The sequence below is a fragment of the Cnephaeus nilssonii genome (assembly GCF_951640355.1).
Source record: "Cnephaeus nilssonii genome assembly, chromosome: 14".
In the NCBI taxonomy this organism is placed as follows: Eukaryota; Metazoa; Chordata; class Mammalia; order Chiroptera; family Vespertilionidae; genus Cnephaeus; species Cnephaeus nilssonii.
Genome location: NC_137085.1, coordinates 71,856,464 through 71,924,142, shown reverse-complemented (window position 1 = coordinate 71,924,142; position 67,679 = coordinate 71,856,464). Strand labels below are relative to the sequence as shown.

The window sequence follows — 67,679 nt, the reverse complement described above, 5'->3', positions numbered from 1 at the left end:
ATGTTCTATTTGAGTAAATGTTTGTGAGAGGTATAAGGTCTGTGTTTATATTAATTTTTTTTGTAGGTGGATGTACCATGTGTTGAAGACTGTTCTTTCTCCATTGAATTGCCTTTGTTCATTTATCAAGGACCAGTTTACTGTATTTGTGTCGGTTCATTCTAGACTTTTTTTTTCCCCATTGATCCATTTTTTTCTATTCTTTCATCAATACCATACTGTCTCAATTACTGTAGCTTTACAATACAGGGTGGGGACAAAAATGGGTGTACAGTTGTTCACATGGAAAATACTACAATAATCCTATATAATAAAAGCCCAATATGCTAAGTGTCCCACCATTAGTTCAACCGTTTGACCAGTCACTATGACGTGCACTGACCACCATGGGGTAGACACTCCAACCGGTAAGTTAGCTTGCTGCTGGGGTCCGGCCAATGGGGACTGGGAGAGATGGGCTGGACCCGCCCTGAAGCCCTCCCACAGTCCCTCTTGGCCTCTAAAATATTTCTTCTCATTAATTTCCTTCAATGTTCACGAATCTGTGCACTGGGCCTCTAGTAAATAAATTATAATACAAGAATAAACTCTGAGTTTTGCGTATTCACAACTGTAAACCTACTTTTGCCCCACCCTCTATGTCTTTAAGTTGGATACTTTCCATTTTTTTATTCATTATTGTACTGGCTACCAGGGGTCTCTTTCCATTCCATATAAGGTTTGTCAATATCCACAAAATAACTTGTTGAGATTTGATAGGATCCCAACATTGGATCTATAGGTCAAATTGAGAAGAACTGACATTTTAACAATATCGAGTCTTGCAATTCTTATACATGGAATATCTTTCCATTTATTTAAAACTTCTTTGAGTCTTTCATTAGAGCTCTGTAGTTTTCCTCATATAGAATATGTTGTTTTCCTATTATAGAAATATTTTATATACTTTTGTTAGATTTACGCCTAACTGTTTAATTTTATAGTGCTGATGTAAATGATGTTGTTTTTAATTTGAATTATTCATTGCTGGTATATAATAATGAAATTGACTTTTACATATTAACTTTGTATTCTGAACAATTGTTATTATTGCTTATTGGATCCAGGAGTATTTTTGTTCATTCTTTGGGATTTTGTATATTATCTGTGAACAAATACAGCTTATAGTTATCCCTTCAAAACCTGTATATTTTTATTCTTTTTCTTGTTGTTTTGTTTTTTGTTTTTGTGTTAGTAAAACTCCAGTGTGATGGAATAGTGAGAGAGGACATTATTCCCTGTCCCTGATCTTATAGGAAAGAATCTAGTTCCTCACTCTTAAGTATAATGCTAGCTAAATTTTTATTCAGATGTTCTTTAGCAAGTTGAGAAAGTTCCCCTCTATTTCTAGTTTGCTGAGAGTATTTTTTGTCATTAATGGGCATTTAATTTTATTAAATTGCATTTCTGCATCTATTGATAGAATTTTATATTAATTATTTAGCCTGGATTACATTAATTAATTTTCAAACGTTGAACCAATCTTTCATTCCTGGAATAAATCACACTTAATCATCTTTTTATACCTTGTTGAGTTTGATTTGTAAATATTTTACTGAAGATTTTTACATCGATGTTTGTGAGAAATCATTGATTTGTAATTTTCCTGTCAATGTTGTTATCTGGTTTTTTATTTAGGATCATGCAGGCCTCAGAAAATGAATTATGAAGTGTTCTCTTTGCTTTTATTTTCTGGAACAGGTTGTAAAGAATTTGAATTATTTATCCCTTAAATGTTTGGTACAACTCACCAGCAAATCCATCTGAGCCTGGTGCTTTCTGTTTTGGAGGTTATTATTGATGCAATTTATTTAATAGATTGTCTATTTCTCCTTGTGTAGGTTTTGATAGAATGTGTATTTCAAGAAATAGGTTTCTTTCACCTAAGTTATCAAATGTGTGGGCACAGAAGTGTTTATAGTATTTCTTTATTACCCTTTTGATGTCCATGGGATCAGAAGTGATGGTACTTCTTTCATTTATGATATTAGTAATTTGTGTCTTTTCTCTTGTTTTCTTCTTTACACTTGCTAGAGATTTATTCCTTTCATTGATCATTTAAAAAAAAAAACACACAAAAACAAACAAAAACAGCTTTTGATCCTCCTCAAACTATGTCAAAAATTTAAGAGGAAGAAAGACTTCCAAAATCTTTTTATGAGGCCAGCATTATTCTAACTCCAAAACCAGATAAAGACACTGCAATGAAAAAACTTACAAGCCCATGGTGAACATAGATGCTGAAATCTTCCACAAAGTGTTAGCTAATCAGGTCCAGCAATGTATTTAAAAGATCATACATCATGACCAAGTGGGATTTATTCCAGGAATGTGAGGCTAGTACAATATTGGCACATCAATAAATGTGATACATCAGATAAACAAAATGAAAGATAAAAAGCCCACGATCATATCAATAGATGCAGAAAAAAATTAACAAAATCCAGCACCCTTTTTAAAAAATATATTTTTATTGATTTTTAGATAGAGATGAAGGGAGAAGGAGAGATAGAAAAATTGATGAGAAACATCAATCGGCTGCCTCCTGCACGCCCCCTACTGGGGATCGAGCCAAGAGCCAGGGCATGTGCCTTGACAGGGAATCAAACCAGTGACCTGTTGGTGTATGGGACAATGCTCAATCCACTGAGCTGCACCAGCCGGGCCCAACACCCATTTTTATAACAATTCTCAGCAAAGTTGGAATAGAGTGATCATATCTCAGCATAATAAAGCCCATATATGACAAACCTACAGCCAACATCATACTCAATGGGCAAAACTACAAGTGTTTTCCCTTAAGATCAAGAGCAAGATAGGGATGTCTGCTTTCACCACTCTGAATCAATGTAGTAATGGAAGTCCTAACCACAGTGATCAGACAAGTACATGAAAGAAAAGACATTCAGATTGGATAAGAAGAAGTAAAATGGTTACCATTTGCAGATGACATGATATTATACCTAGAAAACCCTAAAGACCAAAAAAAAAAACCACTAGATTTAACAAATGAATTCAGCAACGTAGCAGGATACAAAATTTATGGCATTTTATACGCCAATAATAAACTCTTAGGAAGAGACACAATCTCATTTACCATTGCAACAACAAAAAAATAAGATACCCAGGAATAAACTTACTCAAAGAGATTAAAGACCTGTACTCAGAAAACTACAGGATATTGAAGAAAGAAATAGAGGAAGATACAAACAAGTGGAAGCATATACTGTGTTCATGGATTGGAATAATTAACATCATTAAAATGTCCACACTACCCAAAGCAATCTATAGATTCAATGCATGTGTCTCATGGTTCAAACATGTAGGCATGTGTTTCATGCCTACTAAAATACAAACATGATATGTCACATATCTAGAATACTCCAAAAATTTACATGGAACCCACAAAGACCCCAAATAGCCATGGCAATCTTGAGAAAGAAGAAGAAAGTTGGAGGGATCATAAGAGTGGGTATCAAATTATACTACAAAGCCATTGTAATCAAAACAGTCTGGTACTGGCACAAGAACAGGCATATAGATCAATGGAGCAGAACAAGAAAACCCAGAAATTGACCCAAGCCATTATACTCAATAATATATAACAAAGGAGGCAAGAGCACACAATGGACTAAAGACTCTCTTCAATAAAAGGTGTTGGAAAAATTGGAAATGTACATGCAAAAAAAGAAAAAAAACTAGACCACCAACTTACACCATACACAAGAATAAACTCAAAATGAATAAAAGACTTAAATGTAAGTCATGAACCCAAAAAAAATTCTAGAAGAAAACATAGGCAGCAAAATCTCAGACATCTCACGTAGCAGAATTTTCGCTGATACATCTCTTAGGGCAAGATAAACAAAGGAAAAATAAACAAATTGGACTACATCAAACTAAAAAGTTTCTGCACAGCAAAAGAAACCGTCCTCAAAATGCAAAGGGAACTCATGGGATGTGAGAATACATTTTCCAGTAAAACATCTGATAAGGCTTAATTTCCAAAATTTTACAAATAATTCATACAACTCAACAAAAGAAAGACAAACAATCCAATTAAAAAATGATCAAAGGACTTGAATAGACACTTTTCCAAAGAGGACATACAGATGACCAAGAGACATATGAAAAAATGCTCAATGTCATTAATCCTCAGAGAAATGCAAATTAAAACTACAATGAAGTATCACCTCACACCTGTCAGAATGGCTACCATCAACAAATCAACTATCAACAAGTGCTTGTGAGGATGCAGAGAAAAGGGAATCCTAGTGCACTGGTGGTGGGAATGCAGACTGGTGCAGCCACTGTGGAAAACAGTATGGAGTTTCTTCAAAAAGTTAAAAATGGAACTGCCATATGACACAATGATCCCACTTCTAGGAATATATCCTAAAAATCCCAAAACACCAATCAGAAAGAATATATGCATCTCTATGTTCATAATAGTATTATTTATAATAGCCACTTTCTGGAAACAGCCCAAGTGCCCAGCAATAGATGAGTGGATAAAAAAAACCTGTGGTACATTTACCCAATGGAATACTAGGCAGTTGTAAAAAAGGATCTCTTACCCTTTGAGACAGCATGGAGGGACCTGGAACATTTTATGCTAAGCAGAAAAGCCAGTGAGAGAAAGACAAATATCACACGATCTCACTTATATGTGGGATCCAATGAACAAAATAAACTGACAAAGTAAATAGATCCAGAGGCATGGAAGCATGGAACAGACTGAGGAATCTCAGACGGAAGGGAGGAGGGAAGGCGGGAAGAGATTAACCAAAGAACTGATATGCATATATACATTTTCCACAGTCACAGACAATAGTGCAGTGAAGGCCTGGGTTGGGGCGGGAACCAGGTGGAGGGAGGCAAGGGGGGGGGGGGAGGGGGCGGGAAAGCAGGAGGACATCTGTAGTACTCTCAACAATAAATATAAAAATAAATAAAATAGACTAAAATATAGGGAAAAATCAGAAAGTTTTTGGTTTTGATTTTTCTCTATTGTTTCCCTTTTTTCAATGGTATCGGTTTCTGCACTAATATTTATTATTCTTTTCTTTTGATGACTTTGGATTTAGTTTGCTCTTCTTTTTCTAGTTTCCAGAATGGAAGCATATTGATTTTAGACATTTTCTAATATATGTATTTAATGTTATAAATTTTCCTTTGAGCATCCCACAGATTTTGATATTTTGTTTTTATTTTTATTTAGTCTAAATATTTTTAAAATTTCTCTTGAGACTTCTTTGACCATGTGTTATTTAGAAGTGTGTTGATTAATCTCCAAATACTTGTAAATTTTTCAGCTTTGTTTCTGTTATTGATTTACTAGAGGCCTGGTGCATGAAATTCATGCACAGGTACGGTCCCTAGGCCTGGCCGAGATAGGGCTGATGGGGCCTTCCTTCCCAGGCTGCTGGCTGCCGGCCAGGCCTTCCTTCATTCCGCGCCACCCCCTGGTGGTCAGCACATGTCATAGTGAGTGATCAAACCTGTTCTCCCAAATTCCTGGCCAAGGGGACACTTTGCATATTAGCCTTTTACATATATGGATAATTAATTCCATTGTGCTCTGGCCACATAATTTATATAATTTTTACTCTTTTAAACATGTAGAGGTGTGTTTCGTGGCTCAAAATATATTCTATTTTGATTAATGTTTTATGTGAGTTTTAAAAGAATGTGTATTCTGCTTTTGTTGGGTCAAGTAGCCAATAGATGCCAATTATATCCAGTTGATTGATAATACTGTTTTGTTCAACTATATCCTTATGATTTTCTTCCTACTGAAGCTGTGAATTACTGATAGAGGAGTAAATGTTTTTAATTCACCAAATATAATAGTGGAATTGTCTATTTGTCCTTTCAGTTCTATCAGTTTTTGCCTCACATATTTTGATGCTCTATTTTAAAGTGCAGACACGTTAAGGATTGTTATGCCTTTTTGAAGAATTGACTCCTTCATCATATGTAGTGTCCCACTTTATCCATGATTATTTTCTTTGCTCTGAAATCTGTTTTTATTTAATTAATACAGAATTCTAGCTTTTTAAAATTAGTGCAATCACGGCATAGCTTTCTCCTTCCCTTTGTTTTTGCATCTGTATCTTTATCTTTATGTCTGCATCTCTGTATTTCAAGTGGGTTTCTTGTAGACCACATATAGTTGGGTCATAATTTTAATCTTCTCTGATACTTTCTACCTTTTAAATGGTATATCTAGACCATTCATAGGTAAAATAATTATTTATATGTTTGGATTAACAAATACCATATTTTGTAACTGTTTCCTATTCATCGTCATTGTTTTGTTTTGTTTTTGTCTTCCACTCTCTTTCTACTTTCTCTGGTTGTAATTGAGCATTTTATATAATTCCATTTTCTCTCCATTTTTAGTATTTAATTATAGTTCTTTTGAAATAAATTTGGTAGTTTCCCTAGAGTTTGCAATATACATTTACAATTAAATTAAGTTCACTTTCAAATAACACTATACTGTTTCATGGGTAGTGCAGGTACTTATAAAATTACTGTCATTCATTTCATTTTTTCATAGGGTATACTCAGTTGTTGCTATTATATTTTAAACAAACTGTCATGTGTTACATCAATTAAGAATAAGAAAAAAAGATTTCATTTTAACTTCGTTTGTTTCTTTTCTAACAGTGTTCCTTTCTTCATGGAGATCCAGGTTTCTGAACTATATCAGTTTTCTTCTCCCTGAAGAACTTTATAAATATTTCTTGTAAAGCAGAACTACTGACAACTAATTCCCTCAATTTTTGTTTGTCTGAGAAAGTTTTTATTTATTTTTTACTTTTGAATAATATTAGTTTGGTGTTTTTTCTTTTAATACTTTGTATAGTTCACTTCACTCTCTTCTTGCTTGTATGGCTTTTGGGAGGGGAAAAAAACACAAACAGTGTAATTCTTATCCTTGTCCCTCTACAGATAATTTGTGTTCCTCCCCTTCTCCGTGACTTCAGTATTTTCTTTTTATCTTTGATTTTTTGAAGTTTGAATATAATATGCCTAGCTGTAGATTATTATTATTTTTTTTATTTTTTTTTTATTTTTGGTATTTGCCCTATTTAGTTTTTTCTAGCTTTCTGAATCTGTATCATGGTGTTTGCCATTAATTTTGGAATAGTCTCAGTTAACTATTACTTTAAATATCTCTTCTGTTCCTTTTACTTTCTCCCCCTTCGGGTATTCTTATTAGGCAAAAGTTACAGTTTTTGTAATTGTTCCACAGTTCTTGGATATTCTGTTCTATTTCTTTCATTCTTCTTTCTCATTGATTTTCAGTCTTGGATACTTTTATTTTCATACTAGAGGCTCACTGCACGAATATGTGCACAGGTGTGGTCCAGCCGGCCCACCCCCAATTGGGATGGGGGTGGCAATCAGGGGCGGGGCTGGCCAGGGGGAGTTATTAGTGTCAAAGATCTTTGCAGGGTGTATACACATTTGCTGTTGGCTTTCAGATGAGTTGAAACTTCAAAGGCGCTTTAGTGTCAGGGACACTTACAGCTTCCATTTCTAAGCCTCTCCCTAGACAGGTAATGCGGTTTAGTTCCCTGCTGACAAACCCTCTTGAGAGAGGCTGTGGTGTGATGTGGCTGCCCTCTTTGGTAGTAAGCAGTGGAGAGAGAACACGGGAAGATGGTGGTTGTGCTGGGCACCTCTCCTGGCCACCTGACTGACTGTCCAGACCATGAGCAGTTTTCCTCCTGATCACTTGTCATTCAGGCTCCTGGTCTATGAAGGCTGGAGAGCATTTACTTACTTAGAATCACTGAAGGGCACACTTCAGTGATGGGGTGGGGGGACCGATTGGGGGAGGAACTGGCCTGGGGGAGGGGCCGCGGGTGATTAGCTGGCTGGCCCCGCCCCCGGTTGGCCATCGCAGTGTGCATCATAGCCACCTATCGTTCTAGTCGTTCCACCATTCCGTTGCTTGGCTTTTATATATATAGATTTTCACACTCAGTAATATTTTTCCTCAGCCATGTTCAGTCTAATGAATCCATCAAAGGCATTTTTTTTTGTTACAGAGTATTTGATTTCTAGATTTTTCTTTTGATTTTTTTCTTCGAGTTTTTTCATCTCTCTGCTTATATTACACATCTGTTCTTACATGGTATTCACTTTTTCCATTAAATCCCTTAACCAATTAATCATATTTACTTAAAATTCCTCATCTATAATTCCAAAATCTCTGCCATATCTAAGTCTGGTTATTATGCTTCTTCCTTTCTCTTCAGACTGTATTTTTTTGTTTTTGGTATGCTTTGTAATTTCTTATTGAAAGTTGAACATTATGTTCAGGGGAAAGGAACTGAGATAAGTAAGTCTTTAGTGTGAGGTTTTAAATTTATCTGTCTAAATATTGGGCTGTGTTTACTGTTTGTTCTAACTATAGGTGTCAGAGGCTCACATTTTCACTGGTGTCCTTGTTTTTGACTCCCCCATTGTTGTCGTTTTTTGTAGTTTTCTTAGAGACTTACTTCTTAAGTAGATCTGAGTCTTGCAGTTTTTTCAGCTGTAATCCCATGTTACTATACAGGAACCCTATTGATTAGTGATAAGGTGTGGGGATAGGGGAAGCATTCTATAGTCCTTTGATAGATATCAGTTGTTTAGCAAGTCCATGTCCCCAGGCTGTGACCTTCACTAGGCCTTCTCAGCTTCACCTCTTTACGTGAAACAGGAAGCCTAAAATGGGCTGCAACTGGGTATTTCCATTCCCTCAAGTTTGTGAGTCTTGAAAAAATCAAGTTGGCTAAATTCTGGTAAATAGTTTCCTTTGAGGGAAATCCTTTGTTGGGGAAAAAAGAATGCCCTGGGTTGCATTTACCCTTTCCCTGCTAAAATTATGAGGGTATTTTCATCCTGAGAACCTGGTGGGGCTCCTACAGATAGAATTCATGAAAGTGAGGCTCCGCCTACATCTGGACCTCCAGGAGTTTCTTTGTTTGTTTGTTTGATATATGTTTATTGATTTCAGAGAGGAAGGGAGTAGGAGAGAGACAGAAACATCCATGATGAGAGAGAACCACTTTCTGCTGCCTCCCGCGCGCCCCGCACTGGGGATTGAGCCCACAACCTGGGCACATGTCCCGACCGGATCGAATCGGGAATCGAATCGTAACCTCCTGGTTCTGAGGTTGACGCTCAACCACTGAACCATGCTGGCTGGGCACCTTTAGGAGTTTTAATCTCTCAAGCTAGTGCATGCCCAGTCTCTACTAATTAATCACTTCCCCCAAGTGTTCCTACCAGCTGTTGACTCCAGCTCACAGTAAGCTATGAATCATGTATCTTCCTCACCTTCCAGTTCTCAGGGCAGCCATTTTTCCTGTGACCATAGATCTTTTTACTGATCCATAGTTTTACCTTTTCCAGGGTATCATATAGTTGGAATCATACAGCAAGTTATTTTTTCAGATTGGCTTCTTTCTCTTAGAGTTTGCATTTAAGTTTCCTCCATGTCTTTTTTGGGCTTGACTGATCATTTTTTCTTCTTTATAACTGATTCATATCCATTTAGTGAATGTACCACAGTTTGTTTATCCATTTACTTATTGAATGGCATCTTGGTTGCTTCCAGTTTTGGGCAGTTATAAATAAAACTGCTATACACATTGGTGTGCAGGATTTGGTGTAAACATAAGTTTTACATTTGAGTAAGTACCTAGGGAAGTAATTGCTAGACCATATGATAAGAGTATGTTTAATTTTGTAATAAACTGCTAAACTGACATCAAAGGTGGCTGCAACATTTTGCATTCCCATCAGCAATGAATGAAAGTTCTTGTTGCTTCCCATCCTTGCCCTCATTTGATGTTGTCTTTACCTTCATTTTCAACAATATTTCTCTGGGTATAGAATTCTAGGTTAAGAATTTTTTCTTTCAGTTCTTTAATATGCTTCTCCATTACCGTATTTTCTGGCATATAAGACAACTGGGCGTATAAGACGACCCCCAACTTTTCCAGTTAAAATATAGAGTTTGAGGTATACCCCCCCTATAAGATGACACCCGGCGTATAAGACGACCCCCGACTTTTGAGAAGATTTTCCTGGGTTAAAAAAGTCGTCTTATACGCCAGAAAATATGGTACTTTTTGGTTTGAAGAGTTTCTGACAAGAAATCTGCTGTTTTTCTTAGCTATGTTCTGCACGCAATGTTTCTTTTACTCTTATGATTTTTCCTTTACAATATTTTTTTAAAGATAAGATTATGATATGTGAAGATATGTTTTGAAGGTAGAGCTATCAGGTTATTGATGATGGATCAGATATGGGGATTCAGGAGAAAAAGCATCAAAGATGTTGCCAAGAGTTTGATCAACTGGAAGGATGACATTCAATTGTTGAGAAGGGGAAGACAGCTGGTGCAAGACATGAAAAATCACAGTTTGGCTGATTCAGAGATAAAGAAACCATGCCCCTTTGGCTGTCTCAGAAATAGAGCCATGAACAAGGAACAGTGCAAGTAACATATTTAAGAGGTGATCTCAGGCAGCACCAAAAGGGGAGAGGGACATGAGACAGGGAAGGGAAGCAAGACAAACAGAGGGCATGTTTTCAAGAAAGTTACCAGTATAGGCACCTGACTCTTACTCCCACTGGAAAATTCTGGGAGCCAGTGTAGAACATGCTCCTTCCTCAGAGGTAGCCAACCCAAGGGAGAGAGGAGATGGAGTATTGATCCCCTAGCTCTCATCATTCATTGATTGAGGGCTGATCCTGAGGGTTAGTAGTCCTCAGACACTTCTGGCCTGCCTCACAAAGACAGAGCAAGGCTCTCAGGGCACACAGCCTCAGGTGAATACTCAGATGCTGGCAGTGGGTGTGAGCTGTTGAGGTCTAAGAGGGTAGGGGCAAAGATGAGCGGTGAAGCAGAGGACAGTCCCCTATCAGCCACTCATGAGCCAGGTTTTCCTAAATTTGGGAGTGAAAGAGATCACCCACGATACCTTCTGATGATGTGGCTGTTTGCCTCAAAGCTCCTCTGCCATCTTTTTTAACCCTTAGTGGGTACTGCGACTCTTTGCCAAGAACAACAGCAGCCAGCATGGCAAGGCTCTCAGCCCCCAGCCCCACTGCATCTGAGAGATTGCATGCAGAGAGATCTGCACTCATCATGACATTCCATCTTCACCATGCACTTGGGAGTTGGTGGCATTCCCATCTACATTTCATAAATTGTCTTCTGAGGATCAGAGAAGTACAGTGACTTATGCAAGACCAAATAGCGAGGACGCTAGAATCAGCACTGACATTGACTTGCCTTTCCCCTACCTGGGTCACTGCCCCTCAGGAACCCAACCCCGGCTTACACTGTCCAGAAATGAGTGTTAGACACAGCGGTGGCTCCTATTCATCACCACATCTTATGAATTAAAAACAATGTTCATGAGGTCATTTCCATGGGCTTTGGGGTTGGCTTTGTAAATATTTGGCCGTTAGGGCTCTTCACAGCCAAGCTCCTCAAGGTGCTGATGTTAAACACACTCCTTCAGGAAAAATGCAATTGGTCTCAGGAAGCCCCTGGGGTCCAGCTCTCAGAGGGTGTCTGCTCAGGCTAATGTTTGACAACACAAAGCCCATTTTTCCTATGACTTTTTCTCATTTAAGACAAGAAAGATTGCCCTCTGCTCGCCAACACACGTACTCACCAGTCATTAATACGCAGGCATTTAAAAACATTTGTGATCAGAAAGGTCTGTGTTTTCTCATTTCTTTACAGAGTCAGGGGGGTTGAAAACGACAGTGGGGAGGGGTGGGGGAGACAGAGAAAGACAGGGAGAGAAGGACAGGGACAGAGACAGAGACACAGAGACACAGAGAGAGAAAGGGGGAGGGAGAGAGAGAGAAAAAAAAAGAGACAGAGACAGAGTCACAGAGAGACAAAGATGCACAGAAAGACAAGGGTGGGGCGGGGGAGAGAAAGAGGGAGGACAGAGAGAAGTAGAGAAAGCAATCTTAGCACCCACCAACAGGAGCTTTGTTAAGTATGTTCTTATCCATGCCTGGGATGCTAAAGACATTTAAGACAATGCTGCAGGCCCATGTTTTAATGTCCACATTTTGTCCTCAAGTGTCCAAGCAGGTCTCCAAGCAGTCTAAGAAGCCATACCTCAGTGCCCAACAGTGTGCACAGAAACTTCTAGAAGAGGTGGTCAGCAGAAGCTTAGCGGCAATTTCTTCTGGCTTTCAGGTGGATTTACCTTTATTCTGTGATGATGCCCCATGTGTTTATTTCCTACAACTGCAAGACCCAGGCACCAAGACAACAGGCACTTTTTATCTCGCAGCTCTGGAAGCCAGAGGTCCAAGATCAATGTGTCAGTAGGCTGTGTCCCCTTTGGAGGCAAATGAGGGACTCATCCTTGCCTCCCCCAGCTTCCATGGCACCGTGAATCCTGGGGTTTCTTGGCTAGCAGCTGCAGCACTCCAATCTCTGCCTCCATCGCCACTTGCCTTCTCCCTCTGCCTTTGTGGCTGTGTCTCCTCTTCTTATAGAAACACCCATCATGTCGGATTAGGGCCACTCTACTCCAGTATGACCTCATCTTTACTAACTGCATCGCTAATGACTCTATGTCTAAATAAGGTCACATTCTGAGCTCCTACGGGTCAGGACTTAAACATAAATTGGGGAGGAGGTACAGTGATGAGGAATGGCTATCAGTAGATTGTGACCCATCACTGGGGACAGACCCTCCATGTTTCTGGGGAGTCAGAGCTTCCCCCAGTGCTGTGGGAAGCTCCCTAGATAGACTGTCCCAACTGCAGAGCTACCCCACAAGGAAGATTGGGCCTGGACCGGGGAAGAGAACTTGTCTGTGCCCTGGATGGAGTCTGGGCCCCTGGCAAGACACCCAAGGACATCAGGGAGGGATCTGAAGGCTAGAGAAGCTTGGCCTCCTCGTTAACCTCGAGCCCCTGGGAGTTTTCTTAACAGATGCACTGTGGTATATGGGGAGGGTTCCAGGTGCATGCCAGAGGGAAAGGTGCAGGGAGGGTTGGGACATCCATAATGAAGTGATGTGGCAGGGGTGACACACTAGAAATAAGAAACCAGACATTTTATCATGAATCCTTCATTTCTTCTGAGAATAGATCTAGAGGATGCAATCATAGTCTTGCCATGGTGGCATGGGGAAGACTCAGCTGGTGAAAGAGGCCTATGCGAAGGAGAGAGACTGGGAAGTGGGTCGGGGATGAGGGTGCCTGGTGTGTATGTGACTGAGTGGAAGCAGGAGGGAGTAGAATCCCTGAAGTGTGGAGAATTTTCCACATATATCTTCAAAAACTCCTTTTTAATAACACTGAGTTCATAGAAGTGATTATTTATAACTCGTGTGTGAGGCATAGGCAGACCCAGAAATGAGGGCTATATTTCCTGTAGGGCCTCCCAGTCCCACCTCCTGTCCTCCTGCCCAGACATGACCACCCTCCCACCCCGAATTCTGTGAGACCCTCCCCTAGTTTGTTCAGACATATCATGCAGCCTTTCTATAAATACAACCATGTGATCTATATTCTTTTGTGATTCACCTCTTTGCATGGCTATGTTGCTGAGTTAATTCTTCTTCTATATTTCGTTGTTTTTATTGTACAAACTAGAGGCCCAGTGCATGGATTCGTGCACCAATGGGGTCCCTCTGCCTGGCCTGTGAGGATTGGGCCAAAACCGGCTCTCCAACATCCCCCGAGGGGTCCCGGATTGCAAAAGGGTGCAGGCCAGGCCAAGGGACCCCACCGGTGCACCAGCTGATTGGCCAGTAGCTATGACACACACTGACCACCAGGGGGCAGACACTCATGCATGAGCGGAAACCACAGGCATGGAAACATGGAACAGACTGATGAATCTCAGAGGGAAGGGGGAAAGGGAAAGGGCAGGAAGAGATTAACCAAAGATCTTATATGCATACTAGAGACCCAGTGCACCGTTTCATGCACTGGTGGGGACCCTCGGCCTGGCCTGTAGGGATCAGGCCAAAACTGGCAGTCCAACATACCCTGAGGGGTCCTGGATTGCAAGAGGGCACTCTGCAAAGTTGTCTCTTGGCAGATCCTGTATTGAACATCTGCCCCCTGGTGGTCAGTGCACATCATAGCTATCAGTCGGCCAGTTGCTCAGGCTTTTATATATATAGACTAGAGGCTCGAAGCACAAAGATTCGTGCAAGAATGGGCCTTCCTTTCCCTGGCTGCTGGCACCGCCTTCGCTCTGGCCAGAGCCACCTTTCCGACTTGCCATGCTGCCCAGAGGCCTGGAGCTGCTGGGGTGGTGCGGAATGCCTGCGTTGTCACTATGGCGATGACACAATCGTCCCTCCCGCCCCTGGCTGCTTGATGCCTGTGCATGCAAATTAACCTGCCATCTTTGTTGGGTTAATTTGCATACTCACTCTTGATTGGCTGGTGGGTGTCGTGAAGATACGGTCAATTTGCATATTTATCTTCTATTAGTGTAGATATGCACCATTGGACCACTCTCTTGCCAGGGGACAACTTTGCTGCTATGAGAAGTTTTCTGGGGACACTTCTGTGCCTGACTCCTGGTGCCTGTGAGTGGTCACTTGCCCAAGAATGAATTTGCAGGATCTCAGGGTGGGCATCTGCCAGCCTGGCCAGCTGATGCTAAATTGGTTTTCCAAGCACTGAGTAGCTCCACATGCCTGGTTTCGAGATCCATACTGTCCACACCCTCACCCACCCTGTCAGACTCCGTTCTATTTCTCATACTTTGCAGAATTGTCAGAATGTTGTTTATAAATGCTACAAAAACAAAAAGACACAGGAAAAAAGACAATAAAGCAATTTATAATTCAAGATAAATTAAAACTAAAAAAAGGGTAGGTTGAAAAACAGGAGAAGTATTTGTTTCAAGGCAAGAAAACTGAGACCCCCCCCCCCCCCATCCCTGAAGCAGCAGATGTTCTAAAACAAGATTATATTTTTGATGTTTGTTCTTTCCATAAAACCCACGGCCACGGCCTTTCTCTGGTACCACAGCTTCATTCTCTGAGACTGAGAGTGGGCTCCCCTGGGGTGGCCGCCTCCTGGCCTGGCTGCCCATCGTCAGTGGTGCCAGTGCTGCGAGGAGCTCAGCCCTCCCTAAAGGCTCATCTTGCAGATGAGAAAGCTGAGGACCAGGGGCTACAGGCTGGAACCTGAGCAACTGGCTGCCTCATGCAGGGCTGGGGATTCTGGCTGGCCGGCTGGATTGTGGGTTCTCTCTTTGTCTCTTGGAAGAGGCAGTGACTGTGTTGCTCTCAGATTTGGGGGAGCACTGGTACAGAATAGGGGCTCAGTCAATATTGCGGAATCAGTTCAGCAGATTCCCCATAGTTCTTGCTTGGCGACAAGGAGCTGAAATTGTCATTGTCTGGGTCTGTCTGTGGGAAGCCCTTTGCTCTCTGTGCACTCAGATGCTCCTCTGTAAGCCCAAGGGTCACGCAGAGCTGGGAGGTGAGGTCCATGGGCCTCCAGGCACTAAGAGTGGGGCTTGACCCCGAGCTTGGCTCAACCTGGCTGGCCTCAGTATCCTCATCTGCTGGTAGAAGCTCAGTGACCCCACAGGACACACAAGCCTGCTCCACACATAGCCCTAAAGCAAGAAATCTACCTGTGAATCAAGGGAAGGGGCCCAGGAGGTGGACACAGGAAAGGAAGTCAACCCTGAACCTGGGCAGCAGAGGCTGCACAGGGATCTGGAGGCTGGAGAGAAGGGAAGAGTAGGGCAGCTGGAAGGCCTCAGGGGCATGGGGGGAGAGGGGAGAACTTAGGGCCACACCTGTGAGAGCTAAGAGGAGGGAGCAAGGTGGCAACCAAATGTTCAGGGCACTCTGGGTCTGCACCCCGCCCAGGCCAGGAGAGCCCAGGACGGGTGAGGAGGAGAGGCCCCTGACAAGAGTGGGCAGCTGTCCGCACTCCGCCAGGAGGCCCTGGGACCAGGGTCACTAATATCCCTGGGATGGAAGCCTGCGGCCTCTGGAGCTGCTTCTCCTCAGAGCAGAAAGCTGGAGTTAACCCAGCCTCGGAGCAGTGCCCGGGACTCCAGCTGCTGCTGAAACCAGCCTGTGCGCCCAGGGACGATGGGGCACCAGGTAGCCAGGTGGCATGAAGGAGAAGGCTGAGAAGAAAGCACAGGAGAGGAGGTAGTCTGGCGGGCAGGTTCCCTGCACTCGGAGGCAGCAAAGGGGATGATCACACCCATGGCTGATATGCCCACAGGCTCTAGAGACTTCTAGAGACTTCTGCCTGCTCAGCACCGTGGCCTGACGAGGCCGGGGCAGCCGGGCTCAGAGAGTTCTTGAGGCTGGGAGGGAGCCTGGGCGAAGGTGCGTGCAGACTCCGAGGTTAGCTCGGCCGCCTTACTCCTGTGTGGCTTTTGCTGTCACCACCTGCCTGTCAGCCTTGGTTCTCTCAGGGGAGACAGGCTACAGAGCTCACCTCCCAGTGCCCGTGGCAATGCCTGCTAGTGCCTCCCCGGCCCTGTGGGGCATCCAGGAGATTTCCGTGGGCTGCCCGGCCCCTCGGCCCTAACCTGCCTCTAACCCCGGCCTCTCGCTGTTTCTCCTCAAGGGCGTGAAGAAGTCATAAACTGTGGAGCCTGCCCAGGTATTTATTTTAGTTAGTAAAAATGCCTTGGACTTTGCCAAGAGCCATTTGACTTTAATTGGAAACTTTTGAGGCATTAAGAATGTGCCGAGGTTTAAGACGGCCGGTCGGAAGGCTCTGCAATCATCGATCATGTGAGCGCTGCTTTGGACCAGGTGGAAAGAAGACAGCCTTTTAGCAAATTCACCTCCTTAATGGACTCATTTGTAACTTTCGGCAACACTGGGCAGCGTCTCTCCCCAGCACTCCATGAACACGGGCCAGTGCGTTTAAAAGCAGCGAACATCTGGTGACTGTAAATGAGGAACCCAGAGAAAACAAAACACGACATAAACAAAAGGCAGCTGGGGGAGAGCCAATAGGACACCCCATTCTGTGGTCAGAGCAGCCGTCCCCCGTGGTGTGCAGGAAGCGGGAGAGGCAGCGTCTGCAGTTACTGGAGAAATGTTACCCAGCAGCTTTGTTTACAGAGCATTTACTGGGAGCGAGGACTGGAGGCCACGACCCAGGGCTCAGGCCCAGCTCAGGACCTCTGCCCCCCAGCCTTTCCCAGTCCCACCCTCCCCATCACAAGACCTTTGCTCAAGCGTTTCCATGCGCCTGGAGCACTCCCCTCCCTCTCCTCATCTGTATAGCTAGCTATGGCTGTGTAACAAGTTACCCCCAAATGTAATCACTTAGAACTACAAACACGTATTCCTGCACAGCTTCTGAGAGTGAGGAAAATGAGGAGCATCTTAGCTGGGTGGCTCTGATTTAGGGTCACTTGTGAGGGTGCAATCAAGCCGATTCAGTCTCATATGAAGACTGAACTGAGGGACCACAGGATCCATTTCTAAGCTCAATCGTGGCTGTGGGCAGAGGCTCAGCTCCCCACCACATGACCTGTCCAGGGCTGCGTGAGTGTCTTCAGAATGTGGTGACCGGGTCTCCCAGAGCAAGCGACTCAGGAGAGAGTCAGTACAGAAGTCCCAGCCTTTTCTGAGCTGATTTTGGAAGCAGTCTGCTATCGCCTCTGCCACGTTCTGTTGTACACTGCGTGGAATGATGTCCTCAAAATCCATGTGTACCCAGAACCTCAGAATGTGAATTTATTTAGAAATTGGGTCTTTTCAGATGTAATTAGTTAAGATAAAGTCATTCTGACAATGGTGGGACCTCAATCCAATGACATGTCCTTATAAGGCCATGACAAGGCCATGAGCAGACACTGAGACACAGAGGAGACACAGGGAGGAAAGCCATGTGACAACTCAGGCAGAGATTAGAGTGATGTGCCTATACACCAAGGAGCGAGCCATGGCACGATTCTCCTGCAGGCCCTGCCAACAGCTTGATGCCAGACTCCCGGCCTCCGGAACTGTTGCTGTAAGCCCCCTGGTTGGTGGCACTTTGTTACTGTAGCCCTAGGAGACAAATACATGTTCGTCACACACATTCCTGGTCCACTAGGAGGAACCAGGAGGCCATGAGTAATAAGAGGTGGGGATGCCGGGGCTGCTAACACATTGGCTAAGCTACTCCACTTATTCTTCAGGCCTCAGCAACTATGGCTGTTCTAGGACGCTTGCCCTGACCCCATGTGCCCAGGGCAGGTTCCTGGAGAATCCAAATCGCCTTGGTAACACATTCCCACTTGGATTATTTCCAATCTTTCTCTCCTACTGGATTGTAAGGTCCAAGTTGATGGCGGTTGTATCTTGATTGCTCCTGCTCACCCCTATCCCTGGTGATAGGGCATGTCCAGCATGCAGTAGGTGTTCAATGACTACATGAGTGACTGTTAGATGTGCTGTATATCTGCTACTTCTATGACCCCTCCATCATCAGTGACCCTCCCCTGAGGCTCAAAATGATAGAACTCACCCAGACCACTCAGCATAGCAGTGCAGAGCTGGGATTCAAACTAGGTCTGTCTGTCCAAGTTCTGGCTTTTTCCCATTGCAGTGACACCACCTCACACCATTGCCAGAGGTGGGTGGGGCTTCAGAATTGAGTAGAGCCCTGAGGAAAGGTGCCTGTCTCAGGGCAATGCTGGAGAAACACTCGCCTACCATAGGGGCGGCCAGCTGTGGCCTTTCCCTGGGAATCACTCACTGGCCACCACTGCCAGCACCCGCTGACCACAAGGGCCTGCTCCCACTGACAGGCTCCCATCAGTGACTCACAGTGGAGACCAGGCCAGACACTGAGAACAGTTCACTGATGGCTTAGGAATGACAGCAGGGAAACAGAGCCCACCCAGGCTGTAGGACCAACAGGTGGCTGTGTCCCATGACCCATTATCCCTCTCATCGAGAATCATGTAGTTGGGGTCAGACACAGACATTTCCCAACCTTCCTATGGCTAGGCATGGTCATGTGACCACCTACTAGTAATTCTAGCCAATGGGATCATAGTAAAAGTGTCACATGAGACTTATGGAAGTGACTAAAGTGATAGAAGTGAGTCCTTCTTTGCCCCTTGTAGTACTTTCAACTTCCTGGAATGGCAGATGTGAAGGCTGGCACTCAAGCATCCATTTTTTGACCATGAGATGAAAGCCCTGTGCTGAGGATCGCTGTGGAGGAAGGCCGAAGAGCCAGAGCCCTTTGATATTGACCTCTGTGCTTTCCATATGAAAGAGGAATAAACGTCCATCTCTCTTAAGCTACCTGGGCTTCTCTGTCAATTATAGCCAAACCTAACCCCAATTGTTGGAGGAGACTGTGTCTTCTTTGCCTTTAAGCCAAAGTTCTGCATGGTTAAGCATTCAGACTCTATTAAAGCTCAGTAGCAGGCCACGAGCTGTTTCTGAAAAGGAAAGTAGTTATCAGGGTGTGATGGCAGGGCCTTGTTCCAAAGTCCCAAGGGCCCGCACTGCAGGTCACCTATAGGGACTGCCCAAGGCTCTAAACGACATCTTTAACTGCCATTGCCCCTCTGAGCACATTGGATCTGTGGGTCCTACGGAACAGCGCAGGGCAGCTTGCACAGCAGCCTGGACCTGTTGCAGAGCTTTCTCCTATTCTGGATCCCACTCAAAAGTAGCAACTTTTTGGGTCACCCAATAAATGGGCCAGAGTAACACACCCACAGGAAGAATATTCTGTCTCCAAGAGCCATAGCGGCCCACTAGGCTCTGAGCCTTTTTTGAGTTGTAGGAGGGGTCAGATGCGATGACGTATCTTTTGCCTTAGAAGGGATATCTCACATGCCTCCACACGACGGTACCCCTAGAAATTTCACTGAGGTGGAAGATCCCTACATTTTTGTCGATTTATTTCCCATCCTCTGACATGCAAATATCTTACCAATAATTCTAGAGTGGTTGCTACTTCTTGCCCACTAGATCCAATCTGCATACTATCACTAATGCAATGGGCCGATGCGCCATTTCTGGAAGGCAAAAGGGATGCCGATTCCTGAAAACTACTGTGCCTAGGGCTGGAGAGTGGATGCACCCTGAGACAGGGTAGTGCAGATGTATCACTGGCCTTCCCAGCTGAAAGCAAACTGCTCTGTCTTATCTAAAGAAATAAGAAAGAGGCATTTGCCAGACCAATAGCTGTGGACCCGGCACCAGGGGAAGTGCTAATTTGCTCAAGCAGTGAAACTACACCGGGCTCAGCAATTGCAATGGGAATTAAGCTCATGAAAGTCCACTGTTATTCTCCAAGATGCACCTGTCTTCGCCCAAACCAAATAGGAGACTTGAATGGGGATGTTGTGAGAGTCACCACCCCTGCATCTTTCAAGATCGTGATGGTGGCATTACTCTCTGCAATCTCTCAAAGAATTGCTTTTGCTTTACTATTTTATGGGTAAGGACAGTTTTAGTGGCTTCCACGTGGCCTTTCCCACCATAATAGCCCCTACTTTATAGGTCAGGGAACTTAAATGGGGATTTGTCAGCTGCTAAGTGTATCTATTCCAATCAAGCACTCTGGACATGGAGAAGCAAGCACAGGACAGGCCCAAGGAACCACTAGCCCCACTGTCAGATGGAACTAAGCTAAAGCTCCACTGACCGCCTGGCCTCCATAAGTCCCTACCTGACTGGTGGGTCACAGTGATACCTGGGGATTCATGGAATTAGTGTCAGTCCAGAACTAGTGTCCAGAATTCCCCCAAAAGTCTGATTATTCCCTTTTCCCCAATGCATAGTCAGTCACCCAGGTGAATGGCCATAGGTATCTTTCAAGGAGGCTGATAAAAAGATTAACAGTGTGCTGTGTGCTCAGTCCTTCTTGAAGGGGTCTGTCTGGACAGAGAGAATTTTTATAGGAGTTTATTTGAGCCAAACTGACAATAATTGCTGGGAAGCAAGATCTGAGATGCTTTAGGAGAATAACAGTTTTGCCATTTCTCTTATGCATTTGAAATTAAGGAGGGAATGGAAGGAAGATTACATGAGGGTGTGAGACAGCAAGGCATGGATTCAATTACAGCATAGTTAACAAATTATGTGCTTTTCTAAGCGTGGGTACACTTACTTCAAAGGTGTATGATCCTAGATGCACACAAAAAATATATGGTGACAGAAGATTTGCCTTTGGGTGGTGGGCACACAATGCAATATACAAATGATGTATCATAGAATTGTACACTCGAAACCTATATGACCTTATTAACCAATGTCACCCCAATAAATATAATTAAAAATAAAATTATAAAAAATGAAAAGAAACAATGAAGAGGGCTTGTTTAAGGCAAAGATAAACTTTTACTAAAAAGTTATATACCCGGGGCATGACTATCCACCATGACCTGCCCAGTTAGGGAGTTATGATCAAGTTGCCTGGGAGGTTACTTTCTATAGAGCCCCCTTTTTTGTCCACAGGACCTGAGACAGACTAGTAAGCCAGGACAAGTGAAATAGGGAAAATGAGACAGTCAAACGGCCAAGCAGTTTACAATCTCTAATAAATCAAAAATTCCTATCTTCCCTAATCAAGGACACTTACTAGTAACAATAAATGGTTTACACTTCTCCCCTACCAGAGGGTAAATAGCTTAAATCACCCTATTCAGAGAGACAGATTGCAGGAATCCATTTAGTGCCATTTGCCAGTCACACCCAAGGACAGATGAAGTAAAGGGAATAAATCTCATTTTGACACATCGGCATAAAACTGATGAATATTCTACTGAGATCCTCCCCTAAGACCTCCCCTAAACTCCCAGCCTTTAAAAACCCTCAAGCCCTGGCAGGTGTTGCACATTGGTTAGAGCGTCAGCCCATGAACTGAAGGGTCACGGGTTCGATTCGATTCCTGGTCAAGGGCACGTACTTCGGGTGAAGTTTGATTCCCACCACCCTCCCCCCGTAGGGGTGCATGCAGGAGGCAACCGGTTGGTGTATTTCTCTCACATCAATGTTTCTCTCTCTCTCCCACTCCCTCCCTCTCTTCCACTCTCTCTAAAATTTAATGGAAAAAATATCCTCGGGGGAGGATTAATTTAAAAAAACAACAGCAGCCTCAAAACAAAGGACTCCACGTGCACTCTCCCTCCCAGGAACATGCCTGTGCCTTGCCTTTCCCTCCTTCCCCCACAGGTGGGCACCTCCCAAACTCTAAGGGACCCCATGAGCCTTGCCACCAGGGAACGATGGGGCAGTGGCAGCTCCTCCGGGGCTAGCTCCCCGACCCTAACCCCAAGGCCCCCTTTCCTCTGACTTCTTAGTGAGCCAGAGCAGCCCAGCCTGGGCTCATTTCTCTGCCCAGGCCCCCTCCTGTTGCTTTTCTTCTATCCTAGGCCCTTCCTGTTTCACTGTCCTCAGCTTTAGTAAATGTCCTCTCAATATCACCTGGACTTGCCCTGCACCAAGTCAAGAACCCACACACTACCGGCCAGCCCTCGGCAGATCCGCTCAGGGCCAGGTCCCTTTTCCAGTAACAGACCCAACCTGTCTTTATTCAAGGGGTCTGGGTCTGCAAACTGGGTCAGCTCTGGGAATCGAGGGGTGTAACTCTCTGCTGTTTTGATCCAGGTCAGACTTTAATTCACTTCACTTAGAACCTTTTGGCTCATACAGATCAAGTATTTAGTAAACTGCCCATCTGCTTCACTTCTTGGAACACCATGATCAATTAGTCAACAGGCAGGTCTCGGCAAGTCAGACTATTTTGATGGCTGCCTTGACTCTGAGATCTTTTATGGTAACCACACCCACCTTGCCTTTGGCAATTAAGAGCTGTCACTTGTCCTTTGTCACCCCAGGACTCCTTATCCCCATTGCATTTAGGTTCACTAAGGGATAGTAACAGCAATTTCCACTGTAATTTCTGACCTACAGAGAAGCGAGATCACAGAACTCTTTAGGATGCTGCAACTCCCTGCACAGATTTATTTCTCTCAGTCATGATAAAAGGAATATCCTTCCAGGGTGGTGAGATCTTAAATGACAAATCCACTCTAATGTGCTAATCCCCCTAAGCCTCTGGATTCCTTCCTTTACAGTAAACCAAGGCAGTTCTGGCACCGATACCTCATTTACTGTGGGCCACCTAAGCAGCCAAACATACTGTCAGAGCCCCCTTTCCCCAGCCAACACCCCAACTTGCAACATTAAATCCAGAATCTCTGTTTAGCGGGCCCATAAACTCCTGATTAAACTTGATGTTCCTTCCACCATTAATCACACCCTTTATATTCATTCTCACACATGTTCCTTGGATTTCTGTTTGTATAAATTAGAAAAAATATGTAATTATGGGAGGTACATTGGACCTTATGGGTCACACTTTGTACCTCACCTCTTGGGGCCTTTGGGACTTGAGTCTAGTCAAAAATCTGGAAGCAAAGAGGGGTGGTGTCATCACAGGTTCTTCAGGTAAAGGAGGGCTAACTTCTCAGGCAGGGATAGGAGGGCTCTTCTCCTGGCAAAGTTGGCCCTGCAGAATAGCGGTTCCACGTCCCCAGTTTCATTGGGATATTTCCATGCATGCTCCTTCCAACTTTCAGGATCCCATTCCTTCCCAATCAGTCCTTCACTTAATAGCAAACACCAAACACCATACAAGGCTGAGACTTCAATTTGCTTTCTTATTCAGCCACTCACAGGATGAGATTCTGTGTTTGGTTTACAGAAATCTCAGTCTGAAAATACACGGCAAGTAACTGCTCACTAATGTTTAAGACACTGAGGGGTCTTTCCTATGGTTCAAAATTCAACAGGCACAGAAGGTTATGCAAGAATATCCTGCCTTCCCACTCTGGGCCATTTCCTGCATGTCCCTTTAGAATGTCTTTATGCACAGACAGCATTTTATCTATATACTAGTGGCCCTGTGCACAAAATTCGTGTACGCACGGGGGGGGGGGGGCGGGGGGGGAGAGGAAGGGGGGTGTCCCTCAGCCTGGCCTGCACCCTCTGCAATCTGGGACCCCTCAGGGGATGTCCCTGTGAGATTGGGCCTAAACCAGCAGTCAGACATCCTTCTCGCAATCCGGGACTGCTGGCTCCTAACCGCTCAGCTGCCTGCCTGCCTGATCGCCCCTAACCACTCTGCATGCTGGCCTGCTCACCCCCAACTGCCCCCCCGCCAATGGCCTGATCTCCTCCAACTGCCCCCCACTGCCATCCTGCTTGTCCCCAACTCCCCCCCCCCCCCCGCCAGCCTGATTATCCCCAACTGGCCTCCCCTCCTGACCTGATCACCCCTAACCACCTCTGCCTTGGCCCTGCTACCATGGCTTTGTCTGGAAAGATGTCCAGAAGGTCCCCCAGAAGGTCTCCTGGTCTAATTAGCATATTACCCTTTTATTAGTATAGATTATTTCATTTTTACCAAATACTGTCTATTGTGCCTTTGTTTTTCCCCTTACTAGTACCTCTTAAAGAAAATCCTCATGAACATGAGGTATGCCCTTGTTCTTAGAAAACTTGCCCTCACCTTATCCCTTTTCCCCTCCCCATTTTTGGCTCAGAGTCCTTGGAAGACAGGGCCAAGGGCAAAGCCCCAGCAGTTCTCTCACCCACCCAAGACTCTGAAAGCTCTGGGGGAGCCCAGAGTCCTCCTAAGATGCTGGCCTCCTTCCCCTTCCAGAATGGAGCTAGACACAGCAGGGGGTGTGAGGGAAGGAAATGGGTCCAGCCTGGCTCTGGGCAGGAATGACAACTTCCGTCCTGCCCATAGCAGCCCCACAGTGAGGCTGAGAGTCCATCCAAGGTGCCTGGGCAAGATTTCCTGTGACTTCCCACAGGAGGGAGGGAAGCCCCTGCACCTAGCAGGTAAAGAGACAGGTGCAGGGAGGAACAAAGCCTGGCCTCCATGCTCAAGCTGTCAAGTGGCCCGATCCCCCACAAGAATTGTGGAAAACACTTCTCTGCTTTCACTGCTCTTGGGAGGACATAAGCATCCAATGCCCCTGCCGGCCCCAGGCTTTGGGACTTGACAGCTCTCACCTATGGCCTACCCCCCACTCCACAGCAGAGGTGACAGCTCTCACCTGCGTCCTAACCCCTTGACCTCCCTGGGCTGCAGTGTGCCACCTGGGACATGATTGTGCAGGCTGGGGATTTGAAGGCTCCTGGACAGTGCCCGGCAAGCCCTGCACTAAGAAGAGGTTGCTAGTCCAGGTCTGACTCTGCGGCACCATGTTTGTATTTCATGCTGCCCCATTGGTGGACTTGTCTCTTTGCTGTTTGCTTTGACTGTGTCATTTCCCTTTTGCCTCACTGACTTTCAATCAAGATTTAGAGCCTTATAACCACTCCATATGTGCATTACTGGGCCCTCTTCTCTGTTTGAGCCCTGGCTGATACAGATGCCGGCACTGTAAACGGTTCCAGAGAAACAGACTCTTAAGGATGAGTTCTCTGCATTGGCTCTGTCGCTGAAGCTGCTAGATTCGAAGGCACTGACCCTGCTTTTAGTGTTAAAGAAAGTAAGGGAAGTCCATGTCAAGATGTGGCAACAACTTAGATGATGGTTATGGGACATTTGTAACCAAATACCTACAGATGGCAAGTGTCTCAGTAGCCACATATTTGCTACTTTAGAAGATTTTAGTCAAAATAAAGAGTATAATGTCATTGAGTGGTTGCTCCTATATAAGCTGAAGAAAGTGGAGAAATTAGAGGATGCACTCAGGGCTTCAAACCCCAACTCAAACTCTGCAATAATGACCTGAAATCTTCTACATATGCCCTGTAACACAGCAGAGCTCCACAGCTGGGTCTCTTGGCCCAAACTGTGGCTCCACCACCTACCAGCAGGATGGCCTTGAGCAAATCACTTGGCCTCCTTGGGCTTCAGCTGTCTCCTGTGCAAATGAGAATACTTGTAATGTCTGCCTTAAATGAGTACAAAATGCATGTTCCACGTAAGTAACAAAAGAAAAATATAGGTAGACTGGATCACAATTATAACCTCTTTTGCACCAAAAGACACTGTCAAGAAAGTGATGAGAAAACCAATAAAATGGGAGAAAATATTTGCAAACCATATATCTAATAAGGGTCTAATATCTCTTATAACTCAACAACAATAAAGCAAACAACCCCATTTAAAAATGGACAAAAAACAAATAGATGTGTCTCTGAGGAAGATATTCAAATAGCCAACAAGCACATGAGAAGATGATCCACATCAATACTCACAAGGGATAAATGCAAATCAAAACCACAATGAAATACTACTGCACACCCTCTAGTCTGGTTAGAATTTGAAACAACAACAGAAACAGAAAATATAAGTGTTGGCAAGGATGTAGATAAATTACAACCCTTGTACATTGGTGGTGGAATGTAAAATGATGTAATTAATCTGGAAAACAGTTTGGTGTTTCCACAATAAATTAAACATATGACCCAACAATTTCACTCCTGGATATGTACCCAAAAGAATTGGGAAAAGGTGTTAACTAAAACTTGTAGACAAATATTTATAGCATCGTTTTTCTTGAAAGCCAAAAAATGAAAACAACCCAAATGTACATCAGCAGATGAATGGATCAACAAAGTGTGGTCTATCCATACATTGCAATATTATTCAGCCATGAGAAAGGACTTAAGCACAGAAATACTCTACAATGTAGATGAACCTCAAAAACACTATGCTAAGTAAAAGAAGCCAGACATAAAATGCCACATATTGTAGGATTCCATTTATGTAAAATGTCCAGAAAAGGCATAACCATAGAGACAGAAGGCTGACTAGTAGTTGCCAGAACTGAGGCGAGGGGGACTGTGGGAGCCACAATTTAATAGGTATTGGGTTTCCTTTGGGAATGATGAAATGTTCTAGAACTTGGTAGTTGTGATGGTTGCACAACATTGTGAATGTACTTAATGTCACCAGTGGTAAACTTTATGTTATGTGTACTTTACCAAAATGAAAAAATAAAATATAAAAATTTAAAGCTTTTCCTCAGCCACCCTATCACCCAAAATACTCCAGCCAAAGATGAAGAAAAGCGAACCCACCCCCCTCTGCAGTTTCAGTGGGGCTGATCAATAAGTTGATCTTTTGGTCTTCCATTGCCCATTTAAGTGGAAGCAGGAAGCAGTGATTCCATCCTCCTAAGAGGGTGGTTTGGGCAGGATTGAGTGGGTTGCTTATCTTCCATCCCTTGCCCAACAGAAGCAGGTGGTACTCCGATTCTCCTCCCAGGGTAATGTTACTGAGGTCCAGCAGCAAACTGAGCCTCTGTCACCCCCAAGAGACCGAACAAAGTGATACAAGTCAGAACTAATAAACACTTCACTTTGTGCTCCCTGGAATCAGAGAGCCCAGCAGGGAGTTGATGAAATAGCCAAAAACATGCACACCCACCTGGCCCTTGTGCTACACATGAATAGGGAGGCTCCCTTATTAGGAGAAGAAGAGATAAAAGAAGGAGGAGGAAGAGGATAAAAAGAAGAAGAAATAGAATCCAGAGTTTTAGAATATAATATCAAAATCTCCACAATAGAATCAGAACTAACTTGTCGAAATATTTCAGTTTCCTGGGGGATCCAAGATGGCTGCTGATGGGACAGCAGGCTGCAAGATAGTGTGTGAGTGAGAGAATGAAAGGAGAGTGCATGGATGCATGGGGAGTGTCTATATTTGTGAGTGAGGGACAGCTATATTCCAAGGAATTGTTGGGGACTGCCGGACGGGGCTCCCCTAGCTGGGCAGCCTCTACGGCTGCTGAAATCTCTCCCGGAGTGGCCGGCTCTGCTGCAGAGATCATGCCATCTTGGTGGTGGTGATCTGAAGCCTACCCTTACCTTCAACTGGGAAGACCTTGGATACCTCTTGGGAACCTACAACCATAACCCCCAGGGGCAAGCTGCCTCATCTACAAACCCAGGAATACCAAGACTCCAGCCTCTCCAACTGTGGGCACCTAGAAAGTCTGTCCAAGAGGAGACAAAGTGGCATGAATATGCGGACAAGCCCTGTGCCTTTTCACAGAGCAGATAGAAGGAACAGCTGCATCTATTACATCCACCCAGAATTGGCAAATTAAATACAGCTGTTGAGGCAATCTGTGGACGAAAGTCAAAGCAGGACAGAGAGAGCTACATACATCCAGAGAGGAGCGAGCATGGGAAGACAAAGAAACAGCCTGCATATGAAAGAAAATGAGGAATCGCCAGAAAAGGAAGTAACCGAAATGGAGGCAAGCAATATGTCAGAGAAATAACTCAGAGCAATGGTCACAAGGTTGCTGAAAAGGATGGAAGACAAATTCAACAACATGTGTAAGAACCAAGAGGAAATAAAGAAGAAATAAAAAATGACATCGCTGCAATAAAGAACTCAATAGAAAGCATCAACAGTAGACTAGAAGAAGTGGAGGACCACATCAGTGAGCTAGAAGACAAGGTAGGAAAAAATACCCAAGCAGAGCAGCATCTAGAAAAAAAACGGAGAGCCTAAGGGAACTTTGGGACAACACAAAACGAAACAACATCCGCATAATAGGGGTGCCAGAAGGAGAGGAAACTGAGCAAGTAATAGAAAACCTATTTGAAGAAATAATGACAGAAAACTTCCCTGATATAGGGGGGGAAAAACTCACACAAGTCCCAGAAGCTCACAGAGTCCCAAATAAGATGAACCCCAAAAGACCGACACCAAGACATATTATAATTAAATTGGCAAACACCAACAACAAAGTACGAATCTTAAAGGCTGCCAGAGAGAGACAGAAAGTTACCTACAAAGTATCCCCCATCAGACTAGTGACTGATTTCTTAACAGAAACACATCAGGAAAGAAGGGAATGGAATGAAATATACAAAGTCATGCAAAGGAAGGGTCTGAATCCAAGAATACTGTACACAGCAAGGCTATCAATCAAAATTGAGGGTGAAATCAGGAGCTTCACAGACAAAAAAGGACTAAGGGAGTTTATTACCACCAAATCAGCAATGCAAGAAATGCTAAAGGGTCTCCTGGAAGAAGGAACACAGGCATAAAGAATAAAAATGGCCCTAGCCGGTTTGCCTCAGTGGCTAGAGTGTCAGCCTGGGAACTGAAAGGTCCCAGGTTTGATTCTGGTCAAGGGCACATGACCAAGTTGTGGGCTCAATCCCCAGTGGGGGACTTGCAGGAGGCAGCCAATCCATGATTATCTCTCATCACGGATGTTTCTATCTCTCCCTCTTACTTCCTCTCTAAAATCAATTTTATATATATAATGGCAACAAACAAGTACCTATCAATAATAACTTTAAATGTAAATAGATTAAATGCCCCAATCAAAAGACAGAGGGGAGCTGAGTGGGTAAGAAAACATGACCCATATATCTGCTGTCTATAGGAAACCCACCTCAGAACAAAGGACTCACACAGACTGATGGTGAGGGGATGGGAAAAGGTTTTTTAGGCAAATGGAAATGAAAACAAAAAAGCTGGGGTAGCAATATTTATATCTGACAGATTAGACCTCAAAGTGAAGGCCATAACAAGAGATAAGGAAGGCCACTTCATAATACTAAAGGGAGCAATTCAACAAGAAGATATAACTCTGGTCAACATATATGCACCCAATACAGGAGCACCCAAATACATAAAAAAACTTCTGGAGGATATCAAGAGAGACATTGACAGCAATACAGACATAGGAGGGGACTTTAATACCCCACTAACACCATTGGACAAATCCTCTAAACAAAAAATCAGCAAAGAAATATCAATCTTAAATGACTCACTAGATCAGATGGAATTAATTAACATCTTCAGAACATTTCACCCCAAAGCCATAGAATATACATTCTTCTCAAGTGCACATGAGTCATTTTCAAAGAGACCACATATTGGGACACAGGCAAAGTCTCTTCAAATTCAAGAAGATAGAAATTATATCAAGCATCTTCTCAGATCACAATGGCATAAAACTAGAAATCAACTACAATAAAAACAATTTTAAAAAATCAAACACCTGGAGGCTAAATAGCATGCTATTAAACAATGATTGGGTTACCAAAGAGATCAACGAAGAAATAAAAAGCATCATGGCAACGAATGATAATGAAAACACAACAATCCAAAATCTATGGGACACAATAAAAGCAGTCCTGAGCGGGAAGTTCATAGCTCTACAGGCCTACCTCAAAAAACAAGAAATAATGGTAGTAAATTATCTAACCAGACAACTCAAAGAGTTAGAAAGAGAGCAACAAGAAAAGCCCAGCATAAGAAGAAGGTAGAAAATAACAAAGATCAGAGCAGAGATAAACAACATAGAAGCCAAACACACACACAACAACAACAACAACAACAACAACAACAACACAAAAGATCAACAAAACCAAGAACTGGTTCTTTGAAAGGATAAACAAGATTGATGAACCTCTAGCCAGGCTCACAAAGAAGCAAAGAGAGAGGACCCAAATAAACAAAATCAGAAATGAAAGAGGTGGAGTAACAACAGATCCCACAGAAATACAAATGATTATGAAAAAATACTATGAATAACTCTATTCCAACAAAATGGACAACCTCGATGAAATGGACATATTCTTAGAAAAATACAAGCTCCCAAAACTCAATCAGGAAGAATAAAAAAATAAACCTAAATAGGCTGATAACGACTGAAGAAATTGAAGCAGTGATCAAAAATCTTCCAGCTAACAAAAGCCCTGGTCTGGAAGGCTTTACAGGGGAGTTCTACCAAGCATTCAAAGAAGAACTAAAACCTCACAATACCAGACATCAAAATATATTACCAAGCCACGGTTCTCAAAACTGCCTGATACTGGCACAAAAACAGACATATAGACCAATGGAACAGAACAGAGAACCCAAAAATCGACCCAAGCCATTATGCTCAATTAATATTTGACAAAGGAGGCAAGAGCATGCAATGGAGTCAAAACAGTCTCTTTAATAAATTGTGCTGGGAAATTTGGACAGATACATGCAAAAAATTAAACTAGATCACCAACTTACACCATACAAAAAAACAAACTCAAAATGGCTAAAGGACTTCAATGTAAGACATGAAACCATAAAAATCCTACAAGACTCCATAGGCAGCAAAATAGCAGACATATGTCGTAGCAATATCTTTACAGACACAGCTCCTAGGGCAATGGAGACTAAGGAGAAAATAAACAAATGGGGTTACATCAAAATAAAAAGCTTCTGCACAGCAAAAGAAACCATCAACAAAACAACAAGAAAGCCCACTGCATGGGAGAACATATTTGCCAATGATATTTCAGATAAAGGTTTAATCTCCAAAATTCACAGAGAACTCATGCAACTTAACAAAAGGAAGATAAACGATCCAATCAAATAATGGTCAAAGGATCTAAATAGACACTCTTCGAAAAAGGACATACAGAAGGCCCAGAGACATGAAAACATGCTCAAAGTTACTAATCATCCGAGAGATGCAAATCAAAAGAGAAATGAAGTACCATCTCACGCCTGTCTGAATGAATGGCTATCATCAACAAATCAACAAATGACAAGTGCTGGTGAGGATGTGGAAAAAAAGAAACCCTTGTGCACTGCTGGTGGGAATGCAGACTGGTGCAGCCACTGTGGAGAACAGTATGGAGTTTCCTCAAAAAGTTAAAAATGGAACTCCCATTTGACCCAGTAATCCCACTTCTATGACTATATCCCAAGAAACCAGAAACACCAATCAGAAATTATATATGCATCCTTATGTTCATAACAAATTACAATAGCTAAGATTTGGAAACAGCCTAAGTGCCCATCAGCAGGTGATTGGATTAAAAAACTGTGGTACATCTACACAATGGAACACTATGCCGTTATAAAAAAAAGAAGGAACTTTTATCATTTGCAACAACATGGATGGAGCTGGAGAGCATTATGCTAAGTGAAATAAGCCAGTCAGAGAAAGATAAATATCACATGATCTCACTCATATGTGGGATATAATGATCAATATAATTTGATGAACAAGAATAGATTGATCTAGAGACAAATGGTAGGGGAGAGGGTTAGGGTTAAAGAGCAACTAAAGGACTTGTATGCATGCATATTAGCATAACCAATGGACACAGACACTGGGGCAGTGGGGGCTTGCCTAGGGTGGGAATGGCGTGGGGGGGGTGTCAATTGGGGAAAAAGGAGACATATGTAAAACTTTAGACAATAAAAAAAAAAAAAACTTGTCACATGAATGAGAAAAGGCAATCAACATACATCAACATTGAGATAAATCAGATGTTGAAATTACCTGACAAGGTGAATAGTGAGGCCACATCACCCGGATACCAAAACCAGACAAAGACACAACAAAACAAAACAAACAAACAAACAAACAAACAAAAAACCAATATCTCTCATAAACTCAGATACAAAAATCCCCAAAAAAATATGAGAAAAATGAATCCAATAGTATAAAAAATTATACACCAAAACCAAGTAGGATTTATTCGAGAAATGCAAGGCTAGTTCAATGTTTTGAGATTAATGAATGGAATCTATCATATCCACAAGTTAAAGGAGAAAAAATCATATGGTCATCTCAATCAATGCAACAAAACATTTGACAAAATGCAAAACCCATTCAAGATAAAAACTTCAGCAAACTAGGTTGGATCAGAGAAACCCCCTCAACTTTATAGTGTCTACTAAATTCCTACAGCTAACATCACAACTGCTGGGAAAGGACTTGATGATTTCCCTCTGTATGTCCACTCTAACCACTCTTACTCACATAGGAATGATGTTCTAGCCACTGCAACAAGGCCAGCAGGGAGAGCACATTTTAAAGGAATAAATTAAACTGCCGCTATTTACAGATGAAATGATTGTCTATGTAGAAAATCCAAAGGAATCTACAAAAGAAAAGAACTCCTAGAGGTTGCAAGGTTGCAAACATACAATTGATCACATGTCTATCCTATGTAATAAAAGAGTAATATGCAAATTGACCATACCTCCTATACACCCACAAGCCACGCCCACCAGCCAATCAGGAGTGAGTATGCAAATTAACCCAATCAAGATGGCTGCGGCCACAGAGAGAGCAGGAGGCTTGGGTTTCCCCGGCAATGGAGGAAGCCAAGCTTTCCGCCTGCCCTGGCCTGCCTTGGCCTCCACTTAAGGCTACAAAGTTTCAATTATAGAAGATAAATAAATCCCAACAAAAATGGCAGCAGCGACGGAGCTGGAGAGAGCAGGAGGCTTGAGTTGCCCCCAGTGATGGAGGAAGCCAAGTTTCCACAGCCCTGGCCTGCCTTGGCCTCCACGTAAGGCTACAAAGTTTCAATTATAGAAGATAAATAAATCCCAACAAAAAATGGCTGTGGCCACGGAGCGAGCAGGAGGCTTGGCTCTGCTCAAGGCTACAAAGTTTCAATTATAGAAGATAAATAAATCCCAGATCCCAGAGAACCCACTTGGGTCACCGGGGGCGTGGCCAGCCTGCAAACCACCACAGGCCCCTCACCCAGGCCGCCCCATGGCCCAAGGGAACCCCCACCCTGATCTGGGACACCCTTAGAGCAAACCAGCCAGCCCCCACCCATGCACCAGGCCTCTATCCTATCTAATCCTCCTATCTAATAATAAATATGCAAATTGACCATCACTCCTACACACAAGACGGCTGCCCCCATGTGGTCAAAGATGACTGACCCCATGTGGACACAAGATGGCCGCCACAAGATGGCCAGCAGGGGAGGGCAGTTGGGAGGGACCAGGTCTGCAAGGGAGGGCAGTTGTGGGCGATCAGGCCAGCAGGGGAAGGCAGTTGGGAGGGACCAGGCCTGCAAGGGAGGGCAGTTAGGGGTGACCAGGCTGGCAGAGGAGGGAAGTTGGGGGCAACTGGGCCTGCAGGGAAGGGCAGTTGGGGGGGACCCAGGCCTGCAGGGGAGAGCAGTTGCGGGGGACCAGGCCAGCAGGGGAGGGCAGTTAGGGGTGACCAGGCCTGCAGGGGAGGGCAGTTAGGGGCAAACAGGCTGGCAGGGAAGCAGTTAGGTATCAATCCGGCTGTCAGGAGAGTGGTTAGGGGGTGATCAGGCTGGCAGGCAGAAGTGGTTAGGGGCAATCAGGATGGCAGGCAGGCGAGCAGTTGGGAGCCAGCAGTCCTGGATTGTGAGAGGGATGTCCGACTGCCCGTTTAGGCCCGATCCTACCATCGGGCCTAAACGGGCAGTCGGACATCCCTTGAGGGGTCCCAGATTGGAGAGGGTTCAGGCTGGGCTGAGGGACACACACCCCCGTGCATGAATTTCGTGCACCGGGCCTCTAGTATATTAATAAAATGAACATGTGCAGAACTGAAATGCTGACAATTACAAAACCATTGTATGAAAAAATTCAACAACAACCTAAATAAATACCATGTTCATGAATTGCAAGACTCAACAGCATGGTAAAGAAGTCAGTTCTCCCCAAATTGATTTAGGTTCAATACAAGTCCCACCCCAATCCAAGAGTGTTTTTGTTACACTTACTAGTGGATAAGCTCATTCTAAAATTTATGTGGGAAAGCACAGGCCAGGGTAGCTAAAGCAACTCTGACAAAAAATAGATGAAGAGGGAGGAGTGACTCTTCTGATATTAAGGCTTCCTCTGTAGCCACAGCAAAAAAGAAGTGCGGTGCTGGTGGGAAGGAGACACTGAGATCAATGGGACAGACCAGAGGACCCAGAACACCTACCAAGAACAGCCATTGGTTTTGACAAAGGTGCAGAAGCATTTCAAGAAAGAAGAACAGACAGCCGTTGAACAAATGGTGGTAGAGCGATTGGACATCCATAGACAAAATGATGAACCTCAATCTAAACCTCACAACTTACACAAAAATTAATTCCAGTGGATCACTGACTTAAATATAAAATGTGAAAGAAACAAAAACACTTTTAAAAGATAGGAGGAAATCATTAGGATCTAGTACTAGGCAAAGAATCCTTAGATTGACACCAGAAATGACCCATGAAAGCTATATTGATAAATTGGACCCATCATATTAAAATATTTTGCTCTGTGTAAGACTCATTTAAGAGAATGAAAAGGAAAAAGAAAGATGGAAGAAAACATTTACAAACTACTCTCAAGAATACATAAAGAGCTCTCGAAACTCAATAAAAAATTCCCAATAAATCAATCATAAAATGGGCAAAATATACGAAAGACATTTCACTGAAGATACTAGTTGGCAAATAAGCACATGCAAAGCTGTTTGACATCCTTAGCTATTAGAATAACACAAAATAAATAACCATTGGCTGTATCAGCACCAAATGCCCTGAGATGGTGGAGAAACTGGATCCCTTATACCAGGGGTCCTCAAACTTTTTAAACAGGGGGCCAGTTCACTGTTCCTCAGACCGTTGGAGGGCCAGACTATAGTTTAAAAAAAACTATGAACAAATTCCTATGCACACTGCACATATCTTATTTTGAAGTAAAAAAACAAAATGGCAAAAACACCCGCAGGTGGCCCGCGGGCCCTAGTTTGAGGACGCCTGCCTTATACATTCCTGGTGGGGGATGTGAAATGGTGCAGTCACTCTGCAAAATTCTGTGACAGTTCTTTTTAAGCTAAAAATGGAATTACCAGAAGATCCAGCAATTGCATTCTTATGCATTTATCTCAGAGAAATGGAGGTAACATCCACAAAAAAACTGGCACATGAATGTTCATATCGGCTTTATTTGTAAGAGCTAAAAACTGGAAATGGCCAGTTAGATGAGTGTGTGGATAAACTGTGGCACATTACTGTGGCACATTCCTACCATTGAATATTACTCATTAGTGAAAAGAAATGAACTGGTGATGTCCACAAAACCATGATGAATCTCTAGGGAATTATGCTGAGTGGGAAGAAAAACTGATCACAAAAGGTTCCATTTAAATGACATATTTGAAATGAGAGACGTATTGAAAAGGAGACCAGTTGCTGCAAGGCTCAGGGGTGGGGTGAAGAAGGGAAGGAGATGGGTGAGGCTGTTTAACATCCTGTGGTGATGGATGTTCTGTGGACCATATTCACATTGTTATCCCGGCTGTGAAACCTTGCTACAGTTTTGCAAGCTATAACCACTGGGGGAAACTGTGTACAGGACACACAGGCTCTCTCTGTGTTGTCTCTCACAATTGCTTGTGAACCTACAATTATCTCAAAATAAAAACTTATGCTGGTGGTCTGCTCCCCGCTGGGCTGCTGTGCTCCAGTGTTTCAGCTCCAGTGGAATGAGCGGCAGGGCTCCCAGAGTCAGAGGGGAGCTGACTTATATAGCAGCAGTCCCCGCCCCTGGTCCCTGATTGGTTCATCCTCATCCAAATGAGGACTCCAAGTCTTCACAGTTTGATTGGTCCAAAAGGCACTGTCCTAATAGGTCAGCAAAGAGCCACTCTGATAGGTTTATGAAAAAGATGTTGGGCAATGGACGCAAAACACTGCGGGGAGAGGGCATGTATGGGAGTGGGGTGAGGGGGGGGCAATGGAAATATATGTACACATATAATACCTTAATAAAAACAATGGAAAAAGAAAAAAAGAAAAAGATGACGGGGGAAATAGTTGTGCAGCTTGATTGGATGGGGAAAGCCTCAGTCCTATTGGTTGAAATAGGATCCCAGGAACTTCTCCATAGGGGCTGGCTCAGTTGGCAGTTAGTTCAGTGCAGGCTTTTCCTGAAGTGCAATTTGCATGACAGGCCCTTGTGTAGAAATGGCTGCTGCATTCTGGTTTTCTGGTTTTGTTTTTTTAGATTTAAGCCCAGTTAGCGCAGGAGCCCTTCTTAGTAGGTGTCTTCTTTCTTAGAATCCACAGACAGACAGCTAGATAACAGTGCACCAAGAGGAGAGGGAGCAGGGGAGATCATAAACAGTGACACCAGAGATCACAATTCACAAAGCAAGCCCCTGACAAGTCCCTGCCCCAGAGCAGGGTTTCCACCTTTGCTGGCAGCCTCCTCCGTGGTCCCCATCCTGTGCCCCAGGGCCCACAGGCAATGGCAGGCACGGGCACTTCTGGTCCTGTCCTTGTTGGAGCCTACACCATCTTCCTGGATGCCCCCTGGTTTTCCATCGAAAAGAGCATGTGAGGCTGTGGCTGAGAGGCAGGCCTGGGCAGGGGTGAGAGTGACAATCATGTGGTGTTCTGGCCTCTGTCCGGTTCCGGTCTGTTGGGTGCAGTCAGGAGGTTCCTGGTTATGATTGTATCCAGTTTCAGGGCTGCTGCCACTACAGCCTGGCTGGATTCTATCCTTAGACTTCCCAGTAAGCCTTGTAAGGAGGGACACAGAGAGAAACTCCAAAATGACCACCCAGCACTGTCCAGGGGCTGGCAGAGGTACTGGGGACAGCCGGGGGGGAGGGAATAGGGGCAGTCTCTGGTTTATGATGGGAAGGCACATGGAAACCACCAATGTCCAGGTTCACAGAGCAGAGGCAGGATCGACACCCCTCCCAGCCGTCCCCCAGGATCCAGAGGCAACTTGGTCATAGGCAGCCAGAGTTGGCCGGACCACTTGAGGGCCAACAGCAAGGAAACTGAGGAGCCAGAGAAAGCCAGCGCTGCTCATCACCGCAGCTGGCCACTGGTGCATGAGAATTGATGCAGTGGCCTCAATGTGGTCATAAGCAGTGGTGTGGTGGGGACATGGCACTCCCCAAACTTCGGGGGCCACAGCCTTTGTTTTCTGTCTTTAAATGACATTTACAGGGAAAAGCAATTCACAGAGCCTTCCTTGGGAAACATGAATAAAGAATGGTAATGCCACTAATAATGAGCACTAATGTATCCCAGACTCTGTCCTGCTCCTGTTATATGTCCCATGATGCACCCCCCCAACCCCCGCCACCAGGATTGCTATAATGTGTTTGGCATAAAGTAGGTGCTTAATAACTAAGAGTTCCATCTCCTTCTTTCCTTATGATTTCTCAGAAGAACTTCACACCCCCTGGCTCAGAGTCACTAGTTCTCTCAGGAGGGTGCTGCCAGCATAGGGCAGGCAGAACAGTGACCCTGAGTGGGGCCACTGCACACGTTCCTGTCTTGCAGCTGGGTAGCCCCATCAGGAAGCTGGTACCACTGCAAAGAATGCAACTTCTGTTTTAAATATGGCTGCATACGCTCTGACACGCCTACATCAAGAGGGGGATCTGTGGCCCCTCTTTGAGTGCGGGTGGTCTGTGGCTGCTTTGACCAAGGAGAAGGGAAGTGACACTGTGACTTCTGAGGCTGAGCCACAGAAAGCAGTGCCATTTCACCTGAATTGTTGGAACACTCATCCTTGGCGCCTTAGCCTGACCTGTGAGAAGTCCCATTACTTTGAGGCCACCATGCTGGGGGGAAGCCCAAGCCATGCAGGTGGCCATGAATGAACACTCCAGTTGACAGTCCCCACTGGGCCTGTGCCCCAGCCATCCACGCACTGCTGACAGAGTGAAGATGCCCTGTTCTTATAAGCGGCCCTCATGCCCCAGCTATGATAGCTCTTAGCCGTTTGATTCACATAAAACCCTTGGAGTCTTCCCAGCTGAAGCACTAGACACTGGCTGCATTGGTTGGTTAGTAGTGTTATTTATTTTTCACATATTTGTGAATTTTCTAGTTTTTCTTTTGTTATTGATTTCTAGTTTCATTTCTTGTGTCAGAAAAGAAACTTTGTATGATGACTGTCAAACCTCAGAGGGAAGGTAGGGGAAGGTGGGGAGGGGGAGGGTGAGAGATCAACCAAAGGACTTGTATGCATGCATATAAGCATAACCAATGGACACAGACACTGGGGGCGGGGGGGGGGGGTGAAGGCATGAGCGGGGGCGGGGGTGAATAGGGGGATAAGGACACCTATGTAATACCTTAATCAATAAAGAAAATAAATTTTAAAAAATGAATAAAAATAACTAGGAAATTGATCAAACATCTTGAGATAAATAAAAACAAAAATACAGCATGACAAAACTTATGGGACACAGAGAAAGCAGTCTTAAAGGAAATTTTATAGCAGTAAATACATATATTAAAAAAAATCTCAAATTAATAACCTAAGTATATATATCTAAGGAACTAGAAAAAAAGCACAAATTAAACCCAAATGAGAACAATAGCTATAGAAAAACAATAGAGAAAAATTAACTCAAAATATATTAAAAATTAAGCCTAAGAGCTTAAAACTCTCAGAAGTCTCTGAGACACTTGTAAAATAAAATTCTCTCCTAATGAAGAAAACATAGAGGATAATCTTCATGACGTTGGATTTAGCAATGATTTGGGGGACAGGGGGTATGACACCAAAAGCACAGCTAATAAATTGTACTCGTCAAAATCAAGTCAGTCTCAGAGCTTCTCCTCGCCTTGCAACTTCCCTTTGGTCTGGTTCTCGGACTTCCCTCACAGCATGGCCCCCACCTGTCTGCACTCCACTTCACACGGAGAAAACAAAACTGCCTCCTGCCCCCAAGCAGGAGAAGTCAACCCCTCAGGACTTGCCAAAGGAAGAAAAAGAACAGCAAAAAGCAGCTGAACAGATTGAGAAAGTACAAAACGGAATAGACAGACTTAATGAATAAGCCAGTGAGGAGATTTTGAGAGCAGAACAGAAATATAACAAAACTCCGCCAATCATTTTTTTCAGAAGATGTCAGAATTGATCCCCAAAATCCAAAATTTTGGGGTAACAACATTTGCCAACCATCCACAAGTGTCTGCACTGCTTGGGGAAGAGGGGGAAGAGGCACTGCATTATTTGACAAGAGTTGAAGTGACAGAATTTGAAGATATTAAATCAGGTCATAGAAGAGATTTTTATTTTGATGAAAATCCTTACTTCAAAAATAAAGCTCTCTCTAGAGAACTGTATCTGGATGGGAGCGGTGGTGCATCTTCAAAGTCCACTGAAAGCAAATGGAAATCTGGAAAGGACTTGGCAGAAACATTCAGGTCAAACACAGAATAAAGCCGGTAGGGAGGGGCAGCACGAGGAGCCAGGGAGCTCCTCTACCTGGTTCCTGGCCTTTCTTAGGCGGGTGCGGATGAGTTAGGAGAAGTCACTAAAGAGGATATTTGGCCAAATCCATTGCAGTACTACTTGCTTCCTGACATGGATGATGAGGAAGGAGAAGGAGAAGGAGGTGATGATGACGATGAAGAGGAAGGGTTGGAAGATATTGATGAAGAAGGGGATGAGGATGAAGGTGAAGAAGATGGAGATGATGACCAGGGGGAGGAAGGAGAGGAAGATGAAGGAGGAGATGACTAATGGAACACTGATGGATCCTTTTCAAATTTTCTCCAGTCCCTGGGAGCAAGTTGCCGTCTGTTCTTTCCTCTTGTGCTCAGTTGCCCTGTATTTGAGGTCTCTTTTCTCTCCTTTACACCATGGTTCTCACCTTTGGGAGCAGGCGGTGGGGCAGTGGGGAGGGAGAGGAGTAGAGGGGAGAGGAGAGGGGAGAAGGGGATGTAACTTGAGCAGAATACAGTGGAGAAAGAATACCTGCCCCTTTCTGTTCCAAATTCATTGTTACCCCTCCCTGTCTCAACCAAAGCTTTATGGAGTCAACATCACTGTGCTCTGCAGGGAAAAAAGAAAAAAGAAAACCCTTCTGCTCCCTTAGGTCTGCTGGGAGCTGGAGGGTGCTGGCCCTGGGTAGGAGCGCACAGAATTCTAGCTTTTCCCTCCTTCCTCTGTGTACTGGGCTCAGAGGTTACACTGTGTCTCGCGAATATGGACAGTTAGCATTTACCAACCTGTATCTGTCTACTTTCTCTTGTTTAAAAAAAGAAAAAAACACACACACAGTTTTAAAAAGGGGAGGTAAAGAAGGTCCACAAAGGGTGGGTTTGAGAAGTTTGGGTGGGTTAAGTGGGCATTTTGACAACAAGGCTTCTCCTTTGTCATGTGTAATTGTGATGTTTAATGGACATTCTTGCAGTTTAAGATGACACTTCTAAAATAAAATTCTCTCCTAATGATGAAAAAAATTAAAAATTTTTACGCATCAGAGGATACACTCAGGAGAGTGAACATACAACCACAGAATGGGAGAAAATATTTGCAAATAATATATTCAGTTAGGAATTAATTAATAACAAAATAGATAAATAACTCCTACCACTCCACAGTGAAAATCAAATAATTCAATACAAAAAGGACAAAGAATTGAGTAGACTTTTTTTTTTCAAAGAAGATATTCAAATGGCCAACAAGCACATAGAAAGATGCTTGATATTATCAGTCATTAGATAGGAAAATTCAAGTCAAAACCACAACCAGATACCACCTCACACCTACTAGGATGGCTGTTGTTTGTTGTTGTTGTTTTTTAAGGAAAAAATAACAAGAGTTGCCCTAGCTGGTTTGGCTCAATGGATAGAGTGTCGGCCTATAGACTGAAGGGTCCTGGGTTTGATTCCAGTTAAGGGCACATGCCCAGGTTTCAGACTTGGTCCCTGGTAGGAGGTGTGCAGGAGGCAGCTGGTCAATGATTCTCTCTCATCGTTGATATTCATATCTCTATCTCCCTCTCCCTTTCTCTCTGAAATCAATAAAAATATATATTTTTTAAAAGTGTTATTGAGGATGTGGAGAAATTGGAACTACCACACATCGCTGATGGGAAAGTAAAATGGTCCTGTTGCTATAAAAAAAAAGAGTATAATTGCTCCTGAAAGCATTAAACATAGAATTACCATGTGTCTCAGTAATCCCACTCCTAAGATCCCACTCCTCAACAAACTGAAAGCAAGGATTCAAACAGATGCTTGTCCACTGTGTTCATAGCAGCTTATTTATAACCAAAAGGTAGAAACAACCCAAATATCCATCAACATATAAATGGATAAGCAAAACATGATATATACATACAATAAAATATTATTCATCCATAAAAAGAAGTGAAATTCTGACACATGCTACCACATGGATGAAACTTGAAGACATGATACGTAAAATAAGCCAGACACAAAAGGCCACCTATTGTATGATTCTACTTAGATGAAGTTCCTAGAATAGGAAAATTCAGAGAGTAGAGCAAAGGTTACTACACTCTGGTGGAGGGGGAATGGGGAGTTGTTGCTTAAAAGCTAAAATGTTTCTTTTGGGGATGATGAAAATCCGTTCTTGAGATAGATAGTGGTGACAGTTATACAACATTGTGAATATACTAATGCCATCACTTAATTGTACACTTAAAATGATTAAATGGTAAATTTTATGGTATGTATACAGTATTTTGCCACAATAAAAAAAAAAATCAGAAAAAGGGAGGAAGCTCAGCATCCTGACCAACCTGGCTGCTTACGGGCCTGACTTGACTTTCACCGTTCCCAATCCAACCTCCATACAAATATTTCTCTTACACTGAGGTATGCTCACTTCCAAAATAAATAGATGGATATTTTAATCCCCAAAGAAGGAAGGTGAAGGAAGAAAACGTTTCCCCAAGTTTTGCCATCTTAATTCTTCAGATGAAGGGGAAAGGCTCATTCTAGGTCCAGAGTGGAATCCCAGATTTCACAGCTGGCCTCTACCTTCTACGCCCAGCAGCTCTAGAAGTGACCTGGGTGTGAGTTGGCAGTCATATCTAACCATTGCCTGAGCCGCATCCAGTCATAACTAATCCCCCCACATATTGAATGCGGTGTGCTTGCCCCATGTTACACACGAGGAACCCCAGGCTCAGAGAGGCGCTGGATCGGCTCCGGGTCTCATGGAAAAGTCCATAATGGAATCCCGGTCTGGGTGAATATTTCCTCCCAATTTCTAGGAGGGGAAAGGAGGCTTCCTCCGGCCAGAGGCAGAGGAAACGCTGTCTTTGGAAGTAGAAGGTTTAGTTCCAGTGTTTGCCCCCGGATCCCTGGATATCCCGGTGCAGTCACCCCACATCTTTGAGTCCGGTTTTCCTCACCAGCAACAGGAGGGTCAGCATCCCTGCCTCCCGGGCTTGGGACCTGCTCCAGAGGAGTGCTTGCGTTGAGGTGATGGAGAGCCTCGTGACCATCCGGGGAGAGTTTCGGTGGCTGGCCTGATTGCTTCTGTGTGTTTGAGGTGGATGCCCTGAAAAAGGTGTCCTCTCTTGGTCTGATCTTTTTTTTCTTTTCAGAAATGTTAGGATGGAAGTGTAATGAAGTAGGCTCCCCAAAGCGGAGTGAGCACCCCTGGAAGAGGGGGACATGTGCCACTTGGTGGCAGTGTACAAGGTGACATCGCTTCTGGAGAGGAGGAAGACTCACTATTCTTTGAAGACCCTCGGAAGCCTGACGACCTTTGAGGAAAGTAGTAGAGAAGCAAGAGAGCTTGATTTCTCTCTGAGAAGCCACATGAGAAAACCCTGTGAGCTAATGTGGGCACGGGCTTTGGGCCAGCCACTTCCGCCCTTCACGAGCTGTGTGACTTTGACCAGGTTACCTCCCCTCTCTGAGCTTCACTGGCTCCCTTCTCCAGGCCCCTACCACCTTCTTCTGAGCCCTTAGAATAAAATCTCCCGGCCTGGCAGACAGAAATCGAGTGAATGGCCCTGAGAGTGGGCAGACTTCCATGTGGGGGCAGCTCCCACCTGCTGACAATGTCATCCATGAGTGTAGGGGTTTGTGAGTCAGCAAATGCATTTGAACACCTACCACTCCTAAGCTTCGTGCCCCGTATTGGATACAAAGGTCCCTAGCGGGCAGCAGTGCCTCATACACCAGGTGGCTGAGTCTCAGAAACTCTCCTTGGGGTAGGAGTTCAAGGCAGTGGTGAGACTCAGAGACAGAGGCCCTGAGAGGCCCCTGGGGCAGCAAATACCAATGTCAGAGTGGTCGCATGAGTGAGTGAACGCACAAGGACAAGCTGGCAAAGTGGAGAGGCCCTGCCCCCAAATAAAGCCGCCGCCCGGCCCATCCGCTTGCTGCCATGTGGAAGCTTGAGCCTCATGTGGCCAGAGCCCCTAATTTTTTCTAGAAAACCAGAGGTCCAGATTCTCATGTGCAATGTCTCTAGCAGTCAGGATCGTTTGGTTCTGCTACAGTAAAAGCAGGCCCAGATCACGGTGGCTGAGAACAGCACAGATCACTTCTCGCTCATTCATGCTCTGTGCCCCACGTCATCTGCAGGGACCCCTCATCACTGGCGTCATTTACTGTGATTGATGTCCTATGTGACGCATGGGGAGGACTCATAGGGGCCGGCCTGACTCAGCACCAGCTGGAGGACTGCCCAATCCCAGATGCCTCCATGCCAAGGAAAGAGATCTGGAGGGCCTCCCCCACGCAGTGGAATGCTCAGGACTGAAGGGACTCGGCGCCTCTGCTTATCCCAGTGGTCAGAGCTGCCCACAAGGCCAGGTGTCCCCTTGCGGTCCGAGGTGTGAGCTAGCCATGGCCTTGGGAAGAAGGATGCCCACACGGCCAGCCACCCCATCTCCTGATTAGTTGGGAACTGATGCTAAGCCATTGTAATCAGTGTGCAGGCCACACAAAACCTTTCTGCAGGTAGGATGCGGCCCAGTGCCAGGGTCGTGTCCTAGGACTGCGAGCCAGATGATGAGATGTGATGGGGACCAGACGGGACAGAAACAAGCCAGCTCTGCTCGTGGGCAGGGACTGGCAACGCCGCCACCCACACTGCTCCCCCTGTCCTGGAGGCGGTGCCTCTGCTGAAGCCTCTGCCCCCCTGGCCGGCCCCTGTGTGCTCTCTGCCACCTCATTTCTGCCCTTTGACTTTTCTGTCTGCCATGTCTCATTGCCACTGCTCCCCCACCCAGCGGGCAACCACCAGGAAAGTCTGGCCCCATCCCAGGTCTGGGCCTACAAGACAGGTACTCAGTAGATTATTTTATTCTATTTTATTTTATTTTTAAGTTATCTTTATTGTTGAACGTATTACAGATGTCTTGTGGGTCTTTTCCCCATTGACCTCCTCCACCCAGGACCTGCCCCTCCCAGGCCTTCACCACTCTATCGCCGGTGTCCCTGGGTTATGCATATAAGTTCCCCGGTTAATCAATCCCCTCCCACCATCCCCCCACCCCCGCCTTCCCTCTGAAATTCATCAATCTGTTCCATGCTTCCATGTCTCTGGTTCTATTTTATTCATCAGTTTATTTTATTCATTAGCTTCCACAAATGAGTGAGAACATGTGATACTTGTCTTTTTCTGACCTGCTTATTTCGCTTTTCATAATACTCTCCAGGTCCCTCCATGCTGTTGCAAATGGTGAAAGTTCTTTCTTTTTTACAGCTGCATAGTATTCCATTGTGTAAATGTACCATAGTTTTTTAATCCACTCATCTGCTGATGGGCACTTGGGCTGTTTCCAAATCTTAGCTATGGTAAATTGCCCTGCTGTGAACATCGGGGGGGGGGGGGGGGGGGCATAATATACTTTTTGATTGGTGTTTTGGGTTTCTTGGGATATATTCCTAGAAGTGGGATCACTGGGTCAAATAGGAGTTCCATTTTTAACTTTTTGAGGAAACTCCATACTTTTCTCCACAGTGGCTGCACCAGTCTGCATTCCCACCAGCAGTGCCACAAGGGTTCCTTTTTCTCCACATCCTAGCCAGCACTTGTCGTTTGTTGATTTGTTGATGGCAGCCATTCTGGCAGGTGTGAGGTGATACCTCATTGTCATTTTAATTAGCATCTCTCAGATGATTAGTGACTTTAAGCATTTTTCCATCTGTCTCTTGGCCTTCTGTATGTCCACTTTGGAGAAGTGTCTATTTAGGTCCTTTGCCCATTTTTTATTTGGATTGTTTGTCTTCCTTTTGTTAAGTTGTATGAGTTTTCTATATATTTTGGAAATTAACCCCTTATCGGATTCAGTTGATTATTTTAAGCAAACAAATAAAGACACAGGACCCCGTTTTCCAGGTACAAATGATCTCAGCCATCACTGCTGCCCAGTTGCTATGTCGGGTGCTGCCGCAAGTACCGGCCTGACGAACAGTGGCCAGGTGCCGGGAGCTTCCTGTGCGAGGGCGACTGCTCTCGCTCCGTCCTCATGGCACCTCTCAGGTTGGCACTTACGTGTCACTGCCCTGTCTACAGATGGGGAAACTGAGGAGTGGGAAAGTTTGAAGCTTGCCACTAACAGTGTCCCCCACGGAGGGCTGTGTCCCTCCTACCTCCAGCTCAGAATTCCACCTGGTTCTTCCTTTATCCCCTTGGAAGCTCCCCATGTGTGGGTGCCTACAGGGAGGACCTGGCTCCCGGAAGCCAGACTGGTCCAGAGAGAGCGTCGACCCAGCTCGGCTCCTCACTGTCCCTGTCAATTTCCCCAATGGCCACCATGCCCTGGATACCTGTTGGGGGGCACATTTGCCTCATCCTGGGGAGAGCCAGTGTCCCCTTCTGTATATGAGAAAACCAAGGCTCCCTGGGATGGGAAAGGTGGAGCCACATGGCAGCCAGGTCTGTCTGGGTCACAGCTCCAGGGGAGACCTTTGAGTAGGGCCTGTACCCCGGAGAGGACAACTGGTTTGACAAGGAGGGGGCACGTATCTCAGATTTTTAAAAATTGTGATAAAATATCCTATCTAATAAAAGAGTAATATGCAGATTGACCATCACTCCAACACACAAGATGGCTGCTCCCATGTGGTCAAAGATGGCTGCCCCCATGTGGACACAAGATGGCTGCGACAAGATGGCCAGCACGAGAGGGCAGTTGGGAGGGACCAGGCCTGCAAGGGAGGGCAGTTGGGGGCAATCAGGCAAGCAGGGGAGGGCAGTTAGGGGTGACCAGGCCGGCAGAGGAGGAAAGTTGGGGGCAACCGGGCCTGCAGGGAAGGGCAGTTTGGGGGGACCCAGGCCTGCAGGGGAGGGCAGTTAGGGGTGACCAGGCCAGCAGGGGAGGGCAGTTAGGGGCAATAAGGCTGGCAGGGGAGCAGTTAGGCTTCAATCAGGCTGGCAGGGGAGTGGTTAGGGGGTGATCAGGCTGGCAGACAGAAGCGGTTAGGGGCAATCAGGAAGGCAAGCAGGCAAGCAGTTGGAAGCCAGCAGTCCTGGATTATGAGAGGGATGTCCGACTGCCCGTTTAGGCCAGATCTTACCTGGGGTGTGAGTACATGGCTCCAGGTAGGATCGGGCCTAAACGGGCAGTCAGACATCCCTTGAGGGGTCCCAGATTGGAGAGGGTGCAGGCTGGGCTGAGGGACACACACCCCCGTGCACGAATTTCGTGCACCGGGCCTCTAGTACAAAACATAAAATCGATCATTGTAACCATTTTTAAGTGGCATTAAGTACATTCACATTATTAACCCCTCCCCCCACCTCCACCCCGCCCCCCCCGCATCCATCTCCAGAGCTCTTTTCATCTTACAAAACTGAAACTGCACCCACTAAACACAAACTCCCCTGCCCGTCCCCAGCCCCTGGCGTCCACACTCCACCCTCTGTCTCTCAGTGTGACCACTCCAGGGACCTCATGCCAGTGAAACCACAGTGTTTGTCTTTCAGTGACTGGCTTATTTCTCTCTGCATAATGTCCTCAAGGCTCACCAGAGTTGTAGCCTGTGTCAGAATTCCCTCTGTAAAGGCTGAGTAATATTCCATGGTATGAATATGCCGCATTTTGCTTACTCGTTCGTCCATCGGTGCACACTTGGGTTGCGCTCCTGTGTTAGCTGTTGTGGATGATGCTGCTGTGAACATGGGTGTGCCAATATCTCTTCAAGTCCCTGCCTCCAATTCTTTGGGGTGTCTACCCAGAAATTAAATTTTAGGTCATATTTGAATTTTTTGAGGAAGAGAGAAAGATATATATTTTAAAATGGCCTTTTCAGTAACTTATATTGATTATAGGAAAGTGAAGGCAGGACAGTGAAGAAAAAAGAAAACCAAAATGCCTCTTTCGCGCTGCAGGAGAACCTGAGGTGTGACCATCTCCACCCACGCAGGTTCCCGTCCCGTCCAGGCCCTATTCCCAAGCCCCGTGCCCAGACTCAGCTGGACCCTGGGATGGATCTGCCCCAGGGATGGGCATTGGGAAGAGCACCCCCAGCTGCAGGAGCCAAAACAGGCCTCCCCTAGGCAGAGCCCAGAGCCCCACTGGCATGCCCAAGGCCCCAGGGTGCCCACACCAGCTTTCTCCGCCCCTTCACTGCCCCCACACACCCCGCTCAGCGAGGCGCCGGCCCGGTGCCTCACAGGTGCTGGGGCCCAGCAGCTCGGCCTCCCCGTGGCTCCAGAGTCATCTAGAGAATGTATTTGAGCTTCGTGTGGAGTTGAGTTTCTTTTGGCAAACGCTGGAGACTGACAAAAATACTCACGTCAAAACATTTCTGGGGCAAAATTTATGAAAGCATTTGAATTTGGCCTGGGCATTTTTTTTCCTTTTTCCCTCTCCCCCTCCCCCTTGTCCCGAGTGGGAGGCAGGGGGAAGAGATAGAGTCCAGATGTTGGTGGGAATTACTTTCTCGCTCCCTCCCCCAAGCCCCTCTGGCCAGAGGGATGTCGGAATCAATGGCCGCTGTGTGTCCACCGAGCACAGAGGCCGTTGGCCGGGCCCAGGGCTCTCCCGTGTGAGCACCGAGGAAGTACCCCGGCCTGGAGTTTGCCCCCTAACCCCAGGGTCTGGGGTAATTGTCTGCAGAGGCAGCCTGGGGCTGGGCGGGCCATAATGATTTAGGCAGGATCTATTTCACTTCAAGCCTTTTCTACTCCGAAGAGGCCTAATCGAAAGTAATCTGAAAATTAGAGAAAATAAAAACCATGCCCACCGTTACATAAATACCCATTTCCTTGCATCGGCTGCTCGAAATCACCTCATTCCAGAGCAATGTGATGTTTCCCTGATGGGGCCGAGCCCCGGGGCCTTTTGATCCACACCGCGGGCCGCTGCTCCCTGGCAGCAGCAGCAGAAGGTGGGGGACCAGAGCAAAGAGCGGGAGCAGGAGGGGGAGCATTGCCACGGGGCTGGCCTCGCACTAACGGGCCAGGCCTTGCACACAGTGGGGTTTGAGTGGCCTTATGGGACTTTCGTTCACCCCTCGGTTCCACTTCCTACTCCCGACGCCAAAGGCCATCAAGATAGCTGCAGGTGGCCTCTCCCTCGCCCTTCCCTCTGCTCCCCAGGCCCTCCTTCCAGCGCCCAGACACCAGCTCAGTCCCACCCCAGGCCGCACAGCTGCTCCTGCTGCCGTCGTGCCCGCCTGCACTCATCGTGGGTCTTCTTAGCCCTGCCATGAGGACTGGCCTTCGCTGGTCTCCTATAGGACCCCTCCTCACTGCCCCTTCACTTCTCACCCAGTCGGACAGGTCCTTATTAATGTCTTGTCTCCCAGGAAACAGGGCTACATCCAGCTCGGTCACCATGACTCAGTAAGCATTTGTTGACAGAATGAAGATTTTCATGCAATAAGGAAGTTCCGTGGTTTACAAAAGAGGAGGGAGCTGCACCACCCTCCCGCCTGCCTCCGCATGGGCCGGGGTGGCGGCGTCTGAGAAGGCAGAGGGGCAGGTAACGGGGGAGGTGGCTGAGTAAATGTCCAGGCCACTGTGTGGTGCAGTAAAGGGGGTGCTCAGCATGGCTGCAAACCCTCAGGAGCTCCATCAGAAGGTGGGTGTCCACCTGGGGTGTGGCCTATGAGGAACAAAGCTTCTGGATGCCTCTGGAAGTCCCAGCCATTGAAGCCTCCGAGTCAGGCTCCAGTTAGTATGTGTGGACACCCTCTCTGGCCACGCCGAATGCCAGGAGTGGACATGTGCCAGGTTTGTGTGTCCTTGAAAGACGGACTCTCCGTGTGTCCCGGCTGTGTTAGCCACTCAGTCTGGCCTGGGACCCTTTGTTGAGCCTCTGCCTTTATTGGGAACGTGGGACTTGCCCAGATGAAGCGCCCTTGGCCGAGTCCTTACCCAGCTGCTGACAGGAGTGGGGTAGAGGCCTCGGCTAACACGGATGGGGAAGCCGAGGTTTAAGTCCTACAGGAGCTCCCAAGGGTGGCCGGCCGGCTAATACTCGCTTTGCTTAGCTCCTTCCTTCTGTGCCTCATTTCCCGCCCCCACCCCCCAGCAAGTCCCAGGGCTCCTCCCCAGCACACCGCTGCACTTGAGCTCTTGTCTTGGGTCTGCTTATGGGGCAGCCAGCCTGTCTGGGCCCCTCGTTGGAACAGGGACAACTGTTGATGGTAACAGACAATGAGACCTTCATTGGCCAAGGTGAAGAGCAGGGACACCACGGCCACTCTCCTCCATGCGGCCGCGCGGTCGGCTATTTGTCTCCAGCACAGAAGTCTAGCTGGCTTGCATTTTCTCTCAGCAACGCTTGTAACTAGAATGGGGTGATGGAGCCTCCCCATGGTGGAGTCATGGCTGCTCCCCTTAACCATATGCACCCCAGGCTGTAGAGGCCCCAGGACACTAGAGTGCCAGGGCCTCCGATCACCCAGGGACTCCAGGCCGGCCAGTCTCTGAGTACAGAGTGGGGGTGAGGTTACACCCCTCAGGTTTTCCATGGCTTTCCAGCTGTGTCCACGGCTGACCTGGGGCCAGGGCCCTGGCTAACGAGTACAGAGGGTGTTCTCGATCTGCAACTGTCAGTCACTCATGCCCAGCAGAGGAGTTCCGAGTTTCACAGACATTGCTGTACTTGACCCGGGTTCTAGACCAGCCCCCATCTTCACAGACAAGGAGACTGAAGCTTAAAGAGGCCGAGTGGCTGCCCAGAGCCCACACCTGGCCGAGTGTGGTTGCACCAGGTTTGGTGCTGGCAACTCCTTTTCTGCCCCACAAGACCGTCCCCTGCTGGTCCTGTGGGCCTCCCTGTTAGTCCCCCCACCAGCCTAAGGACTCACCACTGGGTCAGAGTGATGCTCGGCATTGGGCCTGGCACCAGCAGATTCTGGGAGAGTGACAAGTGAATGAGTGAATGAGTGAATGAGTGAATGAGTGAATGAGTGAAGTGAAGAAGGACATGACACAGCTGCATACCCCCTTCTCTGGGTCTTGGCCTCCAACACTTCACGTCACGTATGGGGGTGCGAGCACATGGCTCCTGGGAGGCCACTCAACCAGCACATGTTTGCCCCGCTCTGCCACTTTCATGTGCTCAGCGGTTCCTGTGCCTGCGAGTGATGGACATGGCTCATCCATGCTTCCCCGCACCCATCCTACAGCCACTCCTGCTCGTTCTCAGGAAACTGATCTGCATTCAGCTCCAAGGGCGGGCTCGGTGGCAGGGCGGCATGGGCTCTGGGAAGCTGAGTGGGTGCTGTGCCAGTTGCTATCCCGGGCCTGGAGGTGAATGAGGCTCAACCTTATTTTCATCACCAGGGATGGCCCCTCTGCTCCTCCAGGCAGGGGCCTCCCAGCAGCAAAAACTAGCCCCTGAGGGTCCTACAGAAGCCCCAGCCCCTTTTTCTGGACCTCGCTGGGCTGCGTTGTATGAGTTCAGAACCCGTCTTCAGAACGTCCTGTCTACTGTATCTGAGGGTGTGGGCTAAGATGTCCATGTCAACGTCCCGCCCCAAGCCAGTGCTATCCAGGCTGCCGTGGACTCCAGCCCAGAGCCCAGACACAGTCCGGTCTGGGGAGAGCAAGCGGTACCCACACCCACCTCTGAGGACCCAGAAGGTTGTGCAGCCAGAGAACGCTATCCTGCTGGGAGCTTCGGGGAGGCTGCTGTGAGGTGCCCAGGGGCACCAAATAGGAATGCAAATGGAAGGCCCAGATAATGGCCCCCCAGGAGAGGGGACAGGTGTGCTGAGCAGGCTGGGAGGGGGAGGGGGACTGTAGGAAAGGCTGGCCCATATGGCAGGAGGGGAAGGTCCAACTGGGTGGATCAGCAAGATGGGGGCCAGAGCGTGGACACCATGGGGGAGCCAGGAGGGACTGGAGCTGCTCAGACCTGAGCGGAGTCATGGAAGGCTCCCAGAACGAGGCCTCAGGGATCAGAGCTAACCAGGATCCACAGGACCCCAAAGGCCAGAGGCCCCAGGAAGCTGGGAGCTCCCTTACCCGGCAGAGAAAACCCTGCCAGAAGCCCCGCCTCTCTCCCTGGAATGAGGGCCCACCTAGCATGTCTTAGACCCTGAGGCTTTGGGGAGTGGGTGCTGCGGCGGGCAGGGCTCCCGGGGGCAATGTGTGTTTACCTGCAGTAGTCGGGGAGGGAAGGCCACGTGAGGGCTCCCCGAGCAGGGCTGGTGTTCTGTTGCAATTACCCCTAAGCCTGGTGTTTACACGGGGGTTTTACAGAGAATTCAAAGCATATCTTCCTGTTGCTTTGGCAGTGAAGGCATATCAAGTGAGTGTTCAAAAGGGCCGAGCCACGTTTGCAAAAATAAAAACCAAATGGCTGAGTAATTTCCACCAGAGAAGAACTTACTCTTGCAATTGCACGGTCTATTTAGCATGTTTTCATAAAACCTTTAACGAATCAGCCCTGAACCCTGAGCCAGGCCCACCCCACCTGTCAGGCTTGTATTTCCTGATGTGCCAGGTACAGCCGCTGGGGAGACTGGATGCCATGTTCTGTCCCACCCTGAGCAGAAGTCCCCAGCGCCCTCCAGGTCAGCCCTGGGGAGGAGATGCTGTGCTACCCTCCGAAGGAGGTCTCCCCAGGAGAAATCCCAGGGGAGCAAGGGACAAAGCAACATTTCAGCTCTGGGACACTGTGGCAATAGTCAAGGACCCACAGGAGACCCAACTCAGTCTGGGAACCAGGGAACGCTTCCTGGAGAAGGAAGTGCCTAAACCAAAAACCGGAAGGAAAAGGTAGGAGTGAACAGCCAGGGTGAAGGAAGTCCTGCGGGGAGCGTTCCCTGTGAGAAGCCTGCGTAGTCCCAGGAGATTCTGCGGGCTGTATGTAGTTGCCCAAAGGAGACAGGAGGAACAATTCTTTCACATGGAAGACCAGTCCGGAAGCAAACGGTGAGCCATTCAGCCAAGCAGGGCTGTTGGGGGGTGGGGAGTTGGGGGGTGGGGGTAGGGGCATTAAAGGGGCAGGGCTTCTGCCTCAGTTGATGGGGAGACATGGAAGATATTTTAAAGTCAACCTTATTTTCTACTGAATACAGTAATGCTTTGTGTTGCTTTTTCATGTTTTCAATTTAATATCTTATCCGATACCCACACAACCTTAACAGGAGATAATTCCTATATTTTTATTTTTTTAGAGTTTATTTTTTCCCAATTTTTATTTATTGATTAAGGTATTACATGTGTACAAAATGTACCAAACTCCCGCTATTCTAACTGATCTTCAAAGTAAAACTTTTAAGTATTTAGTGTTTGTTCCAAAATATGAATTAGATAGGAATTCCAGTAAAGAATCTCAAATTTATCTAAATAGAGTCTGGCCCAGTGGTGTGGCTCAATGATTGAGCATTGACCTCTGGACCAGGTGGTCACAGTTCAATTCCTGGTCAGGGCACGTGCCCTGGTTGTGGGCTGGATCCTCAGTAGGGGGCATGAGGAGGCAGCTGATCAATAATTTGATCTCATCATTGATGTTCATCTCTCTCTCCCTCTCCTTTCCTCTTTGAAATCAATAAAAATATTTTTAAATAGAAAATAATAATAATAATAATAATAATAATAATAATAATAAATAAATAAAGTCAACCTTATTGATTTCCATACTATAACACTCACCCATTGTTCCTGTAGAGCTGGCTGCATCGTGACTGCACCTGGGCAGAGCATTTCCGTCACCCTGTAAAGCTCCCTCAGGCCGGCCCCTCGGTCCCTGCCCCGCCCTGCCCCACCCTGGCCTCAGGCAGCCAAGCCTCTGGTCACTGCTAGGCTAGCTTTGCCTGCTGGAGAACTTCACGCCCCACATACTGTACTAGTATATGTTGGTTTCAATTCAGCAGAATGGCTTTGAGATCCGTGCCTGGGATTGCGTGTGTCTGTGCTTCACTCCACTTACTGCTGGAGAGGGATTCCATGTCATGGGTGCACTAGAGTTCATGGGCTCATTTGCCTGTTACGAGATATTTGAGCTGTTTCCAGTTTAAGAAAATCATACCTAAAGCTACTGTGGCCAGGTCTGTCTGCGACCATAGGCTTTCATTTCTTCTGGGTAAGTGCTAAGAACTAGGAACCTTGGCTGGGTCTTATGGTAACTGTGTTTGGTTTAACAAGTAAGTGCCAAAAGGTGTAACCCTGTGGAGTCCAATTTATTTTATTTTTTTATTTTTCAACTAGAGGCCCGATGCACAAAATTCGTGCACAGGGAGGGGGGGCGGGGGGGGCAGGGGGGTCCCCTCAGCCCAGCCTGCACCCTCTCCAATTCGGAACCCCTCGGGGGATGTCCGACTGCTGGTTTAGGCCCAATCCCCAAGATCGGGCCTAAACCGGCAATCAGACATCCCTCTCACAATCAGGACCACTGGCTCCTAACTGCTCACCTGCCTGCCTGGCCTGATCACCCCTAACTGTCCCCCCTGATGGCCTGGTCTCCCCCAACTGCCCCACCCGCTGGCCTGGTTGCCCCTAACTCCCCCCGCCGCCCCTTACTGCCCCCCCCTGCTGGCCTGGTTGCCCCCAACTGCCCTCCCCCCCCAGCCTGGTCGCCCCTCACTGCCCCCCGCCCCGCCGGTCTGGTCGCTCCACGCAGCCTGCTGTTCGGTCATTTGGTCGCCCCTCACTGCCCCCCCCCTGCTGCCCTGGTTGCCCCACACAGCCTGCTGTTCAGTCGTTTGGTCATCCCTCACTAACCCCCCTGCCAGCCTGGTCACCCCACGCAGCCCACTGCTCAGTTGTTTGGTTGTCCCTCACTAACCCCCCTGCCGGCCTGGTTGCCCCACGCTCGGTTGTTTCGGTTGTGATGGTCACTTAGTCTTTTATATATATAGATTACAGTTTACATTCAATAGTATTTTGTATCAGTTTCAGTTGTACAGCACAATGGTTACATAATCATATGCTTTGCAAAGTGGTCCCCAGATATTTCAAGTACCCACCTGGCACCATACATAGTTATTACAATATTATTGACTATATTCCCTATGCTTGTACATATGTCCCTATGGCTATTTTGTAACTACCAATTCATACTTCTTAATTCCTTCACCTTTTCCACCCAGCCCCCCAACTCCCCTCCCCTGTGGCAACTATTAATCTGATCTCTGTATTGATGCATCTCTTTCTGTTTTGTTTACTCATTTATTTTGCTCTTTAGATTCCACATATAAGTGAAATCATATGGTATTTGTCTTTCTCTGACTGACTTATTTTGCTTAGCATAATATCCTCTAGCTGCATCTATGCTGTTGCAAACGATACATGTTCATTTCTTTTTATGGCTGAGTAATATTCCATCATATATATATATATATATATATATATATATATATATATATATATTCCATCATATATATATATATATATATATATATATATATATATATATCACCACTTTTTCATTCACTCATCTACTGGTGGGTACTTGGGTTGTTTCTACTTTTTGGTGATTGTAAATAATGAATATAGGAGTGCATATACTCTCTCAAATTACTGTTTTGGGTTTCTTTGGATATACACCCAGAAGTGGAATTGCTGGGTCATAAGGCAGTTTAATTTTTAATTTTTTAAGGAACCTCCATACTGTTTTTCATAGTGGTTACACCAATCTGCATTCCCACTAACAGTGCATTAAGGTTCCCTTTTTCCACATCCTGACCAACACTTCCTGTTGTTGATTTATTGATGATAGCCATTCTGACAGGTGTGAGGTGATATCTCACACCTGTGGTTTTAATTTGCATTTCTCTGATGAGTAATGATGTTGAGCATCTTTTCATATGTCAATTAGCCATCTGTATACCCTCTTTGGAGAACTGTCTATCCAGGTATTCTGCCTATTTTGTTCATTGAATTGTTTGTTTATTTTTTGGTGTTGAATATGACGAATTCTTTATAAATTTTGGATATTAACCCCATATTGGATGTATCAATGGCAAATATGTTCTTATATCTATTGTGTTGTCTTTTTATTTTTTAATAGTTTCCTTTTCTGTGCAAAAACTTTTTAGTTTGATGTAGTCCCATTTGTTTGTTTGTTTTTTCCTTGCCTAAGGAGATATGTCAGAAAAAAAATATATTGCTAAGAGAAATGTCTGAGATTGTACTGCCTATATTTTTTTCTAGGAATTTTATGGTTTCAAGTCTTAACATTAAAGTATTAAATACATTTTGAGTTTATTTTTGTATGTAGTGTAAGAAAGTGATCTAGTTTCTTTTTCCTTTCTTTCTTTCTTTCTTTTTTTTTTTTTTTCATATATCTGTCCAGTCTTTCCCCCAACTTTGTTCTTCTTTCATAAGATTGCTATGGCTATCAGGGTTTTTATTGTGGTTCAATATAAATTTTAGGATTATTTGTTCTAGTTTTGTAAAATACGCCATTGGTATTTTGATAGAAATTGCATTGAATCTATAGATTGCTATGGCTAGTATGGACATGTTAATGATGCTAATTATTGCCATTGTTGAGCATGGCATATGCTTCCATTTATTTGTGACTTATTCAATTTATTTCTTCAGTATCTTGTAATTTTTCAAATATAGATCTTATACCTTCTTGGTTAAACTTATTTCTAGATATTTTTGATGTAATTATAAATGAGATCAAATCACTGATTCGATCCTCTGCATCATCAAGCCTGCTTTTAATTCCTTCCAGTGTATTCCTGATGTCAGATATAGTAATCTTCATTTCTGACTGGTTCTTATTCATGGTTTCTATGTTCTTTTTGATGCTGATACAGTTCCCACTAAGCTTCTTATAGTTCCCATTAATTCCTTAGAGTTCTCACTAAGTTCCTTATAACCATTACTCTGAACTCTGTCTAATAAATTGCCTCCTCTATCGCATTTAGATCTTTTCTGGAGCTTCTTCCTTTTCTTTCATTTGGGGGTTGTTTCTTTATCTCCCCATTTTAGTTTATTTCTATGTGTTTGTTTCTATGACTCCCAAGCTTCATGGAGTGACCTTTTGTAGTAAATGTCTTATGGGACCCAATGGTGCAGTTTCCTTGAACTCCTGGACTGGATGCTCTAGGAGTGACTTCTTGTCGTTTACTTAGTCTCTCCTGTTGTAATTGGGATTTTATTGTTGTTGTCCCATTAATGGGTGTGATCTCCTCTCAGGCTGGCTAACTGTGAGGCTTAACCCCACCACTGTGAGCTGTTGAACAGGTACAACTGAAATTCATCTCAGCAGATTTTAGTGTCTGCTAGAATTTCTCTTTGGATCCTGTTCTTATGTTGTCTGAGGCTGTTACAAATGCTGATTTTGAGCCTCCTAGGAGGTACTTTTGTGCTAGTCAGTGTGGGAAGCTGTCCATGTTTGGCTCTCGGTGCCCTGTTCAAAGCTTCAAGTGATCCACAGTTTGTGGCTGCCTCCACTAGGCTTGGCTGCCTGTAGGTCCTGACTGACTGATTGATTGATTGATTGATTGATTTTTTATTTATTTATTTTTTTTAGCAGCACCAGGACCTAAGATAGATCAGCAAATGTTCACACTTCTGGGAAGATGGTGGCTGTGTTCTGGGATTATTTCCCTGTCCTTTGCTGGGTGGCATCCCTCTTAGGCAGGCTGGTGGGGTTTCCTGGAAGCCAGGAGTTTCTATCAGCTCTCCCATGAGAGGGAAGCACCAACCAGGTTTTGGGAATGTGGGGGGAATATCCCCATCCCAAAGCCAGCCACTGATGCTCCCTGAGTCTGCTGCCTCTTCCTTATTACATTGCAAATGGCTGTAGAATCTCTTATGATACCTCCTGTTTCATTCTTGCTATTGGTAATTTTGGTTTTCCCTGTTTACCTCAGTCTTAATAGAAGATTATCAACTTTACTGATTTGTTAATTTTCTCTATTATTTTCCTCCTTTCAATGTCATAGATTTCTGCTCTTATTTTTATTATTTTCTTTCTTCAGATTATTTTGGTTATATTTTGCTTCTTTTCATAATATCTTGATGTATGGATATAAATTATTATTTTGAGACTTTTCTCATTTCTAATATAATCATTTAAAGCTATAAATTTCCCTCTCAGAATGGCTTTCGCTGTATCCCACAAATTTTGATATGCCATGTTTTTTGTATGTTTGTTTTTTGTTTCTTGGTTTTTTGTTGTTGTTGCTGTTAATACTCAATCAAGGATTTTTTTCTATTGACTTTTAGAGAATAGAAAGGAGGAAGGGGAGAGAGAGAGAGAGAGAGAGAGAGAGAGAGAGAGAGAGAGAGAGAAACATCAATGTGAATGAGACACATCAATTGGTTGCCTGCTGAACAACATACCCCAATCAGGGCCAGAAATCTAACCTGCAACTCATGTATGTGCCCTTGACCAGGAATCAAACCTGCCAACCTTTGGTGCATGGACCGATGATGCTCTATCCATTGAGCACACCAGCCAGGGCTTGATATGCCATGTTTTGATATTTACCTAGTTCTATTTATTTGTTTATTTTTCATTCTTTTTAAAAATATTTTTAATGATTTCAGCAAGGAAGAGAGAGAGGGAAAGAGAAACATCAATGATGAGAGAGAATCATTGACCGGCTGCCTCCTGCACAACCCCCACTGGGAATTGAGCCCACAACCCAGGCATGTGCCTTGACCGGGAATCGAACCGTGACCTCGTGGTTCATAAGTCAATACTCAACCACCGAGCCATGCCAACTAGGCCTTCGTTCTATTTATTATTGTATTTTCTTGGACACTTCTTTTCTACCTCATGGATTATTTAGAAATGTGTTAATTATTTACCAAGTGTTTGAAGATGTTCCTTTTGTCTTTACCTTATTGATTTCTAAGGTAAATAAATTATGGTCAGACACATTCTATGTATGGTTTCAATTCTTTTAAGTTTGTTAAGGTTTGTTTTATGGCCCAGAATATAGCCTGTCTTGGTAAATGCCCCATGGAAAGAATATTTATTCTGCTGTTGTCTAGTGGAGCATTCTGTGTTCTCTCAGTGAGGTCTTGAAGTCCCAAGCATAATGGTGGCTTTGTCTGTTTCTCCTTTCAGCTCTATCAGTTTTTGCTTCATGGACTTAGACAAGTTGTTGTTTAGTACATAAGCATTTAGGATTAGAATTGCTATATCTTCTTAGTGAACTAATGCTTCTATCACTATGTAATCTCCTTCTTTTTCTCTAGTAATTTTCTTTGCACTAAAGTCTACTTTGTGTGATATTAACATTAGCACTTCTCCTTTTAAATATTAATGCTTGAAATGTATATAACGTTTTCCATTCTTTCACTTTCAATCTAATGATGTCATTATGTTTGCAGTGAATTTCTTAATGACAGCCTTTATTTGTCATCCAATAAAAATTGAAATATTTTTAAACCCACTCCACCAATCTCTGTCTTTTTATTGATGTATTGATATCATTTACATTTAAAACAATTATTGAGATTTTAGGGCTTAAGTCTGCTATTTTACTATTATTTTCTGTTTGTTCCTTTGGTGTCTATTCCTTTATCTCTGTTTCCTTGCCTTTCTGTATCACTTGAACACCTTTAAGGTCCCATTTAGATTTATTTGTTATAATTTTATAAATAGATATAATAAGCCCTAACCGGTTTGGCTCAGTGGATAGAGCGTCGGCCTGTGGACTGAAGGGTCCCAGGTTCGATTCCAGTCAAGGGCATATACCTTGGTTGCGGGCACATCCCCAGTAGAGGGTGTGCAGGAGGCAGCTGATCGATGTTTCTCTCTCATTGATGTTTCTAGCTCTCTATCCCTCTCCCTTCCTCTTTGTAAAAAATCAATAAAATATATTTTTTAAAAATAAATAGATATAATAATTTTAAAATAAATAAAGCCTATCACTGCGTGGTTGCTCTAGGTGTTACCATATATTGACATTACTTTTTACAGCCTAGTGTATAGTTGTTTTCCCAGTTTGTGTGATGGGTAGTGTCAGCTGATGGTCGCTGGCACCAATTCAACACCAACAGGAATCCCCAACTTAGGGTGTGGTCAAAAAGAAATTTTATTCAGTGCAAAACAGCTCAATTGTGATATTGCACAGCTGTGAAGACAGTATAGCTGTGGAAGAGTTCAATTTGGATACAGCACAGCTGTGAAAACAGCACAGCCATGTGGCAGCCGGGGCCAGGCCCCTTCTAGCTAGATAGCCCTGCTCTGCTCAATGGTTTACTCTGCTCTAGGCCAGTCTGCTTTGCACTGCACTGGTCTGGTCTGCTCTGCTGTGACGAGACAACTTCAGTGTTCCAGCTCAGCCAGGCAGGTACAGCCTTCAGTGGAAAGGGACTGTGTTCCCCAAGCCAGAGGGGAGCTGGCTTATATGGACAGGAGTCTCTGCCCCTGGTCCCTGATTGGTCTGTCCTCATGCAAATGAAGACTCAAAATCCTTGCAGTTTGATTGGTCCAAAATAGATCAGCATGGAGTCACTCTGATTGGTCAAAGAAGAAGATGACTGGGGGCTTTGCAGATGCTGCTACCCTGGAGCCACCTGTGACCAGCCACGGTGAACTCCACCATGTCGTTAGACATTGCTGTTGATGGTGAGCCCTTGGGCCACATCTCCTTCGAACTGTTTGCAGACAAAGTTCCAAATGTAGCAGAAAAATTTCCTTCTATGAGCACTGGGGAGAAAAGAATTAGTTATAAAGGTTTCTGCTTCACAGAGTTATGTGCCAGGGTGTGAGTTCACACACCATAATGGCACAGGCGGCAAATCCATCAATGGAGAAAAATGTGAGGATGAGAATTTCATCCTGAAGCATACAGGTCCTGGCATCTTGTCCATGGCAAATGCTGGACCTAACACAAATGGCTCCCAGTTTCTCATCTGCACTGCCAAGGCTGAGTGGTTGGATGGCAAGCATGTGGCCTTAGGTCAGGTGACAGAAGGCATGCATATTGTGACAGCCATGGAGCTGGGTCCAGGAATGGCAAGACCAGCAAGAAGATCACCATTGCTGACTGTGGACAACTCTAATAAATTTGACTTGTGTTTTATCTTAACTACCAGACCATTCCTTCTGTAACTCAGGAGAGCACCCCTTCACCCCAATCTGTTTGGAATTTCTATAATCTTTGTGCTCTCGCAGCAGTTCATTGGATTCCATATTTTCCCTTCTAAGTCTAGCTAGAGTGCAGAGTTAAGTTTATGATCCTACCTAATAATAGACAAATATGCAAATTGACCATACCTCTGACACACCCACAAGCCACGCCCACAAGCCACACCCAATGTCCAATCAGAGCGAGTATGCAAATTAACCCAACCAAGATGGCTACAGCCACAGAGAGCAAGGTTTCCTAGGTAACAGAGGAAGCCAAGCTTTCCGCCTGCCCTTGCCAGGCCTAAGCCTCCACTCAAGCTACAAAGTTTCAATTATAGAAGGTAAACAAATTCAAACAAATGGTGGCAGAATGGAGCTTGAGAGAGCAGGCCAGGGTTGCTGCCAGCAACAGGGGAAGCAAAGCTTTCCGCACACCCTGGCCGGGCCCACCTGCTTAAGGCTACAAAGTTTCAATTATAACCCCAACAGAAATGGCTGCCGGCCACAGAGGGAGCCCCAGGCTTGGCTCTGCTCCAGGCTACAAAGTTTCAATTGTAGAAGGAAAATAAATTCCAGATACCAGGGCCTCCGCTTGGGTTGCCAGGGGGCGTGGCCATCCTGCAAACCACCACAGGCCCCTCTCTCAGGCCGCCCCACGCCCCAAGGGAACCCCACCCTGATCAGGGACACCCTTCAGGGCAAACCAGCTGGCCCCCACCCCTGTACCAGGCCTCTATCCTATCTAACAAAAGAGTAATATGCAGATTGATCATCACTGCAACACACAATATAGCTGCCCCCATGTGGTCAAAGATCCTGCCCCCATGTGGACACAAGTTGGCCACCACAAGATGGCCAGGAGGAGAGGGCAGTTGGGAGGCACCCGGCCTGCAAGGGAGGGCAGTTGAGAAGGACCAGGTCTGCAAGGGAGGGCAGTTGGAGGTGATCAACCCTGCAGGAGAGGGCAGTTAGGGGTGACCAGGCCGGCAGAGGAGGGAAGTTGGGGGCAAACAGGCTGGCAGCGGAGTGGTTAGGGGGTGATCAGGCTGACAGGCAGAAGCGGTTAGGGGCAATCAGGAAGGCAGGCAGGCAAGCAGTTGGGAGCCAGCAGTCCTGGATTGTGAGAGGGATGTCCCAGATTGGAGAGGGTACAGGCTGGGCTGAGGGACAACCCCCCCCTCCATGCACGAATTTCATGCACCGGGCCTCTAGTTATGAAATAAAAACTAAGCAACAATGAAAAAGAACATGATGGGAATGTAATTGAACAGCTTGATTGGATAAGGAAAGCCTCTGTCCAATTGATTGATTGACTGGACCGATTCCAGGAACTCCTCCATAAGGGCTGGCTCAGATGGCAGAGCACAGTGCTGGCAGGTAGTTCAGTGCTTTTAAAAATTTGAGCCCAGTTAACCACCAGGAGCCTTCTGGTTATTGTCTTTTTTTCCTCAGGGTTCACAATAGAAACCGTACTTCCCTCTAGATATATCCTTTTACTCTCCCAAATTTTAAAGTACAATTTTCCTAATTATTTCATCTATATATGTTGAGCACCAAATCCAAGGGTACTACTACTTTTGTTTCAACTACAAAATATAATTAGCCCAGCCAGTGTGGCTCAGTGGTTGTGCATCAACCTATGAATCAGGAGGTCACAGTTCAATTCCCAGTCAGGACACATGCCCAGGTTGTGGGCTCAATCCCCAGTGTGGGGTGTGCAGGAGGCAGCCTATCAATGATTCTCTCTCATCATTGATGTTTCTATCTCTCTCTCTGTTTCCCTTCATCTTTGAAATCTATAAAAATATATTTTAAAAATATGATTAAAGAAACTCTTGAGATAAATAGATTACTTCTATATCTATCTCATTTACTTTTATTTTAATCTTTTCTCTTTTTTTTCTTTTTTTGCCTATTCTGCTGTTCTTGTCTTTCTAAAGATCCCAGTATTTTACTGTTATCATTTTACTTATGTTGGAGAGCTTCTTTTAGCTATTTTTAAGAATAGATGTGCTAACAACAAATTCTTTTAGCGCTCAATTGTCTGAAAATATGTTTATTTCCCCTTTAGTCATGAATGATAGTTTTGCTAAATATAGGATGTGAGGTTGACAGTTTTTGTGTTTGAAAGTCATTCTGCTACTTCCTTCTACATGCCATGGTTTCAGATGAAGAATCTGCTGTCACTTCAATGGTTTTTTTTTGTTTGTTTGTTTGTTTTTTTTTGTAGATGATGTGCCATTTCTCTTTGAATGTTTAAAAAAATTTTTTCTTTGTCTTTATTTTTTCAAGTTTTACTTTGATGTGTCACGGTTGGTGTGGATTTCTTTGGGTTTATCGTACTTGGAAGTTGCTTAGCTTCTTGAATGGGTAGGTTTATGTATTTCATGTATCAGAAACTTACAAAAAACAAGGCATTTTTATTTTGATGAATTTCAATATGTCAATTTTGTTTTGTTCTTTTTTGTCCATTCTAAGAAATATTTGCCTACACAAGTTCATGACATTTTCTCCTATGTTTTTCCCCCCAGAATATGTGAAGTTTTAGCTTTTGAATTAAGGTCTCTGATCCCTTTAACTTTAACTTTTGTGTATGAATGAAGTTAGAGCCAAGGCTCTTTTTTCCCTTAATTATCCAGATGTCTAATTTTCCCAGCACCATTTGTTGAAAATATTTTTCTTTCTATATTGGATTATCTTGGTAACTTTGTTGAAAATCAATTGATCATATACATGTGGATTCATTTCTGGACATTCCATCCAGTTCCATTTTTCTGTGTCTACTATATTGCTTTGTTTTTTAGCTTAATAGCAAGCCTTTATAACTTTGTGTCATATCTTGAAACCAACCAACATAGATTCAATTTTGTTCTTTTTTTAATATTGTTTGTTTGACTTGTTCTAGGTCCTTTGCAGTTCCATGTCAATTTCTAACAAAAAGTTTGCTAAGATTGGAATTGCAATAAATGTATAAATTGGGTTGGGGGAAATTGACATCTCACCATCAATCATTTCAATCAATAAATGCTATTTATCTCTCCATTTACTTAAGTCTTTAATTTCTCTCAGCCGTTTTTATAGTATTTAGCGTATAGTTCTTGCAAATAGTTTTGTTAAACTTACCCCCTTTTATATTTTATGCAAAGTATTGCTTTATCATTTCATTTTTCAGTTATTCATTGCTAGAATATAGAAACAACTGATTTTTTAATGGTAATCTTGTATTCTGTGACCTTGATAAACTGGCCTTTGCCAATCTGTCCAGTCTTAGCACTTTTTTCTCCTTCTCCTCTTCTCTAGTCACTACACATAAAACTCATATATGCTCTGGATCTTTGCTCAAATCAGCTCCAGCATCCTGTTGTAAAATCCTTAGAAATGGTTACATGCACAATAGTGCAATTTGTGAATGTCATCTAATTTATGGGCCTTTTGTTTCTCTTTCTTTCCTTATTGCACTGGCTGAGCATACTATTGAATAGAAGTGCTAAGAGTGGATATCCTTATCTCTATTCTGTTCTTGGGGTAAAATATCCAGTTTTATCACTATAAGTAGATGCTTTTTATGAGATATCAGATTGAAAATATTCCCTTCGATACCCAGTTTCTTGAAAGTTTTTGTTTTGAATATGTGCTTAATTTTATCAGGTGGTTGGTTTTTTATTAATTTTTAGTCTATTGAAATTATCATATGGCTTTCTTCTTTACTTAATATGGTGAGTTACATTGATTGATTGATTTGAGAATGTTAAACTAACCTTGCCTTTCTGAGCTAACCCCCACTTAAACATGATCTTTCTTTATATTGCTGGATTTGATTGTCAATATTTTATAGAGAATTTTATGTTTTTATTCATAAGAGATGTAGATTCATAGTTTTATTTGTAATTCCTTTGTAATATCTCTAGTTATTATATCAGAGTAATGCTGGCCTCATAAAATAAGAAGCATTGTCTCATCCTGTATTTTCTGAAAGAGCTTATATATTATCCTATCTAATAAAAGAGTAATATGCAAATTGACTGTCACTCCAACACACAAGATGGCTGTCCCCATGTGGTCAAAGATGGCTGCCCCCATGTGGACACAAGATGGCTGCCACAAGATGGCCAGCAGGGGAGGGCAGTTGGGGGGGACCAGGCCTGCAGGAGAGGGAAGTTGGGGGTGACCAGGCCTGCATGGGAGGGAAGTTGGAGGTAACCAGGCCTGCACGGGAGGGAAGTTGGGGGCGACCGGGCCTTCAGGGAAGGGCAGTTGGGGGGGGACCCAGGCCTGCAGGGGAGAGCAGTTGGGGGGGACCAGGCCTGCAGGGAAGGGCAGTTAGGGGTGACCAGGCCAGCAGGGGAGGGCAGTTGGGGGGGACCAAGCCTACAAGGGAGGGCAGTTGGGGGGGACCAGGCCGGCAGGGGAGGGCAGTTAGGGGTGACCAGGCCAGCAGGGGAGGGCAGTTGGGGGGGACCAAGCCTACAAGGGAGGGCAGTTGGGGGGGACCAGGCCGGCAGGGGAGGGCAGTTAGGGGTGACCAGGCCAGCAGGGGAGGGCAGTTGGGGGGGACCAGGCCTGCAGAGGAGAGCAGTTGGGGGGGGGGGACCAGACCAGCAGGGGAGAGCAGTTAGGAGTGATGAGGCTGGCAGGGGAGGGCAGTTAGGGGTGACCGGGTCAGCAGGGGAAGGCAGTTGGGGGGGACCAAGCCTGCAGGGGAGGGCAGTTGGGGGGGACCAGGCTGGCAGGGGAGGGCAGTTAGGGGTGACCAGGCTGGCAGGGGAGGGCAGTTAGGGGTGACCAGGCTGGCAGGCAGAAGTGGTTAGGGGCAATCAGGAAGGCAGGCAGGTGAGCAGTTGAGAGCCAGCAGTCCTGGATTGTGAGAGGGATCCCAGATTGGAGAGGGTGCAGGCTGGGCTGAGAGACACACACACCCATGCACAAATTTCGTGCACCGGGCCGCTAGCATCTTTATAAAATGTTGTCTAGAATTCACCAGTAAAGCCATCTGGTCCTGGAATTTTCTTGTGTGTGGAAAGGCTTTTCCATTATGAATTTTTCTTTAAAAAATTTTTTTGTACACACAGAAGGTTAATCAGATTTTCTATTTCTTCTTGCATCAGTTTGGTTATTTGTGTCTTTCAAAGAATTTGTCCATGTTACCAAAGTGGCAATATCTATTTGCATAAAATTGATGGTAATATAATATTTTTTGTTATTCTTTTTTTTAATATATATTTTATTGATTTTTTTTTTTTTTTTTTTTTACAGAGAAGAAGGGAGAGGGATAGAGAGTTAGAAACATCCATGAGACAGAAACATCGATCAGCTGCCTCCTGCACACTCCCTACTGGGGATGTGCCTGCAACCAAGGTACATGCCCTTGACCAGAATCAAACCTGGGACCCTTGAGTTCGCAGGCCAATGCTCTATCCACTGAGCCAAACCCGTTAGGGCATGTTATTCTTTTAATGTCAACAGGATCTGTAGTAATGACCACTCTTCCATTTGTGATACTGGGAATTTGTATCTTCTCCATATTTTTCTTACTTTGTCTAGCTAGAGATTTATCAATGTTATTTACCTTTTCAAAGAACCACATTTTGTTTTCATTGATTTTTCTCTATTGTTTTTCTACTTCATTGATTTTTTTCATATGACTTTTAAAATTTTTAAATTAAAGTAATTAAAAATATATATAATTAATAATTCAAAACTCAGTCACATTAGCCACATTATAAATGCTAATTTCACTGTATAAACATTTCCATCTTTGCAAGCAGTTCCATTAGATGTTTTTGTTCCTGGGATGGGATGTCTTTTCTCAATTGGTCCCATCTCTTTTAGGCATTTTCTCTAAGCTTCATAGAAGGGCCAAGGGGCTCTCAAATCCACCCTGTCCTCTTGAAGACCTTGGATCCAGCTCAGAAATTATGGCTGCCTCCTCCTACTGGTACCTCTGCTTCCTCCCAGTCTGGACTGCTAGTTTTCCATCTCTGCTTCCAGAGGGGGATTCCACCACAACTGTCTGCCCCCGCACCACCTGCTCAAAGAGCAATGCTCCCGTTACCTTGAGTCCCATGGGACGTCCCAACAGGGCACAATTGGTCTCCCCCACAAGCCTGAGCCATGATTTTATTTATTGTTTTTCTTTTTTGTTGAATTTATTGAGGTTACATTGCTCAATAAAATTATATAGGTTTCAAGAGTACAATTCTGCATATTGCATTGTGTGCTCCCCATCCAAAGTCTAGTCTCCTTCCATCAACTATTTATCCCCCGTTTACTCTCTTCTACCTGTCCCCGATCCTTCCCTCTGATAATCACCACGCTATTGTCTGTGTTCATGAAGATGTTTTTTTCTTAATCCCTTCAACTGTTTCACCCAGCCCTCCAAGCCCCCATTCCCTCTGACAGCTGTCAGTCTGTTCTCTGTGGTCATGAATCTGTTTCCATTTCATTTGTTTATTTTGTGCATTAGATTTCACATATAAATGAAATCACATGGTATTTGTCTTTCTCTGACTGGCTTATTTCACTTAGCATAACATCATCTAGGTCCATCCATGCTGTTGCAAATGGTAAGATTTTCTTCTTTTTTACAGATGGGTAATCTTCCACTGCATGAATGTACCACAGCTTTTTATCCACTCGTCTGCTG

The 67,679-nt window shown here is 45.0% G+C and overlaps 2 pseudogenes across 2 annotated transcripts; both read left to right on the top strand.

Moving 5' to 3' along the window:
* Nucleotides 1-37,378: 37,378 nt before the first annotated feature.
* Nucleotides 37,379-40,323, top strand: LOC307110518 (protein SET-like; annotated as a pseudogene). The gene is made up of 2 exons: nucleotides 37,379-37,412; nucleotides 39,462-40,323. The product of its transcript is annotated as a protein SET-like (transcript).
* Nucleotides 40,324-60,659: 20,336 nt separating this feature from the next.
* LOC307111246 (peptidyl-prolyl cis-trans isomerase A-like) lies at nucleotides 60,660-60,969 on the top strand (annotated as a pseudogene). Its single transcript has one exon. The product of its transcript is annotated as a peptidyl-prolyl cis-trans isomerase A-like (transcript).
* Nucleotides 60,970-67,679: the final 6,710 nt, after the last annotated feature.